This window comes from Argentina anserina, chromosome 5 (genome assembly GCF_933775445.1).
Source record: "Argentina anserina chromosome 5, drPotAnse1.1, whole genome shotgun sequence".
NCBI classification, from domain to species: Eukaryota; Viridiplantae; Streptophyta; class Magnoliopsida; order Rosales; family Rosaceae; genus Argentina; species Argentina anserina.
In genome coordinates, this window is record NC_065876.1 from 23778431 (window position 1) to 23850519 (window position 72089).

The following is a 72089-nucleotide window of genomic DNA, read 5'->3' on the forward strand; positions in this document are numbered from 1 at the left end:
CTTTCACGTCCGACGTCCGACGTCCAATCTAAACGTGTGACATGTCCACGAGCTCGTATCGATGAGCCCTACAACTTCCATGAAAGAAGTTTTCACAAACGAGCGACGGAGCAAAAGTCGATTCTCACGTCGCGGAAATGTAACGTTTTTCTAAATTAACATTCCGATAACATTTCCGTTTTCGATTTAACCGATGTCGCAAGGCAACACAAACACGTTTAATGATTTTCACAAATTTTATAAATTTAAAAGCAATAAAAAAATCGTTCCGAAAAATCGGGTTATTAGATTAATTCTACCGGCCTATGTAACTTGATAACAAGAAAATTCTAAGCCTGCAGACAACTGCATGAATAGAATATAAGAGAGTTTAACCTTCCAAACTCGACTGGGCACTCAAGCAGTGCTGTCAAGAAATGGATAATCAGTGTAACCAAGGACTGGATCAGGTACGTAAAATGTATCTCGGATGTACTTGTTTAGAGGAGCATTAAGCTCAAATCTCTTTGGCAAATCTGGATTAGCCAAGAACAAACGACCAAAAGCTACAAGATCTGCACGGCCCTCAGCCACAGCATTGTTCCCATCTTCCCTGTCATAACCACCAGCAGCAATGAAGGTACCATTAAAAGCCTTTCTCATGGGAACAAGACTGTCTGGAGTTTCAAACTTTTCTCCAACAGTCTTCATTCTTGGCTCAACCATGTGGCAGTACAGGATTCCATATTTGTTCAAGGCTTTGGCTAGATAGAGTCCCAACTCCTTTGGATTCGAATCTCCTGATTCCATATAGTCGGCAAATGGAGATAATCTAATTCCAACTTTATCTGCTCCTATCTCGTCTACAACAGCTTCAACAATGTCTAGTGCAAATCGGCAACGATTTTCTAGAGATCCACCATATTGGTCTGTTCGATTATTTACTTGATCTTTCAAAAACTGATCAATTAGATAGCCATGGGCGCCATGAATTTCAACCCCATCAAAGCCTATGAAATCGCAAACAATATTAACATAATGAACATAAAAAATTGATACTCCAAGAAGACATGAACAACTTCTATAATTTCACATTCCCACTACAACTCCATCCCCATACAAGACATTAATGATCAGCATTCAGCAATATGATGCTTTTTTCTGTAAAAGGCCATCTAAAATGTTAAACTGGTTAAATAACTAACAGAAAGAAATTACCAGCTTCCACTGCATTCCTTGCAGCAAGTCTGAAATCATTGACAATCACAGGAATTTCGTCTGTCCTTAACTGTCTTGGAGGTGTGAATTGCGCCTCATCGATGCCATTATCAGGTATCTCGGGGATTAGGAGCTTGTCAGTAGAAGAGATTGGAGCTTGCCCATTCGGCTGAAAGCCTATACGCAAAGAGGCATAGAATCACTATGAGAACAGAACAAATGATATTAAAAAAAAATAAGTATATCAGTTCTGAGCGGAGCCTTGCTTTGAAATTGAAGTGTGAGATTTCTTATTTAACTCATTTTTTCGGTCATATTTTCACATCTCCACCGTTCAGTATGTAGGTGTATATATATATACACATAAAATCTCAGCTGCGGACATCCGGACGGTTTTTCCCTCTGGATTTCCTTCGTTTCTCTTCGATCCGACACTGGCGACGCCGTTTCTTTTCGCCGCAATAACACCACGATTTCCTAGACATTTCTCTGATGAAGAAGAATGCGAAAGAGATCGGAATCAGAGGTTCACCATGATCAGTGGTGAAGTTTTGAGTGAGGTTGATGCAAGACCTCCAATCTCGATCTCTTTTGCATTCTTGTTCATCAGAGTAATGTCTAGGAAAGTGTGGTGTCATTCCGACGAGAAGAAATAGCGTCGCCGGCGTCGGATCGAGGAGAAATGGCGGAAATCCAAACAGACGTCCGCAGCCGAGAAGCACTGATATATATAGACGATTCCGGCCACCGGCGACGCGCAACGACGGCGCCGACCAACACAGCCGCACTCCCCTCCTTCTGGCTCTCTTGTTTGTGCCGGCCGGAGCTGCAGGGCCAGCCGGAATCTCGAAATTTCAAATTTCTGGGCACCTAAGGAGATTTCGAAATTCCGGCTGGCGCTGCAGCTCCGGCCGGCACAGACAGGAGCGCCGGAATGAGGGGAGTGCGGCTGTGCTAGTCGGCGTCGTCGTTACACGTCGCCGGTGGCCGAAATCGTCGAATCCCCACCGTACAGACGGTGCAGACATGCCTTAAACACCTCCGTTTTGGCTGAAAGTTTCCACAGGTGATCTATACAGTAGACCTATATAGTTGAATGGTAGAGATGTGAAAATATAATCGAGAAGTTAGTCAAGTGACATATCCATTTTTTAAACCAAAAAAAGGAAACCCTCACTAGCATGACCATATATATATATATTGTCCAGTGATAGAGGTATAACTCAGAAACACACCCCTATTTGAAACCCTCCCCACATGCCAAATCTGACAGAAGAAGATACCCCCTTTAGCATGTACAGCATCGACTACGGGTTTCCATGCTTCAACTTGCTCCTTTTTCCATATACCATGAGTATTTGGATACCTTCACAAGTTCAAATACAAAAGAAACAACGAAGCGTCAATTTTGGAATGCCAAAGTTGTGAATTCTATTGCATCTTGTGAATCCTTAATAATTTACAGAAAGAAAGTTGATCGCTATTCTTAAAATTACCCTTGTGCTGTGTCAGAAACTCCAGTGGCTCCAGTTATAAGAAGACCCCCTTGGGATGATCTCTGAGAGTAATATAAGATGGCATGTGGCTGGGGAACGTTTCCGTATGATCTCATCCTATTCAATGGTGCTAAAACAACTCTAGAGTAGATAAACAAAGCAACCACTTAGCAATTAAGTTATAAGATCATCGATCGATACTTGCTTACTAGATCAAACTTATGATATCATTGATATGGGATCGATCTTAGCAATATCAGCCAACAAACAATATATGAATACAGAGAGAGAAAGATTAAAGCAAGTTCACCTGTGAGAGAGATCAAACTTTCCCAACTTGTAAGGAGTAAGAAGAGGAAGAGTGGGAGCTTGGGTTTCCATTCTTGCAATATGGGTGAGTTCTAGTTGTTCTGGTCTGGAAATGAAAGGAAGACACAATTGGGTCTTTATACGTTTGAGAGTTACGCAAAGACAAAGTCAGGAACTTGGAACTAAATGATGTAAATGGGTCCATTGTCACTGTCAACTGACCTGCGACTTGTGCCGGCCGCCTTGTAATCATAGCATTATACATACAAATATATATCTTGCATATATATAAATCGAAGTAAAAATGGCGACAATTAAAGTATCAAAATTGTGATAATTAGATGAAGCTGAGCTACGGCCGTAAAAGTCTTGTACTTATTTGAGATCCACTTCCGGCTGTGTTGGAAACTTGGAATTCAAGTTGTCTCATTCATGCAAAATGATCAAAAGGTGGGAACAAATTGTAGAAACAGAGTGACGGCGCCATCGTGCACCTGTTACCTCATAAATTCTCTGCTATTTTTCTCGGAGTTATTTATGGTGAGTCTCATCATCCAGTCCCAAGGGGCCCGCCCGACCCTAAAGGGCTAAGGCCGTTCCGGACCGTCTTAATGCAAGGGCCGGCCCAATCTTTTTCGATTACGGCAGGATAAGGGTTGTGTAAATAAAACCCGCTCGACCAAAAAGAGCTAAGGCCGTCCCGTACCGTCCTAATGCAAGGGCCGGCCCAATATTTTTTCGATTACGGCAGGATAAGGGTTGTGCAAATAAAGCCCGGTCCTACCCTACGGCCCGGCCCTAATAGCCCAACCCTAAAAGCCCGTCTTTTTAGCCCTAATAATAACATATATTTTTCTATTTTTAAAATATGTTTCTTCTATTATATATACAATGCAACTTATTTTTATATTTTTATTAATTTTATAGGTTTTATTTCTATTTATGTTTTGTTAAATAACCCTTGCTTTTGAGTGAAAGTTTCTCAAAAACAAAATTTTTTGAATAAAAAAAAACCTACGGTGCTTAAAAGACGCAGAAATTACATTGCGTAGAAATATGGAATATTCCATGTGTCTGGTACTGGATTACTGGAACTCTGGAAGACATATTTGCATGCTTCCTTCACCTTCTGCCAAATTCACAATTCGTAATAAAACATCAAAAAAAAAAAAAAACTCAGGCTCGTTTCATTATTATGTCGCAGAAGCCAGAAAGATAAAACTTCATCTTCACACGACTGTGAGCCAATTTGATAAAACGATCATGATCATGTAATTTAATGTTACTGACTGTAATTTCAATTACAAGTCGATTTAGGACTTTACGTGAACAATTTTACGATCATGATCAGTAAACAGCGAAGTTCAGAACCCTCAAGGTATCTCTAATAATTTAGATACACAAAGCCGGTGATTCAGTATTACTGTAGACACAGGCCACTTTTATTGAATTCATCTTGTACAAGGCTGCATTCAGTTTGCATCTTCACGCAGCCACAATCTACAATAAGACACTTGATCCCACAGTTGCAAACTTGCAATATCAAATAAGAAATAACTGCACCAAACATATTCAGAACTCTACATTCTGGTTAACTGTGACGCTTCTGTAACTTGGGTAAGTTCTGCTAAAGGCCTACTCTCCGAGAGCCCAAATTAAAATTGATTACGTGTCGTTAAATGATTGGTTGATTTTGAAAAGGGTGGAGACAGAGATAACTGCTTCGACGTTAGGGGTGAAAAAATGGTTTTCGGTAATTCTCGGTCTGACTTTCTCGTTGACCACCCACACGTGAGGATTCATCCAACTGCGGAAGAGATCTGTAAATTTCCCCAAATTCAAATATGAGGCCTGTAGGATGAGACAAGTCAGTAATTGTTTCATTTTTTTTTTTGCGATTTTGCTCTCAATAGAATGTTGATGTGAAAAGAGAACACCCATATTATTTATGTTGTTAGATTGGGTACGTTTTACAAAAATTGAGGCCTTATATTTGATTTTCATTGAGTGAATGATAATATTTTTACGATTTTGCTCTCTGGGTTAACATAATACATAGCTCCTCGTGTTGGATCAAGAAGCAATGATTAGGAAGAAACGTGAGTTCTGCATTGGTTTTGAGAAACAGTATTTCGAAAGGCCATCACACAACTTAAAACGGAGAAAAATCAACTTAGATGCAAAAAAATAAAGTTTACTGGGGGTAGTAAAAATTTACTAAAGTTTACTAGAGGTAGTAAACTTCTACTGGGGGTATTAAACTTGAAAAACAGTATTTCTAAAGGCCATAACACACTTTAAAACGGAGAAAAATCAACTTAGATGTAAAAAAATAAAGTTTACTGGGGGTAGTAAAAATTTACTAAAGTTTACTACCTCTAGTAAACTTCTACTGGGAGTATTAAACTTGAAAAACAGTATATCTAAAGGCCATAACACACCTTAAAACGGAGAAAACTCAACTTAGATGCAAAAAAATAAAGTTTACTGGGGGTAGTAAAAATTTACTAAAGTTTACTAGAGGTAGTAAACTTCTACTGGGAGTATTAAACTTGAAAAACAGTATTTCTAAAGGCCATAACACACCTTAAAACGGAGAAAAATCAACTTAGATGCAAAAAAATAAAGTTTACTGGGGGTAGTAAAAATTTACTAAAGTTTACTACCTCTAGTAAACTTGTACTGGGGGTATTAAACTTGAAAAACAGTATTTCTAAAGGCCATAACACACCTTAAAACGGAAAAAAATCAACTTAGATGCAAAAAAATAAAATTTACTGGGGGTAGTAAAAATTTACTAAAGTTTACTACCTCTAGTAAACTTCTACTGGGGGTATTAAACTTGAAAAACAGTATTTCTAAAGGCCATAACACACCTTAAAACGGAAAAAAATCAACTTAGATGAAAAAAAATAAAGTTTACTGGGGGTAGTAAAAATTTACTAAAGTTTACTACCTCTAGTAAACTTCTAAATAAAGTTTACTGGGGGTAGTAAAAATTTACTATATAGTAAACTTATACTGGGGGTATTAAACTTGAAAAACAGTATTTCTAAAGGCCATAACACCTTAAAACTGAGAAAAATCAACTTAGATGCAAAAAAATAAAGTTTACTGGGGGTAGTAACAATTTACTAAAGTTTACTAGAGGTAGTAAACTTCTACTGGGGTATTAAACTTGAAAAACAGTATTTCTAAAGGCCATAACACACCTTAAAACGGAGAAAAATCAACTTTGATGTAAAATCAACCTCATATTGCCTCATGAGTAAATCTCAGCCACCCATTATAAACAGAAGGTCAAGATTTTCTCTTACTTTATCTTTGGAGATATTTTCCATTATCTCTTTTCTCTTCTGCAATTCCGGTTCTTTTTGACCATTTTCTTTTCTCCTCTCGTTCTCTCATTTATAAGAACTTGAACCCAGATATAAAAACTTGTGTTCAGAGAGAAGAGCTGACATCAAAATCATGATGCTTACTCTACTCGATGAAGCCATCGGACTCAAATCATATCCATTTACTTGATTAAAGTCATAGCATAGGTCATAGGAGATTATTAATGAGAATTTGCATATGGATACCGAGCATGAAGGACTGAAGGTTCAGCATAGGAGATAAATACAATAATTTTCTTTCTTGGTGGAAAGATGAAAACCCATATTTTGACATTACAGATTCAGCAAAATTAAATCAATCTGGAAAAAAATCTTCCTACACATATTGACCTACTTGGTCAAAAGCTTCCCAGCTCTAAATTAAATTCTATGAACTCGGGTCTTTGAAGAAGGGAGTTAACCGAAAAGTTATTAAAATTTTTAACTCAAAGCACTGTTCCCACAATCACATAGACGACGTCTGTGAATTAACAGTCCGGCGCTCCGAGAACAGGCTTATAACAGACGTTGCCTGTAACTTGATAACAAGAAATCATTAAAGCTGCAAACAAGTGCAGGAACGCATACTCAGTCGGAGACTAAAGCAGTGATGTCAAGAAATGGATAGTGAGTGTAACAAAGAACCGTATCAGATACGTAGAATGTCTCTCGGATGTACTTGTTTAGAGGAGCATTAAGCTCAAATCTCTTTGGTAAATCTGGATTAGCCAAGAACCAACGACCAAAAGCTACAAGATCTGCACGGCCCTCAGCCACAGCTTTGTTCCCATCTTCCCTGTCATAACCACCAGAAGCAATGAAGGTACCATTAAAAGCCTTTCTCATGGGAACAAGACTGTCGGGAGTTTCAATCTTTTCTCCAACAGTCTTCATTCTTGGCTCACTCATGTGGCAGTACACGATTCCATATTTGTTCAAGGCATTGGCTAGATAGAGTCCCAACTCCTTTGGATTAGAATCTCCGGATTCCATATAGTCTGCAAATGGAGAGAATCTAATTCCAACTTTATCTGCTCCTATCTCGTCTACAACAGCTTCAACAATGTCTAGTGCAAATCGGCAACGGTTTTTTAGAGATCCACCATATTGGTCTGTTCGATTATTTACTTGATCTTTCGAAAACTGATCAGTTTGATAGCCATGGGCGCCATGAATTTCAACCCCATCAAAGCCTATGAAATCGCAAACAATATTATTAGTGTAATAAAAATATTCAAACTTGTCATTACCCGAAGCCATAACAAAGAGACCATGAAAACTTATTAATCATTTAACATAATGAACGTAAGAAATTGATACTCCAAGATGACTTGAACAAGTTCTATAATTTACTATAACTCCGTCCCCACACAACACATTGTTAGCACCCCACATTGATATAATACTTTTCTGTAAACTGATTTAATATTTAACAAAAAGAAATTACCAGCTTCCATTGCATTCCTTGGAGCAAGTCTAAAATCATTAACAATCTCAGGAATTTCATCTGTCCTTAATTGTCTTGGAGGTGTGAATTGCGCAACACCGATGCCATTAGAATGTATCTCGGGGGTTAGGGGTTTGTCATTAGAAGAGATTGGAGCTTGCCCATTCGGCTGAAAGCCTACAGGTAAAGAGGGATAGAATCACTATGAGAACACAACAGATGATATTGAATTAAAAAGGTTCATTGATATGTAACAAACCCATGGCAGAAGAGATGTCGATAGATATTAATGTTAGGTGAAAAAAAAAGTTCCTAATCGGATAGTTTTAGATTGTTCGGTAAAATACAGAAACTATGCATGCAGGTCCTTTGGGCCTGATCAATCATATCCATCGTCCATGTTATTCTCTGGATTGACTTGGCATGAACGGTTCCATAGACTCGATGTTGAGAAACCATAGTGTATTTCCAACATATAGACAGCTAAATTCAGCCAAAGTAATTTTTGTTAAGAGGAATAGCAGATTAGCAGATGCTATACTAGTTCATAATTTCATTTTTGTTCTGAGTTCTGAATTCTGAGGCATATATAGCTGAAGCTTCATGTTTTTCTAATACATTAAGGAGGAGCAACTAATTTTCAAATGCTGCACTTGTCTAATAAGTCACTTATGCTCACAATGGTTTCAATGACAAAAATAAGTCATAAATAAGTTAGGAACGCACCACTATTTGAAACCCTCCCCACATGCCAAATCTGACAGAAGAAGATACCCCCTTTAGCATGTACAGCATTGACTATGGGTTTCCATGCTTCAACTTGCTCCTTTGTCCATATACCAGGAGTATCTGGATACCTTCACAAACAAAAGAAATAAGAATCGCCAAATTTTGGAATGACAAAGTTGCGAATTCTATATCTTGTGATTTTAAATTTTACAGAAAGAAACTTGATCGCTATCTGCAAGTTACCGTTGTGCTGTGTCAGAAACTCCAGTGGCTTCAGTTATGAGAAGACCCCCTTTCGATGTTCTCTGAGAGTAATATAAGATGGCATGTGGCTGGGGCACATTTCCGTATGATTTCTGTCTAGTCAATGGTGCTAAAACAACTCTGCAATGGATAATCAAATCAATACAACCATCTATACCTTTTTAGTGGACATAGCAGTATCTATGGCATTACGTCTACATGACCAAAAAAAAGTTGACACAGCAACATAACTACCTCTAGAAAACATTATAATATGATCCAAACATAACTAAATTTGAAGCATTATCATGCATAAAATAGATTGGATTATGACATGCTCAAGAAGAAAGGAGGCATACTTCTACTAATCAAATGCAATTAAAAAAGAAATCTAACTATGAATTTAAAGCGACTTGGGTCAATTTTAATAAACCCTTCACCTCTTACTGATCATCTATGCAGATAATTTGTTTAAGATGGGAAGGTTATTGATTATAATTTCTGTCGTTTACCGCCGACCACATAGAGTATTAACAGTGTTCAGTTATAATGATACAAGTATATATTACTGAATTCAGCTATTTGAACTTTCAAAAGTTTGAAAGTATGCTATCAATTGTTCACTAAAACTTAAGAATTACATAAATACATGATGGTAAAATATTATAAGTGATAAGAGCTAAGCTAGCAAAGAGCACAGCCAAAGTAATTGAGTAAGCACCTATGTTGTACGGACACGGACACGGATACGGCGACATGACACGGCGACACGGAAAAACCCAAAAACAGAGGATCCGACACGGCTTCGACACGGCAAATAAAATATATATATTTATATATTAAATACATAAAAAGATACTAAAATTTGACATAAGGATAATCTTATTAACAAAATAGTGTTCTAAATCCATTACAAATAACAATCAAACAACTTCAAATAGATTTAGTAAGTGCAAATAAAGAGATGTTCATAAATGACATATGCAATAGCCACAATAGGTAGCAACTTTGGAGTTTAGACGTTTGGGCAACAACTTTGCACCTTCAACAATGCAACACCTAATACACAATAAGAGTTAGTCATTCCATAATCAATCTAAACATCTTAATCATTCCATAATAATTGAAATAATAGAGAATATATAGCTAAGAATTTACCTACTAATCACCTTCAATAGTCCATCTCATCATTAACAAGCATCCTCTCTAATGCCGGTTCATCAAGGGACAATTCTGCAAGCTCAAGCACATCATCATTAATCCCTGGTTCCATAGACTCATGACCATCTCCCGTAAGATCCCATATTGAGTCCCTATCTTTATAATAGGTAGGCTCGGCCCTTGCCAAAAGTCGAAGATTTGTATGAACATACACCAAATCTTGAGCTTTTTTTGGTTCCAACTTGTTCCTCTTCAAATCTTGTATGAAGCTATATGTACTCCAATTCCTTTCGCAACAAGAAGATGAACAAGGTTGATTAAGCAACCTCAAAGCCAAAGATTGGAGTCTTGGTGTAGAAGCTCCATAGGAGGCCCACCAAATTAGAGGCTCAAAATAAAACTTGTTTTCCAAAGCATCCGGTCTTGAGTAATCACCTATGTTCAATGAAAAATATCCATATTCTTCCATCATTTTATTACGAACTTGCGGATCCGGATAGAGCTTGATAAGACATCTCTTCCTCTCATTGGTGAGCTCGGTATCTCTATGTGGAGCAACCCGGTTAGGATCCTCTTCAAGCCATTGAGAGCTATAATACTTTGGGTTCAAAGAGTGAGCCATGCAATGAAGTGAGGTGGAACTCTTAGTCCACCGAGCAATCAAGGTGGAGTACACCACATCATAAAACCTTGATGCATCACAATGAATTGATAAGACATTGGCAAACTCGGGAGTATAAATTGCCTTCTTCACTTTCTCTATCATTGTATCCCACCACTCGTAAACCAAGTGAAGACAAGGCTTATCCAAATCGGCCATCCTTATCATCTCATATATAGGTGACATAAATGCAATCATGAAATCAATTTGCTCCCACAAGGTGTCACTCAATAGCATTTCCTTCACCGCTCTTGCCTTCTTAACATCATCTTCTCTATACATGTCCCATCTTGGACTAATCACCATTTGTTGCATGCCATTCTTCACATCTCTAAACCTTTTAAGCATCACATAATGAGAAGCAAATCTTGTCTCGGCAACTTGGAGCAACTTCAAGGCACAATTATCATTATACATGGACAAACGCATGTTATGGTTCACGATAAAATTCTTTATGAACCAAACATCATTGCAAACATCCATAAGCCACCCCAACTCTTTTTCCACATTCTCCCCGGGTAGATAAGCTTTAGCTTTCAAAGTATCTTTCAAAACAAGATTGAGTGTATGTACCACACATGGTGTCCAAAATATGTGTGGATGTGCCTCTTCAACCATTGCACCGGCAGCAGCACAAACAGGCGCATTATCTGTCACCACTTGAACCACATTTTCCGAACTAATGTCATTGATGGATGCCAAAAGCAATTTTGAAATTTCAGTTTTGTCTTTGGTCATGCCATCACAATTGACCGCTCTCAACATCATAGCCTTGTTTGTAGCAGCAGCCATCATATTGATTAATGGCCTCTTTTGGCCATCAGTCCACCCATCAGAACACAAGCTCACACCGGTCTCTTTCCATGTCTTCTTCACAGGTTCCAATGTCCGCTCAACATGACACCTCTCATTATCAAGTAGTGTGGTCCTCAAAGCATTGTACCCTGGAGGAACATAACCCGGAATATTGCTAGCACGGGTGTAAGAGCTTCGGTAGAGAGGATTCCTTGCAACATTGAACGATAGTCCACTACTGTAAAACAATCTTGCAATCTCAGCATCACATTGTTGCCTATCTTCAATCTTGAAAGCTTTGGCTAGTTGTGGACTCACTCTTCTCTTTTTTGCTTCATCATCCCTCTCCATCAATGGAAAATAGCTTGAACCACTTCCGGAAAAACTAGAAGAGGGAGGCAAAGGAACCTTATTAGGAGCCCTCTCTCGCAATTGCTGCGCACACCAATCAAGAAGTTGTTGCATCTCTTGCATTTTTGCTTGTGTGACTTTGGTGCGAGGCTTGATCCCTTTTCTTGGGATTTTAAGCAAATGAGTCTCGACTCTAGAATGTGACCCATTGAATCTCTTTTCGCAGAAACTACAAGTGAAACTCACATTTCCTCCTCCTGCTCTTGCAACACCGTCGGCATCAACAACTATATCCTTAGTGACATATTTCCAAAGTGGCGCAGATAAATTTTCCTCCACATTTGAATCGACACTAGGTTCTGTAGATGCTGCTGAAGTACTCATCCTGTGCAATTGAATCACAATATACAAACATTACACCACATACCGTAAGTCCATTTTTAATCTAACACATATATAAGTCCATTGAACAGAGATGGAGAATTCTCAGTCTAACACATAAACAAATTGAACCATAGGTCATCATAACATCACACATATATATATAGTATATATGATCCCGGATCCACACCTGTGCACCCACCCACCGCACTTACCTCCTTCCTCCATTTAGTCCATTATCTTTATACAAATATACATATATATCAAATTCTAACCCAGTAACCCACAGTCCCACAGACCCACACCCACACTGATTTGAGGTCGAAAGACGAAAAGAAAAAAAAAAGAATTACTTACAGATATGAGGTCGGAGGCTGGCTCTCGGTTTCCTGCTCAAGACATCGGCCACCACATTTGCCTTCCCCGGGTGGTACTCTAATATGAAGTCATAGTCCTTGAGGAGTTCCATCCATCTCATCTGTCTCATATTCAGCTGCTTCTGTGAGAACAATTACTTCAAACTCTTATGATCTGAAAAGAGTTGAAACTTCTCACCATACAAGTAATGTCTCTAAATTTTCAGGGCAAACACAACTGCCGCAAGTTCTAGATCGTGTGTAGGGTAGTTCTTCTCATGAATCTTTAACTGTCTAGAGCCGTAAGCAACAACTCCCCCATGCTGCATCAACACACAACCCAAACCTTGGAGCGAAGCATCACTGTAAATGACATAGCCACCACCACTTGAAGGAATCGTCAACACTGGAGTTGTGGTCAAACTGTCTTTAGTTTGTTGAATGCTTCCTCACATGCATCCGTCCATACGAATGGGGTATCTTTCTTGGTCAACTTGGTCAATGAAGATGCAATACTAGAAAACCCCTCGATAAACCTCCTGTAGTAACCTGCCAAACCGAGGAAACTACGAATCTCTGTAGGGTTCTTTGGACGACTTCAATTCTTTACTGCCTCTACTTTTGACGGGTCCACTAATACTCCATCTTTTGAGACAACATGACCAAGGAATTTGACCTCTTCTTTCCAGAACTCATACTTCTCTAGCTTGGCATACAATCTCGCCTCTTTCAAGGTCTGTAACACTATTCTCAGATGCACCACATGTTCTTCTTGTGTCTTGGAGTATATCAGAATGTCATCCATAAACACCACAACAAACTCATCCAAGTACGGGCTAAATACTTGGTTCATCAAACTTATAAAGACAGCTGGTGCATTCGTTAGACCAAATGACATGACAACAAACTCATAATGTCCATACCAGGTCCTGAAGGCTGTCTTCGATATATCTTATTCCTTCACCCTGAGCTGATGATAACCGGATCTCAAATCAATCTTAGAGAACACCGTAGCACCTTTGAGCTGATCGAACAAGTCATCAATCCTAGGTAAGGGGTACCTATTCTTGATGGTCACCTTGTTCAGTTCCCTGTAGTCCACACACAACCGCAGAGAACCATCTTTCTTTTTCACGAACAAAACCGGTGCTCCCCAAGGTGAAACACTAGGTCGAATGAACCCTTACTCCAATAGCTCATCGATCTGCACCTTCAATTCCTTAAGTTCGTTTTGCCCCATTCTATAGGGCGCCTTTGACACAGGTGCCGTACCAGGTACTACATCAATGCAGAAATCAACTACCTTTCGAGGAGGTACCCTGGTATCTCTTGGAATACCTCACTAAACTCGGACGCAACCACAATGTCTGCAGTAGTTTCTTTCTGATCCAACGATTCCACATGTGCCAAAACTCCTGATCTCATGGCATTATCTGACTTGAGGCAACGATAACGAAACACTGGCTCCCCGGGTCTATGAAAAGACACCACCATGTTAAAACAATCAATCACCGCATACTGCGGTCTCAACCAATCTATTCCCAAGATCACATCATAGGTGTGGTCAGGAATCACAATCAACGAAGCAGAGAACTCTCTACTCCCAATCACAATCGGACAAACCTTGCAGATTGTCTCTAACTCAAGGGACACTCCAAGGGGTGAAGTGACACATAAAGCGTCCCCAAGAGGTGTAGGAATCAATCCTAGCATCTCCACTACCGAACTAGCAATAAATGAATGCGATGCTCCCGTATCAAACAGCACTCTTGTGTCTCGCTGACCCACTGCGAACACTCTAGCTTGGCCCGCTGGTAGTTGTCTCTGCGGCCGTTCCTGTGTACCGTGAAGAGGTCGGGTACAATCTCTAGCTATGTGTCCCACTTGCCCGCAGCGGTGGCAGCCTGCTCTCTTCGGTTTCGGACATGCTGAGGCGTAATGTCCCATCTCATTGCAGCCATAACACCTCACTGATGACAATGGTCTAACTGGTGCAGCCCTGACAGATAGGGGTGTTGCCCTTGTCGGAACTTGATAGTGGGGTCTTGGCCTCTTCCATGACATACCCGTCGGCCCTGAGTGCTCGCTGCATGTACAGATTGCCTTGCCTTTTCCCTTCGCATCTCTGCTTCCCACATCTCATGCTCGAGTCTTATCTGGTTTTACGAATTTACTGTTCACGGAGTTACTGTTCACGTATTTACTATTCACATATTTATGTACAAATACTCATCAATTACGTATCCTTGTACGTGTACATACTGTTTACGTATTTCTGTACGTACGAATACTATTTAAATGTAAATACTGTAATAATTACTGAATTACCCTTCTGAAATTACTTTTTACATTTACTGAAAGTAATTTACATTTACATTTATCGTACGCAAATAAAATTTATATTTACCATACGTAAATCACTTTTACATTTACCGTACGTAAAAATAAATTACAAATTTACCCTTCAGAAACACTGTTCTCGCGCCGCCGCATGTGGCGGCGCGTGGGGTACACGTGCCACCTCCGGCAGGTCGCGCGTGGCGGTCACGCGCCACTCACTGTGACAGCGCGTGGGGCTCACGCGCCAAGCCCAAAACTGGCGCATAGCACGCCACCGCCGCCCTATTTCTCTCCTTTTCTTCCTCCTCTTCCTCCCCACGGCCTCACGCCGCCCCTAGACCCCTCCACGCTCGCACACGCGCCGCCTAAGGCGGCGGTGTTCATAATCCTCCGATCCCCACAAATCCAACCCAAATCTTCCAAAAATCATCAACAATCCATCACAACAATCACACAAGATTAATCCTTACCTCAATCAACGTTTTGGACCGTCGGATTCATCGGAGGAGTTCCAAAAATCGCGGTGAGGGCTCGGGTTCGAGGGGAGATGATCGCTGGTGTCGCTGCTCGAGGTGAGTCTCCCCGTGGGTTGATTCGTGTCGTGGAGGAGGAGGGCGAGCTCGTTATGGTGGCGCCGAGCTCCTGCGATGCCGGCCATGTCGAAATCGACGAACCCGAGGTCGAGCTCCGTCTGCGCTTCTCGATCCCCGCTCGGGGTGCGTCGCCGCTACCACCGGTCGCTGCGTCGTGGTCGCGCGGTGTCAGTGACACCAACGGTGTCAAGCACGGAAGCCGGTGGAGGGAGATCGTCGGCTTGGAAGGAGAGGGTCGGGGAGAGAGAGTCGCGAGGGGGAGAGAGAAGGGAGGGAGGCGCGGGTGAAGGGTTTCCAGAAATGGAAACCCTAATCCCTAAATTTTCCTATTTATACTAGTTTCCAAAATCGGAAATGAACTTCTGACATTAATAACTTTCACGTACGACTTCCGATTCGAACGCGTTAAGCGTCCACGAATTCGTATCGACGAGCTCTACAACTTTCGTGAAGGAAGTTTTCACAACCAAGCGACGGAATAAAAGTCGATATATTCGTTCGGAAACGTAACGTTTTTTCTAATTAAACGTTCCGAGAACGTTTCCGTTTTCGTTTCATAAGGTCGCCAACAATCAAATTCATTCTAATTGAATCTCACAACTTTATTGAATTCAAATCAAACCAAATATCATTTTGAAAAATAGGGTTATTACATCCTATCTCTTGCTCGCTTCTACAGTAGTTCTTTCTTCTCAATCTCGAACTTTTTTATGTGTTCGTCGCTCCTTTTGAGCATCTTCATTAGCTTTTCATTTTTCTACATCAGGCCCTCTTTCACATGCCAGATACGGAGAAGAATAAGATCGTCAACAAGTACATCACTATCAGCAATGCTATCTTTGATGCATCCTGCTTCTTCTTTGGCTTGTGCAACTCTCTTTTCAGTTCGTCCGCTATCAAAACTCTTGTAATGATCTATTTATGAACATATGGGATTTAAGCAGATGCTTTTCCTGACATGGATGACAAGTCCTCGATCACACGCCCTGTTATATGTCGCGACCCCGAAATTTGGAGCATGAACTCAAAAAAATCGAAGCCATAAAAACTCTAAAACAATCTCAATAAATCGAAATCATCTTATCGTCACAGCGGATCGTTACTGAGTTCATAGTACAACTCAGTTAAATTGATTATTACAACCCATATTTATAATTCAAGCAGTATATGAAATGGAAATGTAAAATCCTCTCAATCCTCACCACAAAATAAATAAAAAATTTCGAAGTCCTCTGAATAAAGAACTTACTAGTCCTCTAAGTTGTCCGTCGATTCTGCTAATTCACACCTACGGAACTATCTCCTACACCATCGAATAGGTGCACCGGGATTGTAAAACACAAACCCGGTAAGGTTTGCAGCTCGTATCAGTAAAACAACTAAATAACGTGCATAGTAACAAAAGAGTAATATTGAAACATCCAATTATAAATGTACTTATGAGTTAAAAGACGGCCCATCTGGTTGTCCAATAATATCTAAAAATATAAGTGCTCATGAGAAATCATGCAACCCATCTGTTAACCCAATTACATTTATAATACGGGTACTCATGAGACCTAGGTACTCATATATTACCCCTCATGCAGTACACCACCGGACATTGGACAACCCATCTATCACCCAATAATCCCAAAAATATGGGTACTCATAAGCCGGTAACCCATCTGTTACCTCTCATGCCAGTACACCGGCAGACAGACTAGAGCTCTAACTATATCGTAACTGTCGCCTGGCAAAAGCTAGGTTTCGATATGCCAACACATCCGAAAACAGGTTCGAAGACAACAAAAACGTTTTAACATAACTCAAGTTAAAACCACGTACAAAACAATCATCGCATGTTATTGTACAAAACCAAGTGACATGCTCAAATAAATAAATATCAATGTCATAAATGAACTTATTTGAATAACGGGGATATGACAGTATATAATATAGCAACCCATATATATGTATCGATTTTACCAATTATACACATACACAACCCACTATATCATATACATATCATAGTTCAATCTTTTTAAATAAGTGTAATTATGAATCTCCGCTAAGGGTAGATTCATCATTATGAGATTTACTCACCTTATATTCCTAAGCGTAATTTCCAAAATTTGGCAAGCAAATCCTTTACTTGTTGTGTCGGTCACCTAGAATAGATAAGAAGTGAATTTAGAAGCGTTACGTAAAACCTCAAATGCCGAAACAGTAATAATGTTTTACTGTTAAGCAATTTCTGATTTTTACGAAATTACTGTTCACGTAATTACTATTCACGTATCACTGTTCAAATACGTACGGTCTATGTATTACCTTTCATATACGTAAAGTTTACATATTACTTTTCATATATGTACTGTTTACGTATTCATGTACACCAGTGTACTATTCATAGTAAATACTGTTAGTAAGTACAAATCACTGATTTACCTTTCAGAAATTACTTTTACAATTACTGTAAGTGAAATAATTTTACATTTACTGTACGAAAATTAATTTTACATTTACTGTACGTAAATTACTTTTTACATTTACCGTACATAAATCACTTTTTACAAAATTTACTATTTTGAAAAAAAATCAATGTTCACGCGCCGCCGCACGTGGCAGCGCGTGGCGCTCACGCGCCTCCCCAAGGTGGCAGCGTATGGAGCTCACGCGCCGCTCAAACCGGCGCCCGTGACTTGCCCACTACCGCCCAAAACCTTGCCTTCCTTCCCCCTCTACGCTTCTACGGCCTCAGGCCGTCTCCTACCCTTTTCACGCCCTCTCACGCGCCCCCTAAGGCGGCGGTACCCTCAATTTCTCCTCCTCCTCCAATTCTCCCCAAATCTCTACAAATATCACCAATAAACCATCTCAACAATCAATTCAAATGAATCCTTACCTCATTCGAGCCTTGGAACCACCGGAATGTCGCCGGAGGAGTAGCTTGAGCGGTGGCGATTTCTGCAGAATTTTCGGGTTACCGGTTGAGCTCCGATGTGGCGTGGGGCGGCGTGTCGAGCTCGAGAGTTGTACCGGAGGGCCGTGTGAAGCTTCTTGGGCCGGCGGTGAGGGACACAGACGTCCGGTTGGTGAGATTGTAATAACCCGAATTTTTAGAAACTAAATGTCTAGTATTTTCAAAGTGTTAAACTTGTGAAATTAACTCAAGACGACAATTGGAGGTTTGCGACATTTCGAAACGAAAACGGAAACGTTCTCGGATCGTTTAATTAGAAAACGTAACGTTACCGCAACGTATAGATCGACTTTTATTCCGTCGCTCGGTTGTGAAAACTTCCTTCACAAAAGTCGTAGAGCTCATCGATACGAATTCGTGGACATGTCATGCGTTCGAATCAGACATGGGACGCGAAAGTTATTAACGTCGGAAGTTTGTTTCCGATTTTGGAAATAGTATAAAAGGAAGGAGAGGAGATTATAAATCAGAAAATCAGATTTTTCTAAAAAATCAGCTCGGGTACTGTTCACCCAACCCAAAAACCTTCTCCGGCCGATTTCTCCACCATCCGACGTCGCCTCGTGTCGTGCCACCTATCAAACTGACGGGCTCGACGAGCTCCATCTTTTGGGCTACGCCTTGCACTCCGGCGACAACCACACGCGGTGTAGCAACCGCCGGAAGTTACTGCTGTGGCGGCGCCGCCTCCTCCGGCCACCATGGCTCGAGATTCTTGGGGGGTTTTGCTTGTCTCAGTCCCAGTAACATTCCCATAAAAGGAATCGAGCCAAATCGAAGTGTAAGTACCCGAATCAAAATTTCAATTTTCTAGGGTTTGTGAATAGTGCCGATTTCATGTTCTTCGTTGTTTGGACTGTTTAGACTCGGATTTAGACCTTGGTGTCAACTAGGAAGTTGTTGGAAATGTTATTTAGGTTGTGGTGGTGAAATTTGGTGATGATTGGTGGCGGTCGGTGAACAGTAACGCCGAATGAATAGTAACTGTGAATAGTAACTCCGCATGAATAGTGATCTGTAACAGTAAATGTGAACAGTGTCATGGTAAAACAGTAACTTTGAATAGTGTTTTGGTAAAACAGTAACTGTGAACAGTGGTTTAGTAAAAACAGTGATTTGTAAACATGAACAGTGTTCCGTGAACAATGTTTTATGAACAATATTTAGCTGTGCTGAACTCGTCACCTGATATTTTAAGTATCATTTTCTAAGCATTTATCGTGCTATTAGGTGACTGACGAAACGAGTGAGGAAATTACTTTCAGCGTCGTGGAAGTTGCACGCAGGAAAGAAGGTGAGTAAAATCTCACTTATTTACGAATCTACCCTTGCGGTGATTCCAAGATTTTTGCAAGAGTTTTTAATATTGAATTACGATACGTATACAATATAGTGGATTACGTATATATCGTATAAATGGTAATAAGTACATATATATAGTTTGCTATATTATATACTGTTATGAATTCATTGGAATTGGTCATTTCGAATGACGAGAATTAAATGTTGAGCATGTGATGTGATTTTTGTACAATATGAGGTGTGATTATTGTACGTGGTTTTAACATGAGTTTGTTAAAATGTTTTGTCTTCGGACGAGTTTTTGTCTTCGGACGTGTTTATGAAATATGACATGTATACGATATAATGGATTATATATATTGTATAAATGGTAAATATGTACATATATATATAGTTTGCTATATAATATACTGTTATGATTTTATCGTGATTTATGTCATTTCGATGACGAGATTTAAATATCGAGCATGTGATTTTGATTTGTACAATATGATGTGAGATTATTGTACGTGATTTTAACATTGAGTTTGTTAAAATGTTGATTTGTCTTCGGACATGATTTTTGGTACAATATGATGTGAGATTATTGTACGTGATTTAACATTGAGATTGTTAAAATGTTGATTTGTCTTCGGACATGATTTTTGGTACAATATGATGTGAGATTATTGTACGTGATTTTTAACATTGAGATTGTTAAAATGTTGATTTGTCTTCGGACGTGATTGATACAATCTGATGTGAGATTATTGTACGTGTTTGGCAAGTCGGAACCTAGCCTTTGGCCGGGCGAAAGTTACGATACAGTTAGAGCTCTAGTCTGTCTGCCTTAGTACTGCATGTGAGGTAACGGGTGGTTATCTGCTCATGGGTACTCAGATTGTTTTGGATGTTGGGTAGCGGGTGGCTATCCAATATCGACGGTGTATTACGAGAGGGGTAACAGATGTGTACCAGCGTTCTTGGTACCCGTATTATAAATGCATTTGGGTAACCAGAAGGGTTACTTAATTTCTCATGACCGCTTCTTTTCATATTTCTTTGGGACAACCAGATGGGTCGTCCATTGACTCATGAGTGCATTTATATTTGTTTGATTTCTGGATTTTCGTATATATTGATATGCGAGTTATATGTTTTCATTTTACTCATACGAGCTGTAAAGCTTACCGGGTTTGTGTTTACAATCCCGGTGCACCAATTCGATGGTGTAGTGGATAATTCTGCAGGTGTGGATTAGTGGGAATTGACGTACAGCTCAGTGGACTTGAAGTTATTTATCTCCAGCTGGTGTGAGGATTTTGTGTGACTATCTTGTGAGTTTGTTGTGAGGATTACGCAATTCCATTGTTATAATATTGAATTATAATTTGGGTTGTAATAATCGGTTTGACTGAGTTGTATTTTGAACTCAGAGATGATCCGCTGTGGCATTTTAAATGATTTCGATTCGTTGAGATTGTTTGGTGTTTAACGATTTTGAAATTTTGAGTTTTTAAGCTCGAAATTTTGGGGTCGTTACAGAGATTGCCGGCGATGAGTCTTTTGAGAGGGAGAGAGTGAGAGAGGGAAGAGAGAGAAAGGACGCTGCGGGGGCAAAAGAGGGGTTTTCGAAAATGGAAACCCTATTTCCTAAAATTCCCTTTTTATACCCACTTTCAAAATCAGAAACTAACTTCCGTCATTAATAACTTTCATGTACGATGTCCAATTAGAACGCTTGACGCGTCCACAGATTCGTATCGACGAGCTCTACAACTTTCGTGAATGAAGTTTTCGGAAACGAGCGACGGAGTAAAAGTCGATTCTCGCGTCGCGGAAACGTAACGTTTTTCAAATTTAAATTTCCGACGACGGTTCTGTTTTAGATTTGACAACGTCGTGAAGCTAAACAAATGCGATTTATTAATTTTACAAACTTTATTAATTCCTAAGAATTCAATTTATTTGATTCCGAAAAAAATCAGGTCATTACATTATAGGTAGATGGAACAACTTCTGAACAATAGCCGGTTCTATTCGCAACTCTACTCTCTATACCTGAACTGCTGTTATCGTCGTCATAATGTCGGGGGATGAACTCAAGATCCTGCTCTTGCTTTGTTACTTGTTGATACTAATGTTGTGTAACTTGAACTGTTCAATCATCGGCCAGATGAAATAACCGGCCCCTCAGATACCCTGACCAATTAACTCCCCGGTGAGAAGATTCTGAAATATCACATACATAGGAAAAAAAGTCACAGAACACTTAGCGTCAGTGTTCAATTGGGGAACAGATATCAGATGATGAGATAAAGCAGGTACATAAAGCACATTTTGATGCTCTATTATGGGAGTAATACGAACTGACCCTTTCCCTAATACGGGAAATGCCTCACCATTACCATTAGTAACATATGGTACTGGTGGAGGAGACAATACGGTAAAATAAGATTTGTCATAAGTCATATGATCAGATGCGCCCGAATCAATAATCCATGTATTAAAACCAACAAAGTAAGAAATATTTAAAGCCATGATTGATGCAGCGGGAACAAAATATAATAAAAAACAGAGTTGAACCTGTCTTGGGTGCACCGGCATTGTCGGTGAACCTACACTGACAACCAAAATAATAGAATTCGGGTCAGACCGGATCGGGTCGAATCCGGGTCTCCGAGTCGGGTCTCCGGGTCAGGTCTCCAGGTCGGGTCTCCGGGGCGGGTCTCCGGGTCGGGTCTCCAGGTCGGGTCTCCGGGTCAGGTCTCCGGGTCGGGTCTAGTGGATAAGGGCGAGGCTGGGTCGCCGAATAAGGGCTGGGTTGGGCGAAAAAGGTCGGGTCGGATTTTCGCCTAATTTTGCTTGGAATTTGGCGGAGGTAGCAGAACTGCTACTCGTGTGTGGGAGCTTCGAACTTTGGGTTTAGAAAAACCAGAAAGTGAAGCTTCGAACTTTGGGTCAACGGCGGCAGCACGGAGCTTCATGGATCGACGGCGGCAGCACCGGGTTCGACTTCGGGTTCTTCAACGGAGCTTCAACGATCGACGACGGGACCTTTAACAGACGCAAGCCTTTGCGAGGTTACGCGTCGTGGTGCGAAGGTCGTCGGAGCTTCGGAGCGGCGCGGATGAGCTTCGGAGCGGGACGAAGGTTGTCAGCGGGCTGCAGAGGAGCTTCGGAGCGGGACGAAGGTCAACCTCGAGGATGGACGGCGACGTCGAGGAGCGCCGGAGGGCAGCGGTGATAAAGGAGGCAGCGGTGAGCACAAGGGCGGTAACCGGCCGGAATAGACGGGAAAAAACTCATAAAAAAGGAGCACAAAGGCTCTGATACCAAGTAGAAACAAGGTAAGTGTTTTCCTTAATCACAATATGAATTTATACAACATCAAACTGACCTATATATAAGCTAACTACAAGTGCTTTCTTGATTTCCTCCGTGAATCACTCCCGTGATTTATGGAGTTAATCGTGCTAAAGTGGATCGCACTAATACGCACTAACAAGCGCTTGGCTGGAGCTCCATCACCAGTCTACGATGGCCAGAATCTGCACATTTCAAAAAAACTTGAAACTTCTGGAAATGGGCAGATTCCAGTTGCCATGAGCCGGCGATGGAACTCCGGCCGACACAGACAAGAGCGCTGAGAGGGAGAATAGGGTGGGCACCATCTGTGCTGTCGTTACACGTCGCCGGTTGCCGGAACGGATGAATCCGCACCATGCGGACGTCCGTTCTCTAACCGACTTATATATATATATATATATATTCTACTTAATTTTGACTAGGCTGATAAAAATTTCTGAATCCGTCACTGCTTGTAGGTGCCACTGCTCAAAACGTACCCACAAGAGCAGCTAGCTCCAAATCAATGAGTTGGTGGCACTTTGAATTCGGTCACTAAGATGAAACGCTATCATCAGCTCAGGTGGTAGTCGCTGCTATCCTGTATTCCTATATTTACTTTCGTTTCTTTCTTTATTGTTGTTCTCTGGCCCTTTGGCTTAATGAAAGTGATATTCAGTTCAAAATTTTATAGATGAAACGTTGTCATGAGACACCCGCAATTATAGCTGACGTGGCTACTTTCACCGAAATTGCAAGCGTATTCCTCATCCTGAGGAATTATTGTATGTTCCCATAACATTGCTTAGCTAGTGTCCCCAGTCAATAAGGCTGCGACACGTATACACCATCATTGAAGGATTGATATGACTCATATGAGTAAGCTTTCTAATAACCGTGTTATTGTCACATACACATCCAATATCTTCAATATTTATTTCTTCTAAAAGATTAACTTTTCACAAAATCCACAAATGCTATTGAAAATTGCGAAACGTAATTGATTAATTTTCCCTTGATTATTGAGAGAAATTAAAAAGTTTCTTTCTCTATTGATGAAGATCTAATTTTTTTTCTAAATAGATATCGATGGGGATTTAGGTTGATTAGAGTATAAGACCATGCACAATGAAAATCAAGAAGACAGAAATATTCAAGCCAATCTAAACGCGGGGTATGGCTCGTATTTGTTTCCAGAGGAAGAAGACCCAGAAGAGTTCTTGAGGTTCAGAGGCTTTATGGGATGGTGTTTGAGTTTAGAGAAGCCTGGTTGTGCCAACGAGTTTTGGTTTAATTATAAATGTGGGTGGATGGTGTTAAGGCTAGTGAGTTTGCTGGTGTGGTCGTGTGGGGGCTATCTTTCGAAGGACAATTAATTCGGAAAAATTGAAAACGAAGAACACTCTTGCCTGTAGAATTGTAATGAATTTGACGGAGTGAGACGACGTGGAAATTCCTACCATCCCTTCAATGATGTTGTAAACGTGTCGCAGTCTTATTGGCTGGGGACACCAGCTAAGCAATGTTTCGGGTACATACAATAATTCCTTCGCAATCCTAATAGAATTCTTACTATCCTACCTACTTAATCTTCCGGGGAGTCCATAAGGAAATAGGATTACAATGTTAAAATCACGTACAATAATCTCACATCATATTGTACAAATCAAAATCACATGCTCGATATTTAAATCTCGTCATCGAAATGACATAAATCACGATAAAATCATAACAGTATATTATAGAGCAAACTATATATATATGTACATATTTACCATTTATACAATATATATATAATCCATTATATCGTATACATGTCATATTTCATAAACACGTCCGAAGACAAAAACTCGTCCGAAGACAAAACATTTTAACAAACTCATGTTAAAACCACGTACAATAATCACACCTCATATTGTACAAAAATCACATCACATGCTCAACATTTAATTCTCGTCATTCGAAATGACCAATTCCAATGAATTCATAACAGTATATAATATAGCAACTATATATATATGTATTTGTTACCATTTATACGATATATACGTAATCCACTATATTGTATACGTGTCGTAATTCAATATTAAAAACTCTTGCAAAATCTTGGAATCACCGCAAGGGTAGATTCGTAAATAAGTGAGATTTTACTCACCTTAACGACTCGAGCGTAATTCCACAATTCCCGATGATAATTCCTTTCCTCGGTTTAACGATCACCTTGAAAAGATAAGAAAAGAATTTAGAATCGTTTCGTAACCTTTAAATGCCGAAACAGTAATAATCGGTTATTGTTCAGCAATTTTCGGTTTTACGAAGTTACTGTTCATTGGTACTATTCACTGTTACTATTCCCGGATACTGTACAACTATGAAATTAATACGTATTTCTCGTACGTATAAATATTATATACGTATTTCTGTACGTATAAATACTATATACATATTTCTGTACGTATAAATATTAATACGTATTTCTGTACGTATAAATATTAATACATATTTCTGTACGTATAAATATTATATACGTATTTCTGTACGTATAAATATTATATACGTATTTCTGTACGTATAAATATTAATACGTATTTCTGTACGTATAAATATTAATACGTATTTCTGTACGTATAAATATTATATACGTATTTCTGTACGTATAAATATTAATACGTATTTCTGTACGTATAAATATTAATACGTATTTCTGTACGTATAAATATTAATACGTATTTCTGTACGTATAAATATTATATACGTATTTCTGTACGTATAAATATTAATACGTATTCCTGTACGTATAAATATTAATACGTATTTCTGTACGTATAAATATTAATACGTATTTATGTACGTATACGTACGATTTAAATGTAAATACAAATTCAGTAAATAAAATTTACTAAATTACCCTTTCACAAAATTACTTTTTACATTTACTGAAAGTAATTTATATTTACATTTACCGAAGGTAAAATTTAATTACATTTACCGTAGTAATTAAAAATTACATTTACATTTACCGTACACAGTAAATTACCAAAATACCCTTCTGTCAAAACTGTCCACACCGCCGCACGTGGCGGCGCGTGTGGCGCCACCTCCGGCGGGCCGCGCGTGGGGCCCACGCGCCGAGGCTAACCACGGCGCGTATCACGCCACCGCCGCCTCCAAAACCACCCTCTTCCTTCCCTCTGCCTTCCCACGGCCTCACACCGTGCCTAGCCCCCTCTACTCGCCCACACGCGCCGCCTAAGGCGGCGGTGCTCACCAATTCCTCCCCTCCTCCGATCCTACTCCAAAATCGTTCGAAAACATCCACAATTCATCAACAAACACACACAACCAGTAATCACATCCATCCATACCTTGATCGAAGCTAGAACTTCCGATTTGGCCTCGGAAAAGGCTTGGATCGCCGGTGAAATTCAAATCCTTGGAGAGAACTCGGATTCGATGAAGTTTTGCCTCCAAGTCGAAGGCAGAGAGCACCATGGCTAGGATCAGCGTAGGGAAGCCCTCCTCCGTGCTCGTGCGTCGCTGGAGGTGATGGCTCGATCGGACCGACTGCGTTCGGTCCCTGTGGATCGCGCCGAGCTTCACGGCGTTGCTGGAGACCGTGCCTTGGTCGGAGGATGTTTTTGTCGTGGTCGTGAGGCTGCTGAGGTCGGCGGTGAGGAGCACCTCCCTCGGAGGAGGAAGATCGGATGCAAGCCGAGAGGAAGGAGGAAGGGTCGGGAGAGAGAGAACCGAGAAAGAGAGAGAGAGAAAGAGGGAGGCGGAGAGAGTGAGGGTTTCCAAAAGTGGAAACCCTAATCACAAAACATTCTATTTATACTCGTTTCCAAATCGGAAACTAACTTCCGACGTTAATAACTTTTACGTCCGACGTCCGATTCGAACGTGTCACATGTCCACGCACTCGTATCGACGAGCTCTACAACTTTCGTGAAGGAAGTTTTCGCAACCGATCGACGGAATAAAAGTCGATATAAACGTTACGGAAATGTAACGTTTTTCAATTTAAACGTTCCGAGAACGTTTCCGTTTCTCGTTTACTAACGTCGCAACCAAATACGTTCATTCTAATAAAATTCGAAATTTTATAGAATTCCAAATCAAACTAACATTGTTTAAAATTTAGGGTTATTACAGTTTCACCAAGATCATTTCCCCATAACACCAAGGTCGAACTTAGTGCAGCCCATTGTCTGTAAGCAATCTCACATGGCATTTCTAAATTAAAAGGTTAGAATACGGTTACTTTAAGAATTGAACCGGAACATTGTTATTCCTAGCTTGGACTGAGATTTCGCAAATGCTTGAGCAAATTAATCTGGTAAAGTGGAACTAGAGATTAAGGCTGTGTTTGGTGGCTGATAAGTGAAGTAGCTGATTGTTTGGTAAATCGACTTATATAAGTTGTTGTTAGTGACAGAAGCTCTGTTAGAGTGTTTGGTAAACTCAAACTGGCTTATGCTTTTAATATGTCAAATGACCAATTTGGAGATGTAAGATAATTTTAGGTCAATTTTAGTTAAAACAATGCTTGAAAATATATGACATTAATTGGATAATTTTAAAATTATATTAAACAAATATATTCCTATATTAATAACATAGTTTTGATTAGGATCATGTAAATACATAAATACTCATACACGCACATCCATCAAATTTTGAGCAATCATGTTTCGTAATGTATCTATTTCTTTTGTATCATGAAGATTTTGTTGGTGATTTTGCTCTTCTATGTCATCATTATCTTCCTCATCTCCACAATTTCTTGAGGAGATATTTAAAAAGAAAATTCAAATTTAACCCAGCCACAATCACATATTACTCAAATGTATTGTAAAATTTCTTACACAATATCTATATTTTTACAGCATCAAATATATAAGTAAATATCTTCATCTTCTTGCATCTATTGCCTCCTAAACTTACTCTAAATACATAAAGATGTAGAATCATCCCTAAAGCTGCAAATCCTTCATTCCCCTACATAAATACAATATATCGAGTTTAAGAAAAGCAAAATAATAAAAAGAAAGGGCTTGAGAAGTCAACATTATAAACTATATAAACACAAAAACAGACCTGAAGGCACAAGTTATTATACATATAGCATACTAAAGAAAGTGAAAGTAAAAATTAATTTTAAGCGTTACCATTTAATTAAGGAATATGTATCAAAACTAAATCATAAACCAGGTTACCAGATGCCAAAACATTTTCTAACAGAAAACAACACATACAGAAATAATAAACTGATTCTACAGTAAAACTGATCAAACATAGGTCTACAAGTTAGATGACAGATATATGCCAAAAATAAATAACAAATTAGAATAACAAAACATGAAATATTATAATTAAATAACGCACCTCACTGCCGGAGCTTAGAAGGTGCACAAACAGGGGAACTGCACAATGTTCAATAACAACTCGAGTATGCTCAGATGTTCCAGATGCAACATTGGTCAAAGCCTATGCAGCTTCAAACTGCCACATAAATAAGGAGGACAACATCAGCTTGCACACCCCTCAGAAGAATACAAAGAAAACAAAAAATAAACATCAATTACATGCAGTACAACATTCACTTTAAAAGAATGTGAGATCATGACATAGACAAACAAGTACCATAAAGATTACATGAGTATCAATGTCCAGATCCACCTCATGTGCATTCAGTGATGCCAATTCATAGTTTAAGACCCAAGAAAGTAAGGCACGTATCCCATTTTCCGCTCACTCTTGATGCAACTGAGCAGGCTATAAAAATGAACATGTAACAGTGTAATAAAACTTTCATACAACACTTGTTATCTGCAATTTTGTACTAAGAAATCTGAACTGTCCAAATACAGTAGTTACCACAATCAACTATACCTAGAAAAATGGAATTTAAAGGAAATTACAATAAACTTCTAATACAATACCATCCGAGACCCAAATTCTAAGAGACCGAAATAAGTAGGTGACCATTAAAGGGATCCTTTTTTTTCTTTCTGTAGTACAAATGTGTATATAGGCTAATAATCATCAGGGTAGAAGAAGAAAAAATTAGAATAATCAATTAGTGAAAAGTGCTATCAACAACATAAAGACTGATACACGAAGATCTATTTAAATTGAAGGTGGAACTGTAAGTTTCTATAACATTTCATTTCGACTACTTTAACAAGGACTAGTTTTTAGTAGGTATACATCAAACGAGACCTCCACAACAATGCAATAACAACTACATAGTAGTAACAGAGCAAAAAAAACTCGCTCTTCCTTAAGAGTTATGAGTAAGAAGACCATCTCCGAAAAAAAGAAGCTTACTTGATGATAGTCCTGCAATCCCAGTTTTTGAACATCTACAGGCGTCATAAAAGGCCATGACCACTTGTGCTGAGTGATCTGCAAATTGCCCAAAAGAGATATATTAACTAGATAAACTCCACTGATATATTACTTGTTGATAGATCGTTGGTTAGAACATCTATAAAATATCCTGAAAAATATCATCGTTAGTATAGAATAAGCAGGGATCGTTCAGTCCGGGGAATCAAAAGGGCCTCAACACTTATCATGTTATTAGGGGATTTGATTTGGATTCTAAAACTACTACTTAAAATAAATCCTAAATTACTTATATACAATTGATCAACCATTCATCACATAACCAAAACACGAATTCTACTCAAGAAACATGTATGACACGCATAGAACAACATATAGGCAGCGAATTATTTCGATTCTTTCTAAGTCCATTTTCAATTCTAATTCTAATTAGAGTCCGAAGCGGTTCATCTAATCATTAAGACTTTTTAATTATTTAGAATCAACGAAGCGTTCAATCCTAAACATATGCTAAAAAGAGTTCAACATAACGAAGTGTACTAGTTAAACAACAAAGTAGCACATAAGCACAATAAGTCGAAATGGAAACATGTTACACAAGCATGGCGTCACTCATCTTGATTAAGCATGCAAATTCCTAGAACTATCACAACTCTAAACAAGTATCAATAATTGAAACACGAAGCGCATATTCAATCAATGAACACTTTTGTGAATGAAATCGCAACCTTAGGAGAACCATGGCCTTGGCTTTTCCAAGCATTGATTTAGATGCACAAGTTTATGAAATAAATTGAAATAAAACCTAAAATATTTCAAAAATCCTACTGCCCTAAGCTATTACACACGACATACACACATGATCAAGAGTTCATACAATCAAAACATAAAACCAAATAAGTCTGAATATATGTTCGTATATAAAACTGAAAATAACATCTAAGAATTCATACAATAAAATCGAAAATTGCAGAAAACCTAAATAAAAATTACAAGCCATGGATGAATCACACATTAGAAACCTTGAAGGATGAAGCAAAGATGAATTCGATTATGGAGAGGTAAGAGAGGGAGCACGGCTTGGTGGAGAATGGATGAAGTTTTTGGTTCGAATTTTTTGGGTATTTTGGCAGGGTTTCGGCTTGGATTTATGAGAGAATGGAGATACCAATGTGTAGGAATGACGTGTTATTTATAGAGGAATAGGTGAGAGGGGCTACATGGTAATGGGCTGATTCTCTATTTCATTTTTTTTCTTTTCTTTTCTTTCCTTCTCGATTGAATGATGATCATCTTTGTTGGTCACATGAATTCTCCCTTCTTCTAGGCCACATGCATTCTTCAGAATTATCTCTTTGTTCTCTCCTTCCTTTTTCTTCTTTTGTTTCCTTTTTTTCTTCTTCTTTCCTTTTAATTGCCGGATGAACATTCCCTCCTTTGAGGCTGTATACTTCTTCCTTTTCATCTTATTCAGAAACTAAATTATTTCTTTCCTTTTTCTCATTTTGTTTCCTTTTTCTCCTCTTTCTTTCCATAATTTCCAAGTCATTATCTCACATTTAATTCTGAAAATAAGGAAAGAAAATAATAAATATAAATCATAAATGTTACAGAAATGTCGAATAATAAAAATCCTACCACAACTAGGTTTCCTAGTTCGACAAGGAATACTACTCTATAATGCTCTCAACAATTTCTGCATTTTACACCCGTTTTAGCACTAAAATGCAACTAACGCCACCCTAGACTCCTAACTCGACTCAATACTACAATAATAAGGGCTAGTAAAGTACAAATAGAGGTAAAAACATGTTAAGAACGTCGCACAAAGTGCTCTTATCACTTGTCACTAAAATTCTGCATACCTCAGGCTTCCCAGTGGAGAGTATACCAACCAAAGACGACTTCCCAACATTACGAGCTCCAACAAGACAAAGTGTTGATGTCTCTAGATCAACTACATGCATTTATCTCAATGTCTGCATAGATAAATGGTCAAAAAGACCAAATTCCCAGAAAAGTGAACTCAAGTATTCAATCATAACACGACTCGATCATAACACAATGGTAGAGAAAATCATAACTTTCATAACTCTGATTATTTCTAGATAAAATATTTGATCTATAAAGAGCTAATCATTAAAGGTTTGAATCATAAGGTGCAGGTTTTAAACGTTGTAAGGAAGCACATAAAGATCAGGGTTCTATCAACAAAGAAATCAAACATAATGGAATTGAAGACACTAAACCAAGTCAATGATATTTGATACATAAAAGAATCATATACCCATTCAAACATCAACCAATTACCCAAAATATTATGATCAGAACCAACAAACCTCAATATGCACAGAATCAAGAATAATACTGCAAAGTGCAAACCAAACCCAACTCCCACCATCTCCAAGATTGATCAAAGAAATTTGAAACTAAGATTGCTAAATTACTAACCTTCAATCAAATTTCCAAGACCCATTGCTTGATTTTGAATCTTGCCCATTTTGTTTGACATCTATTGTTTGATCTCTTCAGGACTCTAATATATTGGTCCTCATTGTTTTTCACTTTCATTTGCATAGGGGGCTACCATCTATCAGGCATTTATATACGAACTCTGAGCCAGATAAGTACGCAAAATAATTCTTTTATCATATTCCTATTCCATACAAATGGATTCTTTTGTTTCACCAATTCATTCATATCTTTGGACATATTGCAACGCCAAAATAAGATGCAAAACTGATATCATATAAAAAAAATTAACCATTATTGTATCCTTAATTTTTTCAATTGTCTTTCTAGATCTTACCAGAAATCAAAATAGAAAAGAACTAGTTCGCAGGAAGCATAGAGCTTGAGAAAACAAGAATATAACTAGAAATCAAGATCAACTAGTGGATTAGCATAAACTAACCTGTGAAATGAAATCAAAATCACATACGACCTTGTAGTGGACTCGGGTAACCATGGACGAGGGGGAAGATAGAGGCGCGCTTATCAGATTATGGAGGATTTACATCATCCACCGAGAGGGGCGAGATATTAGAGAAGAGGAGAAGACCAAAGAATTGAAAGAGGAGAGGCGTCGAAAAGAGAGAGGTTGGGTCGTGTAATTACTTCAGTTTTATGAGGGTATCCACTGGAATTTTAAAAGTTTCATTAATTGTCGCTACAGTGTTCTCCGCATCTCCACGGCTTATGGCTTCCAAAATGAGGTAACCCCTACTTATGCTTATGCCCTCTAAAAGTCAGAGCTTCTCGACGAAGCGACTTATTAAGGTGTTTACCAAACACAAAAATGGGCTTCACTTATAATCACAGAAGCTTAAAAGCTTTACCAAACACAGCCTAAATATTTTAGATCTATTGCATCTAAGGTTTGCCTTGTTAATAACGAACGACGCAAGTATTGCTAAATGCCCGAACTATATATACTTCCCACACGTCACTCCCATTCTACTAATGACATAGAACGACTTGCAGGGAGTTCGAACAATGGCTTGAGATTTGCTGACAAAACTTTTCTATAATTATTAGATTTATATTTCCTTACCTTCATAGGCTTGGAATATAAAACAACTTAATAAGTTGACACTTCCAATTCTAATAGGTCTAGTTAGGATTTAGTTAAGTTAAGGTGTGTATATATATATATCATGAAATCGGCTGAAATGTTGTGAAGATGATCTATACGTTATAACCTATATATTAGACGGTGAAGATGTAAAAACTCAATCAAAAAGTTGTTCAAAAATGAAAATCCGTACTTTAAACTAAGATAAGGACATCCTTATGTGAAAAGCCTGATAGCTCATTCACCAACTTTTCAATTATATTTTCACATTTTCACCGTTTAACATTTAGAGTACAATATATAGATCACAACCCTAACATTTCAGCTCAAATAGAAGTGTTTAAGGCATTCAAAATTAGATATTAAACTTATAAACATTAACGGTTTAAGTTTGGCAGATTTGGTACGTTAATTGCTTTCACTAAGTTTGATACCTTAATTATCACCATTTTGGCTGAAATATTACAGAGGTGATCTACACATTAGAATCTAAAAGTTGAACGGTGGAGATGTGAAAATGTAATCGAAAAGTTGGTGAATGAGCTATCCCTTTTTTAAACAAAAAAAATCCCTATTTACTCATTGGTGTGTATATATATATATATATATATATATATATACATATAATATAATATAAAGCACCCGGCCTATCGCGATCTTGGTGAAACAGGTTGGAAACAGTAAGATACAGTACGTGATGACATAGCTTTGCATTTGTTTTTCCTACGTAAATGGTTGAGCCATTTCCATTTCTTTTCCGATCCTAACTTGTGCAAATTCCAAAATAGATTAACTATCCAATACTAAGCTTCTTCAAATGAGAGAAAGACGCTTATTACCACGCTTCTTGCTCCAATTCTCTCCCTTCCGTTAGTTAGGTGGTCTTATCCCACCACAAAAGCTAACCATGCAGCTGATAATAATGTTGATACTTTAGCTTCAAAGAGGATAGGATGTGTCATCTGGATTAGGTTAATAATTGCCCCTCTTCATCTTCATCGATCTTTGTTAGTCTCTAGCAGCGGCATTGTTAGCCGGAACGATTTGTTTTACATCTTAAATGTTTGCTTTATTTAAAATAATTAAGATCATCTACAAAGAACAATATAAGATAACTGGTTTTGAGAAAGGAGATGATATATGAAACATTAAGTTTGGAAGGAAGGCTGCCTAATTAAAGGGGGCACGTTGCTTGCATTTTGTGTAGTTTAATTTTGAATACTTTGATAATTTCTGTAGGTGTACAGTGTACTCGGATATTTTTCAAAGTTTCTTCCCTCTATGGCTCCAATAGAAGTTACTAAGTTACTAAGTGTCGTTCAAAGTTTCTTCCCTCTTGTAATCAGCCAAAATGGGGTTGGGCATGTATCATATCTTTTGTGGAACCTTAATCAATCAATTTGTTGCACGATTGAATGGAAATTTATCATTTAAAGACATACATATACTCAATGATCCATAATATTTGAAGGGAAGTGGGATTAGATTAAGGACTTAAGACTGCGGAAGAGGTCACTATATAAAGTGCCTACCTTGAAACGGTGCAGCTAGACATGAATATAGACCATGAACTAGATATGTTTAGAGTTTTGGTTGATGACATTATAATGTTAGCAATAAGCTCTTAGGACGTGTAGGGTTTGGTACCAAAAGCCTCTAGACAATATGAGTCAGACAAATATACACCTTGTATTGCAGCATGATCTTATTTATGCTTCTTAATTCATTTTTTGACAGGTTGCAAACTTATTTTATTCAATGCAAAAATGCATATACATACTGAATACTCAGTGTCTCATGTTACTTACAAAATCCTTCTGTTTCTTATGACAAAAGTTGTTATGTGAATGAAAAAGACAAAAAAAAAACATGGAAGAAATCTCTACTACAATGTGAGACAAAAATCTTTCAACTTGAATATAAGTTACACAAAAGAAAATATAAAAAAAACATGAATTTTAGCAAGATCAATTGGAATATGTAAGCTCTGCCCCTAGTCAATGTTGTAATCAAACAAGATCACTTGGTTTACCTGCATCAAATCAATTTCACAGCATTATATACAAAAACATTCACAAAAAATTAACTTACTAAATAGAGCTTGAACACATATATACCCTTCAGTCAATTGTTTTTCTATCAAAATGTTTCCAATAGTCTTTTCGATGGTATACGAACTCTTCTGGTATTGCCACTTGCGGAGGTTGAAATGTCCTATAGAAAAACAAGGACACAATGTTTCATAAGATAAACTATTTTGTAGGCTTAGAAACTACCATCTGACACTACAAAATAAAAGGTAGACATTTTACCTTAACTCTTTCTCCTTCATTATTTTGCTTTTTGCTTGCTCCAGACTTACTTCTTCCATTTTGTTTGTTTTTGACTCCTTTCTCTTGTTCCTTCTCATAGTCATTCTTTTCTAACGGTCGGCGACTTGCTGTGCTTGAACTCTACAAAAACAAAATAACAATACATCATACATTATTATTCTTGGACTAACAAAGCTCAACCTCTGTTTTAAAATAATAAATAAAAGAAATTAAACATTATAAGCTACATACCTTTCGTCCAGATTCTTCTTTAGCACCAATCTCACCATTTTTCTTCTTTTGTTCTCTTTTTTGTTTCTTTCTTACCTCTTCCTCTACCTCAGACACCTTCCTTTTAGATGGTGGCTGGCCTTTTCTCTTCTTAACCATGGGAGTAAGTATCTGCTGACTTAGATTTGAAATACCATCAATTTCGCACCCATTAGTATTGATAGGTGACTCGGGCATTGGTTCAACACTTCCACAAGCGCCAAAGGTGTTGGACTCGTGTTTGGATAGTTCATCTTTTAGGTTGTTCAAGCAAGACAATGAGACTTTCTTGGATTGATGAACTTAGGTGTTGGACTCGTGGATTGATGAACTTAATCCACAATTGACTGCAAAATAACGAGACTTTCTTGAACTCAAACCATGATTATGCTCAAGCTTTACATAATTAATTTTCCACTTTCCATCAAGGGATTTACTAAGTATAATAAGTGCATTACAATCAGTCTTCACATTTGGACGAGGCTTTAGAGAGTTACTTGTTGTACTTTTAAATTTCCCGGCTCTACCACATGAAATAGTAACATATCTTGTACCAATCATCTCCCTTTCTTGATGATCTCTTTTTGACCGGGAATCCTGATTGCTTCCCATATTTCCTATAGTATTCAAATGCCTCATCGATAGAATTAAAACTCATTTCAACATTGGGCTCATGCATTATGTCTTCTCCCTCATCTTCTTGATTATTGTCTAGGCTCTTTGATAAATTATCTATTGCTGTTCCTAGATCATATATAAGTGATTTTCACAAATGTGCCACTAAAACAAAAGACTATATATTGATAGAAACGTTTTGGTATAGATAACATACCTTGTTCATTAAGGAGAGGAATGTTCTCCGATTCGTCTGACAATTGTTCCATTATTTAGCACCTGAAAGCAAGTAATATAATATAAACATAGTGAATACATACAATAACAATTAATCATATCATAAAATGATCACAAATGGACACATTGTGCAATTATCTATGATCAGTAACTAGAGGACAAATGCATAATTTAATCAACTCGTGTATTTCATCTTATGTGTACTTATTTACTAAACTTAAATCATTGGGGTTTAATTTTTCTGTTTTTCTATTGAATGTGAATATGTAGTACGTTTTTGATGCTGGGTAAAAGTCTGATCTAATGATAGAACAAAGCAGTTGATGAAGGCAAGGGTGGAATTAAACACAACTATGTTTCATGTAAATAAGAAGGAACAAACCCTAATTATTCATATTTGAAAAAAAAATCGCATCTATCTATGAAACTAATCGCATCATAAGAAGAAATATGGAAACCCTAACCATTCATATATGAAAAAAAAAACGCAGCTATGAAAAGAAAAGAAGCTATGAGGACAAGAACAATTGAAGATGTTTACATGTATAATGAGAAACCTTGCAAGACATAAGAAAAAACATTAAAACCGTAACTCACTTCCACTCTTTCCCGCGAACCTATATTACTGACATGTTTTAATAAAATAAAGAAAACTAACCACGTTTAGAATAGGCAAATATGCTATGATCCAAAAAGTCAAAATATTCAGATTACGAAAAAAAAATGAGGAGGTGGGAGGATGAGTAAGATTGTTGCTTGAGCGGATAACAGAGAGGGTTCGAAGATGTACATAAGAAAAAGATATAGAGATTTATGGATAAATAAGGAAAATAAAAAAAGTGGAATAGAAAAGAATTTTCAGAAAAAAAAACCAAAGAAAATTGAAAAGCAAAAATTCTATTTTGCTGATGTAGGCATGTCACATCAGGTGGTCCATAGGTAGTTCAATAATTGGTGGTCCATTTAGCATTACTATTTCTTTTAATAACGAACCACGTCTGTAGTTGTACGTTGAACGTCTGCATGCACTTTCTAGCCCATTGAATTTTAAGAACGATGGCAACTTAGTATTTGAGATTTGAATTTTAGATTCTAGTCAGTTTTTTCTACCGGCCAGTTACAACATTTTTTGAATATTGTTATCAATACTATGGATTCCTATAAGTAATTAAGTCGATCAGGTTGCCAAGTGGTGGAACCGGTGACTGGAGAAGGAGTCGTTTTTTTCTTTTGTCAGAATATATATACGCCGAGAAAAACTGCAACAAGCTACTGATAAAGAACAGCAAGAAATTAACTAGAAAAACAACAATAGCGGCAAGGAGCAGGAGGCTGCAAAACAATGACAAGAAAGCTTTAAAAAAAAAACGACGACCATCGTTGTCAACTCGTTATGCATGTGGTTCTTTAACTTACGGTGAGGGTGCAAAACAAAATACAGATGCCAATACAGATATCTAGGCATACTTCTTAAATTTCTATGTTTCGATTTTCAACCTACTAAGCTATTAAGGTTAACCCAAGTGCTGAAAAATGCTGAAATTCATAACTTAGAATTAATTTCACTAAGTACTAGCATTCTTGTACGTGCCAATGCGCCAATGCGTATGCAGAAGGTGGTTATGGTTTTACCTTTTTCTACTACCTACAACTCTTTTTGTAGGTGTGGTTTTCTTAACTTATTTTACTGTTGTTTAAATGTGTCCGCCTTATCTTATATTCAGTTTTTAAAGAAAGATAGTAGGAAAAAGCTTGTTTCATTGTTTTAATTTTACTTTCTTACTCTCTATTCAAATGTAAATAATTTAACAAATCAAGGGTACTTTAGGAAACATGTGTTTGGCGATTTCGTATTTTAAAATTGACTTAATTAATAAAGATTAGTTTTCAGGTTTTGTTTAGAGCGATCTTCTTTGATTAACAAGAATAGAAAAGATTAAACAAAATATTTTCTATTAATTTAATCGTAGCTCTATCGACCTTCACATAACAAAGTATGACACACAACTAAGTTGCAAATTATAAGTTTTCGCTTTAGAGATCGATATAAACCCATATAGTATTCACACTACATCTAAGCAGTCGAATATGATTTCTTTTAAAATAGGTTTTTTTCATTTCCGACAAATGGAAGTGAATTAAATTAAATTTATAATATAACGAGGTAATGGTTGAGGAAATTAGCGCACAAGTCCCATGTAGGTTATGTAAAATGATATTACTCGGTTTGATCGTTCTCTGGCCACGTGGCTGGAAGTTAATCAGAAAGTGTAACGACTCTAAAATTTCGAGCATAAAAACTCAAAATATTAAAATCGTACAACACCAAAACAATCTCAACGAATCGAAATCATTTTAAATGCACAGCGGATCAATACTGAGTTCACAATACAACTCAGACAACCAATTATTACAAACTAAATTTATAATTCAACATTACATAAAATGGAAATGTAATAATCCTCACAATCTCTCACCAAAACTCACAATAAATCCTCACAAGTCTCACACACAAATCCGCAATAGAAACCTCACAACAAGTAGGATAATGAACAACTTCGAGTCTCTGCAGTCGTCTCTCAATCTCCACTAATCAACATCTGCGGAATCATCCCCTACACTTATATATATGTACTTATTACCATTTATACAGTATATATGTAATCCACTATATAGTATACATGTCGTAATTCAATATTAAAAACTCTTACAAAATCTTGAATCTCCGCAAGGGTAGATTCGTAAATATGTGAGATTTTACTCATCTTATCAACTTGAGCGTAATTCCACAATTTCCGAAGATAATTCATTTCCTTGATTTATCGATCACCTTGAAAAGATAAGAAAAGAATTTAGAAACGTTTCGTAAACCTTTAAATGCCGTAACAGTAATAATCTGTTACTGCTCAGCAATTTCTGGTTTTACGAATTACTGTTCACTTATTTACTATTCATTTATTACTGTGCAAATACACATCAATTACGTATTCTTGTACGAATACATACTGTTTACGTATTCCTGTACGTATAAATACTATTCAAATGTACATACTGTCTCAGTAAATAATAATTACTGAATTACCCTTCCAAAATTACTTTTTACATTTATTAAAAGTAATTTACATTTACATTTACCGTACGTAAATAAAATTTACATTTACTGTACGTAGCACGCCACCGCCCCCCAAAATCACTCCTTTCCTCCCCCTTCCTCTCCACGGCCTCACGCCGCCTCTAGGCCCCTCCACGCTCCCATACGCGCCGCCTAAGGCGGCGGTGTTCCTCACTTCTTCCCTTCCTCCGATTTCCTCCGATTCTCCACAAAAACTTCCACAATCAATACAATACCATCACAACCCATTCAATTTCACAACCCTTACCTCATTCACGTCGTGGGAGCACCGGAGGATCGCCGACGAGCTTGAACCAGTCGATCTGGGCTAGGTGAAGTGCAGCGAGACTCCACGACGGCGAGAGACGGTGCGTCGACCTCGGATTCGATTGCAAGGGGCCGTGCGATGCTCGTTGTGCCGGCGGTGTGGCTCACGGACGAACGGTGGTGGAGAATCGGTGAGGGAGCGAGATTGGGGAGGGAGAGGAAAAGAGAGAAAAGGGAGGCGCGCGGGGTGAATGGAGAGGGAGAGAATGAGGGGTTTCCAATTTTGGAAACCCTAAACTGATAAGTTTTCCTTTTATACCCCTTTCTAAATCGGAAACTAACTTCAATCATTAATAACTTTTACGTACAACGTCCGATTAGAACGCGTCACTTATCCACGAACTCGTATCGACGAGCCATACAACTTTCGTGAATGAAGTTTTCGCAACCGAGGGACGGAAGAAAAGTCGATATATTAGTTCGGAAACGTAACGTTTTTCTAATTAAACGTTCCGAGAACGTTTCCGTTTCGTAAAGTCGCAAACAATCAAATTTATTTTACTTGAATTTCAAAACTTTATAGAATTCATATCAAACCAAATATTGTTTGAAAAATAGGGTTATTATAGAAACACCCAATAACTTCTGGAAAATTCTCATATATATATCAATGTATGTTATATATCTTATATCTGATGGTCGATAGATCAGAAAAATAATATATGTTGTTAACCATCAAATGTAAAATGTATAACACACATTAATTTATACTAGATTAACCCGTAAATTTCCACTGCACTTCATTAGTCGCTCCCACGTTGCATCATTGACAAGTCACTTTACCGGTCAAAACACGGTGGACGCGGTCAACCACGACCAATGAATTTAAGTTTCGCTGTTTCGCCCCAAATTACCCAGACAACCCACGTATTATATATATGTGTAATTTTTGATGGCAGAACGCTGATCAACTCTTTCTCCCACCCATCGCTACCCAATTTACTACGTAGCTTCCGTCTAGCTCATCTTCCTTTCACGATTGGCTAGAACTTCGGGTTGTAATCGTAATTGCTCGACATCTTTATAGCAGTGATATGTATATGGAGAAGATGATGATGTTCAAGGACTACGTCAGAGATGTGAAACTGACGCTCGAGTGCTTGAAACAAGTGATCTCTGAGATAGCAGAATACAACAAGGTTTTGAATCAACCAATGGAGGAATTGGAGGATTTAAAGTTGCAACTAGAGGACGGCGAAGAATTGGTTCGCAAGTGCTCACAGGTTGGTGCATGGAGTTTCTGCAAAAAGTACAGATACATAAACCAGCTTGATCAACTGGAGAAATCTCTTCACACAGTCTTGCATGTTTTGGAACTACAGAAGAGGAGGGATCTGAGAGAGACCTTGGTTACGGTTAGGAAAATCGAGACCGTAGTTCAGCGAATCGAAGGAAACATTTCTGCCATGCATGCAAATTAGTAGTGTGCATGAATCATGAATGTAAAATCTACATCATCGTTTCATTTGTAGTTTTGTATATAGCTAATTGTTAGGTTAATATTAACCTAGTAATATTTGCCTTATTTTTATTCTTTTTCTTTATATTTTTGTATATTTATTTATTTCTTATTACGTTTCCTACTCATGCTAGGAAAATGTGCAAATGATCGGAAACACGTCAAAAACAGTGGATTTAGCGCACATTATGGATTCGGGTGAAAATTTCAAGCCAAAAAGAGCAAATGTGGAGATTTCACAAGAAAACAAAAGTGAACACCGGAAAATGCCGGTTAAACTCCGGCGATGTGAAGGTGGTTGCTGGAAATGGTGGTGGTTAAAGTTAATAAGTCAATGATGCATATTGGTGAATTATGAATTGTAAATTTTAATTTACAATTTAAATTCAAAATAGAAGAAGACAAATGAAGGAGACAATTTCAAGAACAAGATCCACAATTTGTGCTTCCACATTTGTCCACCATATCTAGCAATTCATCCCCTTACATCTCTACCATTCATTTGTGACCTTAAGGCCTTTAAATACCTTCATTCTTCTCAAATTCGTGTATTCTCCTCCACCACACTAAAACTCCATCAAAACTTCATATTTTCCATAGTTTTAACATAGTTTTCTTAGGCCTAAGTCATAGATATCAAGTTGTGCAAAGAAAAGTGTAAAGTGTCTTGAGTTTTCACCAAAAATTAAAGATCATTTACACCCTTAATCAATCACAAACTTGTTTCATAGATTTGAGCCACTTCACTCTCTTCATCCTCTACTCATACTCTTTCTCAACCCTTGTTCTTTGTTCCTATATTGTGTGGATAAAGTATGGTCTTCATGGAGTTCTTCTTTTGTTAGAACCCATTAATACCATACTTAGAAGCATTTTCTTTCTTATTACATCTTTGTGGGTAGTAAACCTTTAGAGGTACGGTTTGGTATCAGTTGTACCAAACCCTTGGTAATCTCTTCTCTCTTTACTCTACTTCTCTTTTGATGTATTTCATTTTCAAGGGTTTGTTGTATTTAATGGGTTGTGAGTAGTTGGATTTGAGGCTAGGCTAGCCCTAGTTAAACGCATGTGCTAATGAATTCATTTTACTTTTAATTGATGTTGATGCATGTTGAATCTATGGGCTTCTACACTTAAAATGCTTACTAAATGTGTTGCTAGTTTTGTCACCTAGAAACATGTTTAGGTAATTAATGAATCGGAACTTGAACTTGAAATTGAAAACTTCTTGAATCCGTGAGCATGGGTAGCCTTTAGGTGGTGGCTTAATGTTTCTTACGAGAAATATTAAGTTGCTTGAATTTCTTACCTTGAACTTAATGCTTGTGCCATGAGTGTAATTACTCTAAGGGGGTGTTATGCTTGTGGTACATAGCCCACTTGTATTATAAGGTAATATAATTGGGACTAAGGTTTTGTGATTTAATTTGACTCCAAAAGACTTTGTTAAATTGCATGATTAGTTGGTTTCTTGGTAGCTTCACCAAAGCACTAGGGGGAAGTTTGTCAAACATGTTGTATTAATCTTGAGTTACATTTGTGCATGAGTAAGGCTAGGTGCAATGCCTAAGTCTCTACTCCTCTTTTGATTATATCTTTACATTTATCTTTCTTTGTTATTTTTGTGCAATAATTAGTTTGCTTAGCTTAATTCTAAAATCAACCAAGTCGATTCACTACCACTTGTTAATACCATCTTCATGATTCTTAGCTTCTAAAGGGCTAATGTTGTGAACTTGTAAAAAGTTAGAATGCATGTTTTTCTAGTTTTTCTTGCGGAAATCTAGTTAGAATTGAGTTTCCCCCAATCATTTGGGTACGATACTCTACACTTTCTCTTACTAAAACTTGACCTCCTATACTTGGGAGTAGGTAGTTTCACACATAAATACACATAATCATACTTAAGTGATTCAACCAATAAGTTTTTTGCGTCGTTGCCGGGAATTGAGGTAAAACCTAATTCCTATTTGGTTTCTAGGGGACTAGAGAACCTTTTTTTTTCTAGTTTACTTTTTGTTTATTTTGTTTATGTTTAATTTTTGTAAATATCTTATTTATTTTTGAAGTTAACACAAGTACTTTTGATAAGTGGAATGGTAGTTGTGGTAAGAAGAAAATAAATTGCATGCATGTTTAAAATGGAAAAGTAATCTTGCCTAATTATTATTTACTTATTACTTGTGCAAGCTACATTCTAGTTGGTTAAAATTTGTAAATTTAATTATAAGGTACTCACTTTCTTTAGAATTAGAGGTTGATTGGAACTTGTAAATTTCAAAGTAAATTGGATTAGGGGTTTTATCCTTGTACCGTCGAGTTTAATCACTCTTCATCAAAAAGTTGAGTGGTAAACAACACCAAAGGATGGAATTCCTCTTCTATTTTACTAAGTGAATCGGATTTAGATTTTTTTTCGTAACGTATTTGTTTATCGCTTTTCCAAATAGGCGCACCTTAGTAGAATTATGATGTCTAGGTAAGTGGATAGGGATTTTATCCCGGGCGTTGTGCCGTGTACTAAGTGGCCTCACCTACCAAAGCCGCGCCTACACTTACCTGGTCATAATTCGAAAAGAGTTACCGAAAAGAAGAATGTTAAGCTAATTAGTGCATTATTTGGAACTACGCCAAACTACTTTGGAACTACGCCAAAACGCACTTTGTTTTGAACTACGCCAAACTTGAATTGGAATTACGCCGATTTCGTTACACTTGAGTTGGAATTACGCCAACTTGGAAAATCCTTATCCTTTTTGTTTTTCTCACTACAAGTTTTGATTGGTTTCTAATTTTCTATAAATTGTTTACAAGTACCTTAGTAAATTCTTAAAAAACATACAAAAAAAATCTAAATAATTATTGTTGCAATTTTAATTTCTTGTATATATCTTGCATGTTGTTTTATTGCTATTTACTTACTTGATCTTTAATTTGTTCCTTAGGTGTTCATGTCCTTATCTCCTAAGACTGAAAAAGGTTTACAAACGATTCTAGAGCCCACCGATCAAGAGACTCCCATTGGGATTGGACAAAAGTTCAAGACTTCTGCATCTACTAGTTTGTTTGGGGAAGATTCAAGTGAGAATGTGGAAAGTCCGGAATTAGTGGTTAATGACCTAGCTACTTTTGAGAGGTTGTTCAATCTTGACAAAGAGGCACGGAAGATGCATAGTGCTTCCTCCATGTGCATCATCTTTTGAGATCAAGCCTAGTTTTCTTCAAACCTTGCCAACATTCTATGGGTTACCAAATAATAATCCTTATCACCACTTAAGTGAGTTTGAGGATGCATGCGCAAATATCAAACTCAATGGCATGACGGAAGAAGTGCTCAAGCTCTGGTTGTTTCCTTGCTCCTTGAAGGAAAAGGCGAAGATGTGGTTGAACAAGCTCCCATCCAATAGTATTGGTTCATGGGAAGATATGCAAAGGAAGTTTATTATGAAGTACTTCCCTCCTCAAAAGGCTAATGCAAGAAGAACCGAGTTGATGACCTTTAAGGAGGAGCAAGATGAGCTCTTTCATGAGACGTGGGAGAGATTCAAGGATCTTGAGCTTGGTTGCCCTAATCATAGCCAATCTCAAGATATACTTATGAGCCTATTTTATCAAGGCTTGACATCAGAGACTCGAAGGAAGGTTGATAATGCAAGCAATGGTGATTTCATGGACTTAGTGGCGGATGAAGCTCATCGGGTATTAGAGAAGCTTGCGGAGCAGTCTCAATTGTGGGATAATAACCCGCAAGTTCGCAAGCCTTCTTCTTCACATTTATCTCTAAGGCAAGCAACTCAACTGAAAACCAGTGGCACATATGAAGTCAAAGGCATCAAGCTTGGATGTGCATCAAGAGTTTAAGAGGTTAGAAGAAAGTCTTAATAAGAAGTTTGATATGCTTTTGAAGCAAGGCAAGCAAGGTGGCCGTGAGAAAGTTAATGAGGTTCAAGGGCCACAAGTGTGTTTAATTTGTGAAGGAGTGAATCATGACACTCTATCTTGCCCTCATGGAGATTGTTTTCCCGAGATCATTGAAGAATGTAAGCAAATGGCATATTCAAGACCGAAGAATGACCTTTATTCCAACACTTATAATCCCGGATGGAGAAACCACCCTAATTTCTCATGGGGTGGGAACCAAGGTATGAATTGCAAAAATCAAGGAAGTGGCAACTATGGAGGTGTTAGTGGGAGCCAAAGCTTTCAAGGAAACAAAGGTGCGACTAATGGAAGTTATGGTGGCAATACTTATCCTAAGCCACCTTATCAAGCAAGGCCTCCTTTTCAAGCTCCTAATACTCAAGTGCCACATCCTCCTCAAGTGGATGCTCCTAAATCAAGCCTTGAAGAGATGCTTGCCAAGGTTTTGGCAAATCAAAATGAGCTTATTCAAAGTGTTCGAAATGATGTGACCTCCACTACTCAAGGATTGCATAAGCTTGAAGCGCAAATGGGGCAATTGGCTAATGAGATGAGAGAAAGGAAGCAAGGAGAATTGCCTTCCATGACCGAGAAGAATCCACGAATCAACCAAGCCAAGACCATAAGAACTTTGAGAAGGGAGAAGGTATATGACAATAAGGTTGTTCCTAATGATGACGATAAGGAGGTGGATGCACCAACGGAACCTTTGTTGAATCCTAAAGTGTCAAAAGTGCCTCCCGGATTTCAAAAGAAGAACAAGGGCATGGAGAATACTTTGGGACATGATGGAGTGATCTTGGGGTATAGTGAGGAGTATTTGAAGAGCCAAGGCAAGCCCAACACCAAGAGTGACAATATGGGAGCAAGTGGATCTAAGTCTAGTGTGGAAGAAATGCAAGAAGAAGCGTCACTTACTTTTCCACAAGCGGTATACCAAGAGAAGGCTTTAAGTAAGAAAGAGAAGAAGTCCATGGAGTGTTTTGATGTGTTCAAGAAGGTAGAGGTCAATATTCCTCTTCTTGATGCAATCAAGACCATTCCTACTTATGCTAAATTTCTCAAGGACTTGTGCACTCACAAGCGGTATAAGAGTACATTGAAGAATGATGACAAGGTGTGTTTGAATGAGAGAATTAGTGCCGTGCTTCAAAGGAGGTTACCGCCCAAGCTCAAAGATTCGGGTTCTTTTACTATTCCTTGCAAGATTGGTGAGAGACCATTTGAGAAGGCACTCATGGATTTGGGGGCTAGCATAAATTTAATGCCCTATGGTGTCTACAAAGATCTTGGGTTGAGCGACATCAAGCCTATACAAATTTCTCTCCAACTAGCCGATAGAAGTGTGAGGTATCCAAGAGGAGTTGTGGAAGATGTGTTAGTGCAAGTTGACGAGTTGGTCATACCGGCCGATTTCGTTATTCTTGACATGGAGGATGTTTACCAAGATGATCTCCCTATTATCTTTGGTAGAGCTTTTATGGCCACAGCGGGGACAAAGATTGATGTGAAATTGGGTTTGCTCACCATGACCGTGTATGACACCACAATTGGGTTCAAGATTTTTGATGAATTAAATAAGCCCATGAGGTTGCAAAAATTTTACTCTATTGAAGTGGAAGACAAGATTGATGACTTGGTGGAACACACTTTTCATGAGACTTCAACAAATGATGCATTTGAGTCGGCACTAGCACACTTTGGGTTGGATTTTTGTGAGGATGAAACTTTGGAAGCCGGGGATCACCTTGACACGTTTCTTGCTTTGCCTTTGCCCATAAAAGAGGATGGTTACTATTCAAGAGATGAGACTTGTGAGGTGCATGCCACTATCAATTATCTCTCAATGAATGTTAATCCTTCGGTTTTGAGTTCGGCCCCTATTGAATTGAAGCCTCTTCCCGCACATTTGAAGTATGTTTATATTGATGATTCCCGCACCTTGCCCCTCATTATCTCTTCAAGCTTGTCACATGAGCAAGAGACTTTACTTCTTGATGTTCTTCGGAGGCATAAGGGTGCTTTTGGATGGAAGATTAGTGACATAAAGGGGTTGAGTCCCACTCTTTGCATGCACCATATTTACATGGAGGATGAAGCAAAACCAAGAAGGGAAGCTCAAAGAAGATTGAACCCCAACATGTTAGAGGTGGTGAAGAATGAGATTATTAAGTTCCTTGATAATGGAATCATCTATTCTATCTCCGATTCCAAATGGGTGTCTCCAATACAAGTGGTGCCTAATAAAGGAGGAATGACGGTGGTGAAGAATGACAAGGGTGAGATGGTTCCACAAAGAATTGCAAACACATGGAGGGTTTGTGTCGACTACCGCAAGTTGAATGCTGCAACAAGGAAGGATCACTTTCCACTCCCTTTCATTGATCAAATGTTGGAAAGGCTTGCGGGACGAGCATTCTATTGTTTCCTTGATGGCTATAGTGGATATAATCAAGTCCCAATTGCCCCCGAAGATCAAGAGAAGACAACTTTCACATGCCCATATGGAACTTTTGCTTACCGAAGAATGCCTTTCGGATTATGTAATGCACTCGCCACCTTCCAACGGTGTGTCATGGCCATTCTTGCCGAGTTGCTTGAGTTTGTAGAAGTCTTCATGGATGACTTTTCTGTGTATGGGAACTCATTTGAAAAATGTCTTGATCATCTCTCACTTGTCCTTAAGAGGTGTGAAGAAACGAATCTAGTGCTTAATTGGGAGAAATGTCACCTCATGGTGCAAGAAGGGATTGTTCTTGGCCACAAAATATCATCGAAGGGGATTGAAGTAGATAAACCAAAGGTTGAAATCATTGAGAATTTGCCCCCTCCCGTGAATGTAAAAGGTGTAAGAAGCTTTCTTGGGCATGCCGGTTTTTACCGAAGGTTTATAAAAGATTTCTCCAAGATAGTGAAGCCTCTTTGTGATCTATTGGCCAAGGAGACTCAATTTATATTTGATGAAGCATGTTTGAAGGCATTTGAGAGGATAAAGGAGTTGCTTACCAATGCTCCTATTATTTGCTCACCGGATTGGACCCTCCCATTTGAAATTATGTGTGATGCAAGTGATTACGCCTTGGGAGCAGTGTTGGGACAACGTAAGGAGAAACTCTTGCATGCCATCTACTATGCAAGCAAGACCTTGAATGATGCCCAAATAAACTATACTACCACCGAGAAAGAGTTATTAGCGGTGGTATTTGCCTTAGAAAAGTTCCGAAGCTATCTCTTGGGGTCTAAAGTCATTATCCACATGGATCATTCCGCACTCAAGTATTTATTGTCTAAGAGTGATACCAAGCCAAGACTTTTGAGGTGGATTTTACTTCTTCAAGAGTTTGACATTGAAATTGTCGACAAGCCCGGCAAGGTTAACTTGGTAGCGGATCATCTCTCTCGACTTACTCATCAAATGAAGATAATGGGGTGCCTTTGAATGAATCATTTCCAGATGAGAGGTTGTTTTCCATTGTTGAAAAGAAGCCACCATGGTTTGCACATTTGGTTAACTTCTTGGCAAGTGGGGGGAAATGCTTTCCTAAGACATTTGATTTCCATTCAAGAAGAAGACTCATTAAAGAAGCAACACACTACTTTTGGGATGATCCATACTTATTCAAGCAATGCAAGGATCAATTGGTGAGGAGATGCATTCCGGAGGAAGAAATACAAAGTGTCTTATCTTTTTGCCATGGAGGAAAGAAAACGGCCCAAAAAGTACTTAATTCTGGGTTTTGGTGGCCGTCATTATTTAAAGATGCACATTCTTATGTGAGCTCTTGTGATCGTTGTCAAAGGGTAGGCAATATTTCCTCAAGAGACCAAATGCCTTTGAACTATATGCTTGAAGTGGAGATATTTGATGTATGGGGCATAGATTTTATGGGACCCTTCCCAAGTTCATATGGCTATCTCTATATCCTTGTGGGAGTTGATTATGTAAGCAAATGGGTTGAAGCGGTAGCCACCAAGGCAAATGACCACAAGGTCGTGCTCAAGTTCCTTAAAGAGCACATCTTCACAAGATTTGGCACACCTAGAGCAATAATTAGTGATGGAGGCTCCCATTTTATGAACAAGCTATTTACGGCCTTATTGAAGAAGTATGGGGTTAAGCACAAAGTCTCGACACCATACCACCCCCAAACAAATGGCCAAGTTGAAATATCTAACCGGGAGATAAAGAGCATCCTTGAAAAGGTGGTGTCTACAACTAGAAAAGATTGGGCAATGAAGCTTGATGATGCTCTATGGGCTTACCGTACCGCATTCAAAATACCTATCGGAATGTCTCCATATCGCCTTGTTTATGGAAAAGCTTGTCATTTACCGGTTGAGTTGGAGCATAAGGCTTATTGGGCATTGAAGACCCTCAATTTTGACATAGAAAAGTGTGGTGAGGAGCGGAAGTTAGAGCTTTGTGAGCTAGAGGAGCTTCGGATGGATGCCTATGAGAATGCAAAGATTTATAAAGAGAAAACTAAGGCATTCCACGACCAAAGGATCAAAACCAAGCACTTGGAGGTTGGGAAACTTGTACTTTTTTTCAACTCCAAATTAAAGTTGTTTCCCGGCAAGCTAAGATCAAGGTGAATTGGGCCATTTGAGCTTGTTGAAGTATTTAGTCATGGGGCGGTCACATTGAAGAACTTAAGAGATGGATCTACCTTTAAGGTTAATGGTCATCGAGTAAAGCCTTACCTAGAGGGTGCACCAAAAGATACTTATGCGGAGGTGAAGTACTTCGAGGACCCTCTCATCATTTGAGCAAGCATTATGGACCTTGTTAATGTCCTTAAACTTCAACCCGTCTTGGCAGACTCCAAGGGTTAGCATAATAAGATGGAGCTAAGGGATTGCAAAGCCCAACGAGTTTTGTGAGTTTTCACCATCCACAATTGGCATTATGGAGCTACATGAGATCTTCAAAGAGTTTGCGTTTTCTTATCTTTCACTCTCATTTTTCTAAGCATGATTAGTTGTGTTTGTGTTTCCATGTTAATAATTATGGCAATGAGAGTTTGGATAGTCATTTCATACTTTACCAATGGATAAAACACAAAAGATTTAGCTTTTATTGAAAGGATTATCCAAAGTTTAAGTGTGAGGTGACTACCTTCTCTCTCTTGCTTTATTAGTTAGTTGTTTTGAATGCTAGTTGTGGCCTTACTGATGCATGCTCCCCAAAACATTGATAGGATCTTAATAGCTTCATACCACATTAAGGACTATATGATGTTTTAAGCGTTAGGTGTTTGCTAGGCAATTGTGTTGGTTAGTTTGTATTGACTAGCATGTGGTAAATAATATACATAGTGTATACCTTATATTTGTTTCACTATTGTTCACGGCACATTGAGGACAATGTGTAAATTAAGTGTGAGGTGTAAGGCTAAGTAATTTCATTCCTTATATTTTTTTTTATGTTTACTTTATAAAAAATCCATAAAAATTGAGATATTTTGAAAAATGCAAAAACAAGTTTGTTTGTGGTTTACTTGCTTGGTGCCAATAACAAAACAATAATCATATTTGGATAAATTGATTTTGAGCATGTTTAGCGGTTAAAAAATCAATGCTTTATTAATATGAGGATTTGGCATTTTGTGCTCACATATGTTTAGAGTCATATTGCATATGTCATTTTAAATGCATTCATGTGTGAAAGATGAGGACTATATTTGTTAAAACGATCTATGCCTATGTGAGATTTTGAGCCGATGAGAGTGCATAAAAGTTTCTAATGCACTAGTTGTTTCATTGTGTGATCAATTCATTGTGCTTGCGATCTAGAACTTACTTTAAATCTTTCGAGACTTTTATCAAGGCATAAGTTGTAATTGGGGAAGACCAAGACATTAGGTATCCACCAAGGCCAAATAGCTTTTATCCTTTAAAAAAAATCCATTAGTAAGCCAATTTGAGCCTATGTAGTTTTGTGTTAGCCTTTTCATTTCTTTACCACCATAAATGTCTACCATTCTTAAACTTAAATATTTTTTTTCTATCCTCTCTAAGCCAAGTGGTAAGCAATGTGAGTCATATTGTTAGTTTGGTGCTTGTAAATGAGTTTGAGATATTTCAAAAGAATAAGTGTGAGGTGGGGTAGATTAGTCTTGTGTGTAGCCAAGAAAAACAAAAATGGTGACTCTAGACATGTTCACAATATCAAAAGAATCAATCAAAATAAATATGAACTAGGGTCACCGAAAATTAGTGCTAGTAAAAAAAAATTGTTGCAAAAAAAATTTAAATAAAAAAAAGTGAGGAGAATAATTTAGTAGTCTAGTTGTACTTGAGTTTGTAGAATCAAGAAGTTACAAAGCACATAGAGTTGTGAAAGTGTATTATGAGATCTCAACAAGAGAATTGCTTACTATGAGGATTAGAATTTGTAATATATTTCATTTTATTTCTTAAGCTCCCACCTTAAGCCATATGCAACCAAAATAAAAGACCTTGTGATCCGAGAGAACTCATGTAATGATTATGTGGAGAAAAGATTGAAAAGCAAGCCTATGGAAAGCGTGTCCATTGAATTGTTTTTGAGTGTAAACACTAACCAAAAAACACTTGAGTGAAAATGAGTGTATCCATGTGAGTTTGATGGTTAGACAAATGTAGTCCAAGTTAATCGTATATGGATGACTTTAAGATGACACATGGCATACGCATATATATGTTTTCTTGAGCATTACCTTCAAATCCATTTATTAGCCTTGTATTTCGAAAATTTAGTTTCTAATCATGCTCAATTGATATCATGGTTCTTTAAAGGAAATTGGTTGAATTCAAGATTGAAGCAAGTGACCCATTTAGTTTGGTTGTATTACTTTAGTTTTTATTTGCTTGAGGACAAACAAAGTCTAAGTGTGAGGTAGTTTGTTAGGTTAATATTAACCTAGTAATGTTTGCCTTATTCTTATTCTTTTTCTTTATATTTTTGTATATTTATTTATTTCTTATTACGTTTCTTACTCATGCTAGGAAAATGTGCAAATGATCGGAAACACGTCAAAAACAGTGGATTTAGCGCACATTAGGGATTCGGGTGAAAATTTCAAGCCAAAAAGAGCAAATGTGGAGATTTCACAAGAAAACAAAAGTGAACACCGGAAAATGCCGGTTAAACTCCGGCGATGTGAAGGTGGTTGCCGAAAATGGTGGTGGTTAAAGTCAATAAGTCAATGATGCATATTGGTGAATTATGAATTGTAAATTTTAATTTACAATTTAAATTCAAAATAGAAGAAGACAAATGAAGGAGACAATTTCAAGAAATAGATCCACAATTTGTGCTCCATTTAAATTTAAAATAGAAGAAGACAAATGAAGGAGACCATTTCAAGAACAGAATCCACAATTTGTGCTTCCACATTTGTCCACCATATCTAGCCATTCATCCCTTTACATCTCCACCATTCATTTGTGACCTTAAGGCCTTTAAATACCCTCATTCTTCCCAAATTCGTGCATTCTCCTCTACCACACTAAAACTCCATCAAAACTTCATATTTTCCATAGTTTTAACATAGTTTTCTCAGGCCTAAGTCATAGATATCAAGTTGTGCAAAGAAAAGTGTAAAGTGTCTTGAGTTTTCACCAAAAACTAAAGATCATTTACACCCTTGATCAATCACAAACTTGTTTCATAGATTTGGGTCACTTCACTCTCTTCATCCTCTACTCATACTCTTTCTCAACCCTTGTTCTTTGTTCCAAGATTGTGTGGATAAAGTATAGTCTTCATGGAGTTCTTCTTTTGTTAGAACCCATTAATACCATACTTAGAAGCATTTTCTTTCTTATTACATCTTTGTGGGTAGTAAACCTTTAGAGGTACAGTTTGGTATCATTTGTACCAAACCCTTAGTAATCTCTTCTCTCTTTACTCTACTTCTATTTTGATGTATTTCATTTTCAAGGGTTTGTTGTATTTAATGGGTTGTGAGTAGTTGGATTTGAGGCTAGGCTAGCCCTAGCCAAACTCATGGGCTAATGAATTCATTTTACTTTTAATTGATGTTGATGCATGTTGAATCTATGAGCTTCTACACTTAAAATGCTTACTAAATGTGTTGTTAGTTTTGTCACCTAGAAACATGTTTAGGTAATTAATGAATCGGAACTTGAACTTGACAACTTCTTGAATCTGTGAGCATGGGTAGCCTTTAGGTGGTGGCTTAATGTTTCTTACGGGAAATATTAAGTTTCTTGAATTTCTTACCTTGAACTTAATGCTTGTGCCATGAGTGTAATTACTCTAAGGGGGTGTTATGCTTGTGGTACATAGCCCACTTGTATTATAAGGTAATATAATTGGGACTAAGGTTTTGTGATTTAATTTGGCTCCAAAAGACTTTGTTAAATTGCATGATTAGTTAGTTTCTTGGTAGCTTCACCAAAGCACTAGGGGGAAGTTTGTCAAACATGTTATGCATTAATCTTGAGTTACATTTGTGCATGAGTAAGGCTAAGTCTCTACTCCTCTTTTGATTCTATCTTTACATTTACCTTTCCTTGTTGTTTTTGTGCAATAATTAGTTTGCTTAGCTTAATTCTAAAATCAACCAAGTCGATTCACTACCACTTGTTAATACCATCTTCATGATTCTTATCTTCCAAAGGGCTAATGTTGTGAACTTGTAAAAAGTTAGAATGCATGTTTTTCTAGTTTTTCTTGCAGAAATCTAGTTAGAGTTGAGTTTCCCCCAATCTTTTGAGTACGATACTCTACACTTTCTCTTACTAAAACTTGACCTCCTATACTTGGGAGTAGGTAGTTTCATACATAAATACTCATAATCATACTTAAGTGATTCAACTAACAAGTTAGCTAATTCAATGTGCTAATAAAATGGCAAATTAACTATTTGATCGTATAGTTTTGTATTACTGTCTTGGCGGAGCGGCTGACTTTAATAATCTCATTCACGGTCAAATCTACCATTTCAACTTTCCATAGCCTAGGAGCCGGCCGGCCTATTGCCGGCGCCAAGTAAGTTTACCTGGCCCCTAAAGCTTTTTCATATAGACCTCGTCCTAATTTTCGATTACAACACCATTCTATCCACCGTCATATGCTAAACGTACTCTACATAAACTCAAACCTTCTTGACTGTTATCTACCTCTAAACACAAACATGAGAGCAATGAACTTATTTGGTTTGCAAATTTGAGAATTGAACTTCATGTATGTGTCGTGTGTGATATGTTGGTTACAAGCTCCGCTATGCCTATATCTATATATTATCCAATCATTAAGGAACGTACGATTTGCTGGACGAAATTGAAATGTACAATTGGTTCAATTCCGTTCCTCCTCTGTGTGTGTTTGTGTGTGTGTGTAAAAGAATGATGACTGTGGTAAACTTGTTTGATTTGCTTGAGATTGGGTAGCGCCTATAGCCAAACTTTATATGCACGTAATTTGACATACATAACCATCCAACCAACAAATTTCAAGTCTACCCTTTATAAACTAAAGTTCTAAAACTATAAAATATAATTGATAATGGTTAAAACAATAAATCAAAATAATAAAATATAATAGATGATGAGAGAAATTTTCTCCCACTACCTCTATACATTACTCCTCTATCTTTTTTTCTCTTTTATTGATTTATTGAAGGAAAAAAATCAAATCATCAAACTACCAACTCGCTTGTTCTTCATTAAATCCAAATTCAAACTCAAAATTCTCAAAATCAAATGTATGTCACCCTTGAGCCAAGTTACATACGGAGATAGAATCAGAGGAGTTCACAAAGATTGTAACCTCACGCTTGATTATCAATAAATTACATTTTATTTGTACACGTGTATGCATTCTCATTTGTTTTAAGATTCTCGTTTTACAAATTGGCACGCCCAGTGGGACATTTTTAGCCTCTCATCTCTTTCTCCGAAAAAATTTTCAAATTCATTTGTGCGATGGCTTCCAAGAAAAACAAGTAGTTCCATCGACGAAATCCAAATCCACAACCGCGAGGTTAAGCGGAGAGGCCGACTCGGTCAAGACATCCAAACAAACATTCTCCAAATCAAATATTGAACATGTTGCCCTTATCACCCGGAGCGTGGCTAGAGCTCAACTCACGACATTTATGGCACTTGCTAGTAAGGCTCGTCAACCAGTCATCACCTTGGAGAGCTTGGGAGAAATAGAACATTCCTCTCAAAGTGGGAAGAAGCAAGTGTCAAAGGAGAAAAAAGAGCAATCTCCTCTATCCGTTCATGGTGATGGCCCTATCCTGGAAGACGTTTTCTCTGATGACGAATCGAGCATGGCATCATACCATGGAAGTCTCAAAGAAGATGACGATAACTTTCGTTCTATGGTGCATGAGTCCTCTTCTGACAATGTACAGGTCTTGGTGATGGGGACATCCAGAATTGAGGAACAACTCTTAAAATTCTATTGGAGATAGTTGAAAAGCTCACCCGAACGTTTGAAGAAAATGACGTGCAAATCGCTGAACTTTATAGCAAGTTGGAAGACCACAATGATGAAAACTCCACCAAAGCGTCACCTGACAAGAGAAAAGTAAATGAAAAGGGAGAAGCGTCCAAGAAAAATTGACGCCTCGTTTGGTTCCTTGTCACTCCAGCAATTGCAGGACATCATCACCAACTTAATCCGGGCTCAATGTGGAGGTCTTTCTCGTGACTCCCTCACTTACTCCAAACCTTACACTAAGATGATCAACAGTTTAAGGATGTCACCGGGGTATCAGCCACCAAAGTCCCAATAATTTGAACGTAAAGGGAACCCGAACAAACATGTCGTCCACTTTGTGGAGACTTTCAATAACGCCGGGACAGAAGGCGATCATCTTGTCAAGCAGTTTTTTCGTTCGTTGAAGGGAAATGTCTTTGAGTGATATACAGACTTAGAGAGGATTATTGGTAATTTCAATTATATATATCGTAAAAGAGATGTGAGGATTAAATTATAATCAGATATGTATAAAGAGGTATTTCAAAAGTTACATACTTCTTCAAGAGAGAGCAGTTGTTAGTGATAGACATTCTTCACAATGAAAGGGTGTCTCTTATACCTTTTCATCTCTATATATACAACACCACAAGCCACAAATTTGAATCATCAAATCATTCTGCCATTACCCGATCTCTCTTGTTCCTACTCCCCTTCTCTTGTAACCATACAATTTCATTCTAGTATTTTCTAAGGGAATTATTTGATTTTGTTATATCGCAGTTCCAAACTTTGTTGTATCATGGAAGTGATTTGCCAGCAAACGCATTGAGTGGGGGCAAATAACACTTTAAAAAAGGCATAAATGCCGATTTGCACCCCAAACTTGGCTGAAATTGTCAATTTGCACCCCGAACTTGCATTTGAGTCAATTTACCTCCTAAACTTGGTAATAATTGCCGCTTTACACCCCGAACTTGTATTTGAGTCAATTTACCTCCTAAACTTGGTAAAAATTGCCGATTTGCACCCCATCCGTTAAATTTAAATGTTTCTATCCAATTTTGCGTCACATGTCATGCATTTAAGGGGTAGTATTGTCATTATATATTTATATTTTCTTAAAAATAAATAAAAATATTCTTTAAAATGAGGATTATTTTGTTAATCAAATTATTTATTTATATCTTTTTTTCTACCTACTTAACCCTACTTTGAATTATATATTCAATATACCCACCCATTCAAATATAGTGTGTTGTGTATAAATATATTTTTATATGTACACATTGTTGGAGGATGAACAAAACAAGAATAATAACGACTAATAGAACAGAACGTAACCGTTTATTGATTGATAATGAGGCCAATATATAGGCATTATATAACCACAATCCCGTAGGATTCAGAGTCCTAATCTATTACAGAGATGCGAATCTATCTCTAACAGAAAACCTAATAAGGCTAAGATACACACAATGGTAGAATAGTAATTCTCTCGGAACATACATTTATTTTTAATTTTGAATGTATTTATTTATTTATATTTTTTCTAATATCTTTTAACATACCATATCACATAAAATAATAAATATATAAATCAATAACATGTTTCGAAAAAACAAACATTGTAGCAAGTGTGCCTCTTAAGTAAATTTATTAATTTATTTCATTATTCAATATGAATAAATATATAATGACAATACTACCCTTTAAATGCATGACATGTGACTCAAAATTGGATAGAAACAGTTAAATTTAACGGATGAGGTGCAAATCGGCAATTTTTACCAGGTTTAGGAGGTAAATTGACTCAAATACAAGTTCGGGGTGTAAATCGGCAATTTTTACCAAGTTTAGGAGGTAAATTGACTCAAATGCAAGTTCGGGGTGCAAATTGACAATTTCAGCCAAATTTGGGGTGCAAATTGGCATTTATGCCTTAAAAAAACGACTCAAATCGTACTCCGCAAAGTTTCTCCGTTTTCCTTCATATATCAATATACCCGAATAGAAAGTTGATCGAGGAACATTTAAACTACGTACTGTACGAATGGTCCTCAAGAGTCAAGAAATCACTAATTTTTCTTTTTTTCTTATTCCCCATGCGGCAACATGCATGAGGTGCTGACATCCATACGGTCCAAGCTCCTATTCTTACCTTACCTAAGGCGCTTAATTATTTACCAGCCTTCATGCACGCGCATCAATAAAAACGTAGCACAATATATTATATATAAATATTTTTTCTCAATTTTGTTCTTTTTTATCATTTCAATATTTAAGGTAATCACTAGCCTTCATGCAAGCGTGATACGCGTGCGTATATTTATTTACTCAAAATAAGTTAGAATACTATACTACGTATGCAGGAACTCACTGCATTTCGAACTCCTAAAGGAATTTATTGCTATAAGGTCATATCATTTGGGTTAAGAAATGCCGGTACAACGTACCAACGTGCTATGCAAAAACATTTCGGTGACATGCTGCACAAGTATGTAGAGTGCTATGTTGATGATTTGGTTGTTAAAAAAAAAGAAAAAAATGATCACTTGCAAGATCTACGAAGAGCGCTTGACAGGTTACGTGAGTACCTGTTAAAAATGAATCCTTTAAAGTACGCCTTCGGCGTCAGTTCTGGAAAATTTCTGAGATTCATCGTGAAGCACCGAGGCATCGAGGTAGACCAATCAAAAATTAAAGCCATCCTGAAAAGCCTCCAATGAAGATTTGCTTTCATCAGACAGTTCATATCGAACCTAGCGGGCGGTTGCCAACCATTCAGTCGACTCATGAAGAAAGATGTTCCATTTGTATGGGATGAAGCTTGTCGCAATGCCTTTGAGGGCATAAAGAAATACCTGGCGAATTCTCTGGTGTTGGGTGCACCTATCGTCGGGAAACCTCTTATTCTTTACATCGCGGCTTAAGAGAGATCACTTGGGCCCTTCTTGCCCAAGAAAATGAAGCCAAAAAGGAGAAAGCCTTGTACTACTTAAGTCGGACCCTCATCGGACCTGAGAAAAATTATCCGCCGATAAAGAAGATGTGTCTTGCACTTGTCTTCGCCATGGGAAAGTTGAGACATTACATGCAAGCTTACACAATGCACTTGGTGGCGCGAGCCGATCTGGTTAATGTCACGTTGATGAAAATGAGGTCTCACAAATGAGGAAAATGTCAAGTTGCGCCTTCAAGAGTTAGAAGTTTTGGACGAGAAGAGGCTTGATGCACAACAACACTTGGAATGCTACCAAGCTCGGATTTCACACGCCTTTAACAAAGGTGTTCGACCACGGTCATTTCAAGTTGATGATTTAGTTCTTGCTGTTCGAAGACCCATTATTATGACGCACAAAACTAGCCCCAAATTCAAGTCAAAGTGTGATGGTCCTTACGTCGTCAGAGAAGTATACACCAATGGAGCTTATAAAATTGTGACGGAAGACGGTTTGAGGATCGGTCCCATTAACGGCAAATTCTTGAAGAAGTTCCATGCTTGAAAACGTTAAAATATGCTCCAAGTCTGCACGAGCCTAAACTGCACAAGACAAAAAAAATGCTCCACGCCTGAATGAGCGTAAACTGCACATGGCACTAAAGAAAACAAAGAAACCCTTGAACTACGTGATGACTTGATTCATTCTTTAGAATGATACGTAGGCAGCTTGAGAATAACAATCGTAAGTTCAGTCACATCAAATTCTTAAGGGTTTGTCCATCAAATATTAGAGCAAATTCTTATTTCACTGATACACTCTATATAAGTAAAGTCGCCGGTAGTTCGAAACGTACCCCATCGCACAGAGTTGTTGGATATAGAGTCGTTGAGAAGCTTAAATGACACCGTAGGAGCATGTTTGTCACGATGTACAGACTTCAACATCAAAATGTCTAAGCTTAGATCCTTGTTGCCTGACTTAGGCGATTGGAAGATGGCTGCTTGGTGATTCGTTACGTAAGTCCACTGCGAGACGAGAGTTGAGCTGCCATAGAATGTAGCTTTAAAGGAAAATGGCCCAGTGAGAGAGAGATATACAGTTAAGGTGGTGCCATCATTTGCTCATCTTCAACATCGTCGAGGATAGCGTACGTCCCGTCCTTGAAACTCCTAAGAGCTGCCATGCTGAATGTGATGCATAAAGCCTAAAATGCTTTTATTGAATGCTGTCAAGTCTATGAATTGAGAGCAGTCAAGCGATTAGGTCATTTACGTTCTTGAAACTCCTGAAAGCCGCCATGCTGAATGTGATGCGTAAAGTCTAAAACGCTTTTATTGAATGATGTTAAGTCTATGAAATGAGAGCAGTCAAGTGATTAGGTCGTTTATGTTCTTCAAATCCGGCAGAAATCAACGCGTCTTGAAAGCAGTCAAATGGCTAGATCGACCGCGACTCTCAAATTATTGTCAAAATCCTACAAAAAAAAAAGTATTGCATGCCCGAGCGGGAGCCGAGCCGAGCCAGGGAGAGTCAATGGCAGGGAAATATGAATGGAGTGACAAACTTTCCGAGTTACCCGAGTTACATGAATCATATTTCTCCTCAGAGCTCGCTGGATTCCATTGATCACAACAGCAATGATGCTATGAATTATATGCAAGAGATACAAAGCTGCAGTAGATCAGAGGAATTTGCATCCCAAGCTTCTTCTAAGAAGAGAGCATATAACGGCACTGACTTGAGTGCTTCAAGTACTGGCCGTTCGAGATGATAGGAGAAAGGAAGAAATGAAAAGACAGATTGAGAGAGGAGAGGGCAAGAAGCCTTTATGAAGAAAGCATAAAGAAGACATGAAGAGGATGAGGCTGCAGAAGATGGAATATAAGCACATAAAAAGCTAATGATGGTACAGTTCCCCCATGTGGCTTTGGCTCTTTCCACCAGCAATATGTAATTGATGGTGGACTTAGCTTTAGCAGTAATGCCATGTTCTGGAAAGAGAAAACGTAAAAAGCTGAACATTGGTCTTCCACTATCTTCTCCTGGACCAGGGTTTATGAACTGTAATATAAGTGAGGACCAGTATGACAATTTATATGAAGAAGGAGGTTCATCATTCAAGGACTTAAGTGCTCTAATTGATGAGTTGAGATCCCTTTGATCTTAAAATATTTTGAAGTTTCAAGAGGATGTTCTCCCTCTACTAATATAAACTGGGAGCAGCTATAGGCAGAAAATTGTTGTAATAATTACTCAGCCAAAAGAATTGCATTGCAATGATGAAAAATTAGTGGATGAACCGAGTATTCATTTTTCTAAAAGAAAAAGGTGTTAGAAACATAAACTAGCCTCTGGTTCTCATGATTCATTAAAAAAAAGTATAGGCAGGAGTGTCTTCTGGTGTGCCAATGATCACATGGCCAGTCTCGGCTGAATAGATTTTTAATTAAAAGTTGGTGGAGCATTGGTGTACTTCTGTATGAGATGCTAAATGGTCAACCACCATTTACACATGCAAATAAAAAGAAACTTCAAGAGAGAATCATCAAATAGAAAATTAAACTTCCACCTTACCCTACCATTGACATAGTGTCTGCTGTTTCACATCTTTACAAGTGTGGGATTGTGCATAGGCCACTGAAGCCGGGAAATGTCCTCATGGATGCTGATGGCCATGTGATGCTCACAGATTTTGAACTAGCAAAGGAAATTGATGAAGATAGCAGATCGAATTCAATGTGTGGAACCATTGAATACATGGCTCCGGAGATATTGTTGTCTAAAGGCCACAATAAAGATGTGGATTGGTGGAGCATTGGTGTACTTCTGTATGAAATTCTCTAAGTGGTCGGCCAAGAATCCGGATATTGATACATATGCAATTGTTGATTCTTCAACCAGGGCAATGATTAAGAATGAAAATTTAGAGTTTATAGTTGTGACAGAAAAGAAGAGCACTAATAATACAAGTGGGAAAAGGCGAAGTGCAGAAAAAATTCTTGATTAGAATAAAGCGGGGTTCTGTATCCAACAATGAAAAGCGGGGTTTTGCATCCAACAAAATTTGTGGAGCCTCGGAAACTAGCTCCACAAATTCTCTAAATTAAAGTGCATACTTCAAGATGTACTTTCGGCACGTGACGACGACATGTCTACAGTACGACTTGAAGTGAGGGCATTTGTAGACATGAAATTTAATGAAGTAAATCATTTCATTAAATGATTAAATTGACCAAGAACCCGATAAAATTGCACACGTGGCCTAAAAGTCAACAAAATTAATGTGAATCTGAATAAAACTTGTGTCATCACATCAACGGATGATCGTAATCGAAGCTACGTGATTCCGACTTAAATCGGAAAATTGAATGTCATTGACGATTCAAAATGGTAATCGGACATTTGATTAAATTAATAAATTTCTTAACGGTTATAATTAAATCAATTATTTTCTGCTTAATTTTAGTTTTGAGAATAACTAATTTTAAATTAATCAGAAAATACATATTAATATAATTATATAATTAAAGAAATATTATTATCTTAGTGTCATTAAAATATTCTATAAAATAGAAGCCTTGACACTATAAATACCCCTTCCAACATGAAGAGAAAGGGACTTGCGAAGAAGAGAGAAAATCACTTGAGCAAGATTACTATCGAAAAATCCCGAAATCTCCCAAGTCCACGAAGAATCATCAAGCTACCAAATCGCTCGTTCTTCATCAAATCCAAATCCACGAAGAATCATCAGGCTACCAAATCACTCGTTCTTCATCAAATCCAAACTTAAGTCCACGAAGAATCATCAAGTTATCAAATCGCTCATTCTTCATCAAATCCAAATCCAAACTCAAGTCCACGAAGAATCATCAAGCTACCAAATCACTCATTCTTTATCAAATCCAAATCCAAAACCAAATTCAAACTCAAAATTCTCAAGATCAAGTGCATTTCACCCTTGAGCCAAGTTACATACAGAGATAAAATCAGAGGAGTTCACAAAGATTGTAACCTCGCGTTTCATTATCAATAAATTACATTTTTGTACACGTGTCTGCATTCTCATTTGTTTTCTGATTCTCATTCTACAACTATGACTGACAAAGAAAAAGACATTGCACATTGTTTTGTGCTACTGAGTACTGAATGATAGGCACAAAAGCACCTACAACAATACTATATTATCAAATCAATTATATCAATATAGTAAATAGCAAATAAGAGTCATTACCCACAGAGGATTGGTGAAAGTAAGACTTAAAAATACAAACAGACGTGTAAACCAGAAATCTGGCAGACTCGACCTAGGAGCGGGAACCTAATCAATTAGCTATTCTAGACTCAACCAAAAATTACGAAATTAAATAAACACTAACTAGACACAGCGGCGGACTACCGCACAAATTTTGAGGGTATCTAGAATTGGTTTGATTGGTGAATGAAAATAAGTAAGACAGAAGTACTGCTAAAAACATAATATTAAAAATTAAATATGGATGTAGATATGAGAAAAACAATAGTTAGGAACTTCTCTCCACCACTAGATATGCTTCAATTACCCCAAAACAATGTCAATAATTATAGATGAATGCACTCATAGTTAAGCCAATGTTGTTAGGTCATTAACTGTGTTACGTTCACTTACTTGTCATGTTAAGCGAAATGTCGGTATTGACGTAACTATATTCTCAATTAATTGATCTATGAAATATCGGTATCTAGACCAAAATAATTAAAATCATGAAGTTCTAAGAACGTTTGAGTAACAATAAAGAATCTAAGGTCAATGTCGGTAGCCTTAGATTACTACGGAATCACTTCACACAAGTACATATTCAACAATAATAAAATTCTAAACATGCATCAAAGTATCGACCCAATGATGCATGCAATAGAATTATCAATGAACAATCAGTGAAGAAATTCTCTTCTAAAATTATATAAATCAATTAGAGTTTGAAATCGAAGACATATCTAGAACTTTGATTAGCCCATAATTATTAATGAATTTAGTTACACATAATCTTGAATAAAGGATCAAAGAATACATGAGAGATGAATTAAAGGAGTAGAGACCTAACTTCCTTTTTCTTGTGGAGGCTTGATGAGATTTTAGCACTTTGAGGAGATGTGGGTTGTAGCTTGAGCAGATTGAAGGTGACTTCGCTTCGACTCTCCTTGTCCGTCTTCTCCCATTTATCTTCTCTTCTTCTCTCTATTTTCTCTTCCCCTCTCTCTCTCTCTCTCTCTCTCTCTTTCTTCTCTCTATTTTTTCTTCCCCTCTCCCTCTCTTTCTCTTGGTTGGTTGTGGAAAAATGGTGTGTATGGAGATGGTGGTGATAGAGATTTTTATATAGGAGAATGGTGGTGGAAAAAGTAGAGAAAAGTGAGAGATAATGATGTAGTGAGTGGGGTGAGTGATCATGGAATGAAGTGGAAGGAAGTGGGTGATCATGAAAGAAATGAATGATCATGGACGAAGTGGGTGATAAAGAATGAAGTGATTGTAATGACCCGAGTTTTGAAACAATTTATTGGATTGTTTTAAAATTTATAAGTTTGTGAAATTCATTAAACGTGTTTGTTTCACTTTGTGACGTCGGAAATCGAAAACGAAACCGATATCGGAAATGTGAATGAGAAAAACGTTACGTTCCGCGATGTGAGAATCGACTTTTACTTCGTCGCTCGTTTGTGAAAACTTCCTTCACGAAACTCGTAGAGCTCGTCGATACGAGTTCGTGGACACGTCACGCGTTCTAATCGAACGTTGTACGTGAAAGTTATTAATGACGGAAGTAGTTTCTGATTTTGGAAACGGGTATAAAAAGGAAATTAATGGAGCTAGGGTTTCCATTTCCGGTGCTTCCAAGGCCGGGAATAGGTGATGTTTCGATTAAATTGTTTGTTGTGATTATTGTTTGTGTGATTTTGGATGGATTTGAGAAGGATATAGAGGAGATCGGAGTAGGAGGAGGAGGGGAGGATACCGCCGCCTTAGACGGCGCGTGTGGGTGCGTGGAGGAGGTAAGAGGCGGCAGGAGGCCGTGGAGAAGAAGATGAAGGAAAAAGGAGAGGTTTTGGGGCGGAGGTGGCGGCGTGCTACGCGCCGGTTCTAGAATCGGCGCGTGGGCCCCACGCGCTACCACAGTGAGTGGCGCGTTAGCGCCACGTGCGGTCGCTGGAGGTGGTGCGTGTACCCCACGAGCCGCCACATGCGGCGGCGCGTGAATAGTGAATTTAAAACAGTAATTTTTAAAATTTATTTTTTTACGTACGGTAAATGTAAAAGTGATTTACGTATAGTAAATGTGAAATTGTTTTACGTACAGTAATTGTAAATGCAAATTACGTACATTAAATGTAAAAGTAATTTTGGAAGGGTAAATCGTAATTATTATTTACTGAGACAGTATTTACGATTGAATAGTATGCATACGTACAGAAATACGTATATAGTATGTACTCATACAAGAATACGTAATTGATATGTATTTGTACAATAAATACGTGAATAGTAAATGCATGAACATTAATTTCGTAAAAACCAGAAATTGCTGAACAGTAAAATATTGTTACTGTTTCGGCATTTAAGGTTTTACGTAACGATTCTAAATTCACTTCTTATCTTTTCAAGGTGATCGATACTTCAAGTAAAGGATTCACGTTTAGAATCGTGGAAATTACGCTGAGGATTATAAGGTGAGTAAAATCTCACAATGACAAATCTACCCTTGCGGAGATTCAAGAATATGTTAAAGTTTAAAGAATGAACGAGGCTATGTATTTGATATAGTGGATTGTGTATGTGTATAAATGGTAAATAGGTACATATATATGGTTTGCTATATTATATACTATCGTAATTTCCGTTGTGAATAAGTTCATTTTGGTGTTAAGATATATATATTGAGCATGTTGATTTAATTTGTACAATTTAATGTGATGATTATTGTACGTGGTTTTAACATTGAGTTTTGTTAAAACGTTTTTGTCTTCAAATGTGTTTATGTCTCGGACGTGTTTATGTCTTCGGACGTGTTTTATGTCTTTGGACGTGTTTTCAGTCTTCGGACATGTTGGCATGTCGGAACCTTGCCTTTGGCCGGGCGAAAGTTACGATACAGTTAGAGCTCTAGTCTGTCTGCCGGGGTACTGCATAGGAGGTAACAGATGGGTTATCGGCTTATGAGTACCCATATTTTGGATATTGGGTAGCAGGTGGTTAGCCAATGTCGGCGGCGTACTATCATGAGGGGTAACAGAGGTGTACCAGCGCTCATGAGTACCCGTATTATAAATGCATTTAGGTAAACATAGGGGTTGCCTAATTTCTCATGAGCATATACATTTTCATTTTATTAGATAATCAGATGGGCTGTCTAATGACTCATGAGTGCATTTATGATTGATGTTTTGTGGAGTTTTGTATATTTTGTTATGCGAGTTATATTGTTATTTTACTCATACGAGCTGCAAAGCTTACCGGGTTTGTGTTTACAATCCCGGTGCACCTATTCGATGGTGTAAGGGATACTTCCGCAGATGTGGATTAGTGGAAACCGACGGACAACTCTGAAGACTCGAAGTTGTTTATTTCTATCTCGTGGTGTGGATTTGTGAGGATTTCTACATTTTCATTGATATAATATTGAATTATAAATTTGGTTTGTAATAATCGGTTTGACTGAGTTGTATTTTGAACTCAGAAATGATCCGCTGTGACATTAAAATGATTTCGATTTATTGAGATTGTTTTAGAGTTTATCATGACTTCGAAATTTGAGTTTCATACTCGAAATTTTGGGATCGTGACAGTGATGAACCTAGAGGTGACGATTACACCCAAAATAAAATCAGATTTTTGCATAATATATGTGTAGATTTTTGAACAATGAGGAGCCATGATTCTGTGAGAAATAAAGAAAAATGATGTAGTTAAATCTCAACTAAAAAGATGAGATCTAGTTGTGATAGAACAATGTGTTGCTCATTCCTTACTCTTCCATAAAATTAGCCCGAAAATACATGGCACCTCCAAAAGTGGTGGTACTCGGAAAATTACTGGAATTTTACATTTTTCTCTTCTTCTTTATTCCACATCAAAATACCTAAAAACAAATAAAGTTAATTAAAAAATATAAAAATATAACAAAATAGCTAAATAAAATGAATAATTAACACAATAAAAGTCACATAAATATGTAACTATCACTAAACACAACCATAATGGATCCATTTTTAGAGTAAGTACAATATTATTAATTCACATATATTTATTCAGTTTTCTTTTAATAATTATTAGTTATGTTAACTTTTATATTTATATAGTTTTATATATTCTTTTAGTATGCATTTGGAAGAGTTGCAAACAAAAGACAAACGACTTGTGAAAAATGGAACTTTACTTTAGAACCAGCATATTGAGAAAATTGCAGAATGGACAAAAAGTAAGGTTACCTGAATTCCATTATCTCAATTTTTTTGTGCTCTTTTAATTGTTACCAATTGTATACCATTTAAATGTTAAATACTTGACAGATCCCTATTGACTCAAAAAATCATTCAAAGACGTTGAGATGGTTGGCATATGGACCTAGAAAAACTGCACTGTCATTTAAAGGATATATTATCAATGGGCGGCGGTTTCACACGAATGATGTTGACAGTGAAACTCAAAATAGTGGGGTGACTTATGTGTTGGATGAAGAATGGCAAAAGGAAGTCATATTTCAGTGGATGACTTAGTTAAAATACTAGCGATAAAGAATAAAGAACGAAGACTTCAGCTCAAACCCGACAACATTCCAACTTTGGTAGATTGGACAAAGTTTATCAAGACAAAAACAAGCCCAGATTTTAAGGTATGCTATTGTTTAGTATTAATTAAGTACAAGTTTATATTAAGAGAGATGATTTTCATATTAACAAATAACATAGTCCAGGTCATAAGTGAAAAGTATAAGGCGTAAACAAATACCACATACATGCAGTCGAGAGGGAATGGCTCGACTAGCAGCTAATATGGTAATACATATTGCATATTATTGTGATTTTAAACAAAGTTCTCTAAATTATGATGACTTCATTCGCTTCTTTTTTATATATTTGCAGAAGAGAAATAGTGCCAACCCATCTTCTATGACAAGGGTTAAAGTGTGGATCAAAGCTCACACAAGAAAAGATGGTACACCTGTGCACCTGTGAATACAACAGTTGGTGAAACTATTATAAGGGAACTCCTTTCTTATATTGTTTTTTTTAATAGAGTATATGTTCCCTCTCAAAAAGAAGAATAATTTTCAGGAGAAGATAAGAAAGGTTGATAGTGATTCTACCCCATCCTCAACAACTAATGTGAGAGAGGATGCTCAAGTGTTAGGACAAGACAAACGTGGACGATTAAGAGGAATGGGAAGAGGAGTTAGTGAGTTACTATGACCAAAGTATCTTACAAGCTCGGGACAAGCGTGTGAAAATGCTAGAAGAGAACCAGTTTACTCTTCAAGGCATAATAAACCAATTGGCGGGCTTAGTGCACTCATTAATTGGAAAGCATCAGGTATGCAAGACATGTTATGTATTTTAAATAGTTAACAAGTACAACAACTAAATATCAAAAACTTCCACTACAACTTTTTGGTTTTGCATTGTTAGACACCGCCAAATTTGCAAGTTGATAATGAGCAAAATGAGCCTACAGTTAACAAGACTTCACCAGTGGTAACATATTCAACTCCATTCTTTATTTTTTTTTAGTCATCCTGTTTTAAATTTAAAAGTGTTATCATCAACTTACATTGTATCAATATGATTATATATTTTATTATTGTAGGGTATGAGCCCTAAAGTTATGGACCAGTGCAAGCTCTTAGATTGGTGTGGAACAAAAGAGATTGTAACTGAAGGACCTTAGTACTCCAGTGATCCGAATTTGTTTGTCAATCATACTCCTCTTGGGCCAAATGCAATGAAAGTGAGGGTAGATATTCCAAATAAACCTAAAGCTTTACTTTAGAGGCCTACACCTGATATGAGTTCCATGCAACAAGCTGAAGGAATGACAATAGCATGGCCAGCTGATAAAGTGGTCTTACAAATTAGTCAGCAATTTCAGAATGAAGATTATACAGCAAAGCCTTCGGTACACATATTTTTTTTCCTTGGCCTGCTCATTTATTTCATTGCTCCTATAATTTATATTGCACAAGGTACTTAAGTTATATGCCCCTGTATTCATGGTTGGGCAGAGTAACACAAGGTCAATCAAGTGCAAGTTATTCAATTGGAGTGGGAAAGACGAAATAGTTGCTGAAGGTCGTTGGTTTTCTAATGATCCAAAAATGCTTGTTAATGATATTCCTTCTGGTCTTAATGCCATAATTGTTTGGGTTGATACCGCAACAAGTCCTGAAGCGTTTTTATGGCGACCTACTCCTAATATGACATATATTGAAGATGCGGTTGAAATTAAAGTAGCATGGCCTACACAAAAAGTTGTTATGGAGAACAATATTCCAAACAGTGAGGAACCTGAATGCCTATCATCTCCTTCGGTAATGTTTACTTTTTGATGAATTTTACTACCATTAATTTGACATGTAAGTGAATTGACTTATCTTATAACTAATATTATTTTGTTTGCATTGAAGCTAGAGTGTGAACAACAACACTGAAAAAGTGCAAGTTGTTATATTTTAGTGGCTCTGGAGAGATAGTGGCTGAAGGACATTGGTCATCAAGTGATCCAAACTAGCTGGTCCATTGTGTTCCTTTAGATCCTAATGCTATGAGAGTTTGGGTCGATATCCCAAGGATCCCTACTGCATCTCTTTGGAGGCCAGCGTCCGATTTTCATTGCATTGAAGATGTTATAGGTACTACTACAACTTGGTCATCTCACAAGGTTGTTATGCTTTGATGATCTCGTAAGTTTATGCATAAGTCATTATTGATTTCAGCATGTTACTATTGTGATTACTTATATTTTAGGAACTTATCTAATTATGACTTTGTCTTCTTTTTTGTAGAAGTATCTGGTTGAAGATGATGAGCTCAAGGAATTCAACAATAATGCAGAGAAGTAGCTCCCTTTGTTTGGTTGAGTTTATTAAATTTCTATAAGTGGTCCATATCGGATCTAAAGACACAACTTGTTGGTTAGACTAGTTTTCAAATTTCTTTTGAAGGGAGCTCAAATGCTATTTTGTGTATGCTAGATACAATTAACTATGAATAGTTTTGGACCATTTAATGAAATGTTATGTGGTATGGTAGTCAATCTTAATTTGAAATGTTATAATTAATCAGTGTAAGAACAGTCAGAGCGCTTTGAAAATACAAATATAACATTCGTAAAATACTCTTGACAGTAATTTAAACACCATTATAAATAAGACAATAGCATTTTATAAGTGCTATCGATAATAAATTAATAGCAGTTGTGAATAGATAGCGTTTGTAAATGCTATGGTTATAGTGAATAAATAACGTTTGGAAATGCTATGCTTACTATTAATAGATATCGTTTGGAAATGCTATGCTTACTATTAATAGATAGCGTTTTCAAACGCTATCTATAGCGCCAGACTTAAGATAGCAGAAGCAGTGATAGCGTTTTCTTTACCGCTATTACATCATATTATAGCATTTTTGGACGCTATAAATGATGGTTGGTGGTGTAGTGTTCTCTGTGGTGCATTTGTGCTCAAGAGCTTCCCATATTATCCTTGGAGACTCAATGTGCAATTGCTTCTTCAGTATCCTTATTACTTGGTTTAGGCAAGGGCTGCAACTTAGGATCCAAAACATATAAACATTTAGAACAGTAAGCATGAATCGCATCTTGTCCTTCCAGCGAGTGAAGATTGTTCCATCAAAATTGTCCAACTTGTAGACATCTTGGTTGATAATATCATCGACATGTTTCCAGACTTGTTCTCCATAGCAAAATAACACTTTAAGATTATTGGGGTATATAGGTACGATTTGAATCGTTTTCCTAAAGTGTTATTTGCCCGCACTCAATGAGTTTGCTAAAGGTTCTTGACAAATCACTTTCAGGATACAACAAAGTTTGGAATCTGCAATATAGTAAAATCGAAAAATTCTCTTAGAAAATACTAGAAGGAAATTGTATGGTTATAAGAGAAGAGGAGAAGAAACAAGAGAGATCGGGTAATGGCAAAATGATTTGATGATTCGAATTGGTGGCATGTGGTGTTGTTTATATAGAGATGAAAAAGTATCAAAGACACCCTTTCATTGTGAAGAACATCCATCACCAACAACTGCTCTCTCTTCAACAAGTATGTAACTTTTGAGATACCTCTTTATACATATCTGATTATAATTCAATCCTCACATCTCTTCAACGATATATATGATATATATAATTGAAATTACCAATACTTTCCTATTGATAATGTAGGACCAAAAGCTTAACACCATGGATACCAGGTGAGTGACGCCCTAACCCAGTTTGGAGTGTGCTGAACTGCCAAACTGCCAATTATGCTTCAAACCGTACAGGATAGCCGTTATTTGAAAATGAGTTGGTTATACGTATTCATTCGGATTGAATTTCCGCTTAAGTTTTATGATATAAAAGTATAAGCAAGATACATTTTGTTATTAACTACTGTAGACACATGAAATTTAATGAAGTAAATTATCTTCGTTAAACAATTAAATCGACCAAGAGCCCAACAAAATTACACACGTGGCTAAAAGTCAACAAAGTTGGTGCATATCCGAATAAAACTCGTGTCAACATATAAACGGATGATCATAATCGAAGCTACGTGATTCCGACGTAAATCGAAAAATTGAATGTCATTAACGATTCGAAATGGTAATCGGACATTTGATTAAATTAATAAATTTCTTAACGGTTATAATTAAGTCAATTATTTTCTATTTAATTTAGTTATGAGAATAACTAATTTTAAATTAATCGGAAAATACATATTGATTTAATTATACAATTAAAGAATTTATTATTTTAGTGTCATTAAAATATTCTACAAAATAAAAACCTTGACACTATAAATACTTTATTCAACATAAAAAAGAGGGGGATTTTTAGACTTGAGAAGAAAAGAGAAAATCACTTGAGCAAGATCACTCTCGACAAATCCCAAAGTCTCTCAAGTCCACGAAGATCATCAAATCCACGAAGAATCGTCAAGCGGCCAAATCGCTCGTTCTTCATCAAATCCAAATCCAAATCAAACTCAAATTCTCAAGATCAAGTGCACGTCACCCTTGAGCCAAGTCATATACGGAAATAGAATCAGAAGAGTTCACAAAGATTGTAACCCGTGCTTGATATTCAATAAATTACATTTTATTTGTACACATGTCTGCATTCTCTTATTGGTTTTCAGATTATCGTTCTACAACTACCTTCATACAGATTCATCGCAGAGAAAGAAAATTAATCAATTAGAATCACCAAAACTACGCCTGTATGTTAGATACATATAAAATC

General features: G+C 37.5%; 2 protein-coding genes across 2 annotated transcripts; both read right to left on the reverse strand.

Moving 5' to 3' along the window:
- Nucleotides 1–223: 223 nt before the first annotated feature.
- On the reverse strand, nucleotides 224–3097 carry LOC126796049 (putative 12-oxophytodienoate reductase 11). The gene is made up of 5 exons (XM_050522817.1): nucleotides 3004–3097; nucleotides 2694–2834; nucleotides 2433–2563; nucleotides 1198–1374; nucleotides 224–989 (listed from the first exon to the last, which is right to left on the reverse strand). The coding sequence occupies exons 1-5, from the start codon at nucleotides 3072–3074 to the stop codon at nucleotides 397–399; spliced, it is 1113 nt and encodes a 370-aa protein (XP_050378774.1). The 5' UTR covers nucleotides 3075–3097; the 3' UTR covers nucleotides 224–396.
- Nucleotides 3098–6917: 3820 nt separating this feature from the next.
- Nucleotides 6918–9066, reverse strand: LOC126795780 (putative 12-oxophytodienoate reductase 11). The gene is made up of 5 exons (XM_050522538.1): nucleotides 9054–9066; nucleotides 8799–8970; nucleotides 8553–8683; nucleotides 7827–8003; nucleotides 6918–7572 (listed from the first exon to the last, which is right to left on the reverse strand). The coding sequence occupies exons 1-5, from the start codon at nucleotides 9064–9066 to the stop codon at nucleotides 6968–6970; spliced, it is 1098 nt and encodes a 365-aa protein (XP_050378495.1). The 3' UTR covers nucleotides 6918–6967.
- Nucleotides 9067–72089: the final 63023 nt, after the last annotated feature.

Coding starts and splice junctions, on each gene's coding strand:
- LOC126795780 (XM_050522538.1), bottom strand. Junction 8,684..8,798: donor GTTTCTGACACAGCACAACG/GTAACTTGCAGA, acceptor TTGTTTGTGAAG/GTATCCAGATACTCCTGGTA. Junction 8,004..8,552: donor GGGGAGGGTTTCAAATAGTG/GTGCGTTCCTAA, acceptor CTTTACCTGTAG/GCTTTCAGCCGAATGGGCAA.
- LOC126796049 (XM_050522817.1), bottom strand. CDS start 3,074: ATGGAAACCCAAGCTCCCACTCTTCCTCTTCTTACTCCTTACAAGTTG. Junction 2,564..2,693: donor GTTTCTGACACAGCACAAGG/GTAATTTTAAGA, acceptor GAACTTGTGAAG/GTATCCAAATACTCATGGTA. Junction 990..1,197: donor AAGGAATGCAGTGGAAGCTG/GTAATTTCTTTC, acceptor GCGATTTCATAG/GCTTTGATGGGGTTGAAATT.